The 71591-nt window shown below is 42.7% G+C and overlaps 4 protein-coding genes across 5 annotated transcripts in view; 1 reads left to right on the forward strand and 3 right to left on the reverse strand.

Moving 5' to 3' along the window:
* Positions 1 to 9698: 9698 nt before the first annotated feature.
* Positions 9699 to 53992, reverse strand: LOC121176838 (mitogen-activated protein kinase kinase kinase 11). The gene is made up of 10 exons (XM_041030931.1): positions 52080 to 53992; positions 30118 to 30298; positions 26208 to 26356; positions 24830 to 25005; positions 24451 to 24697; positions 21696 to 21812; positions 18968 to 19136; positions 18759 to 18871; positions 17945 to 18556; positions 9699 to 15610 (listed from the first exon to the last, which is right to left on the reverse strand). The coding sequence occupies exons 1-10, from the start codon at positions 52834 to 52836 to the stop codon at positions 15009 to 15011; spliced, it is 3123 nt and encodes a 1040-aa protein (XP_040886865.1). The 5' UTR covers positions 52837 to 53992; the 3' UTR covers positions 9699 to 15008.
* A 3524-nt stretch (positions 53993 to 57516) lies between these two features.
* Positions 57517 to 62397, reverse strand: drap1 (DR1-associated protein 1 (negative cofactor 2 alpha)). Its single transcript, XM_041031047.1, has 7 exons — positions 62200 to 62397; positions 61503 to 61575; positions 61099 to 61192; positions 60617 to 60742; positions 59282 to 59372; positions 59105 to 59193; positions 57517 to 58762 (listed from the first exon to the last, which is right to left on the reverse strand). The coding sequence occupies exons 1-7, from the start codon at positions 62239 to 62241 to the stop codon at positions 58576 to 58578; spliced, it is 702 nt and encodes a 233-aa protein (XP_040886981.1). The 5' UTR covers positions 62242 to 62397; the 3' UTR covers positions 57517 to 58575.
* c23h11orf68 (chromosome 23 C11orf68 homolog) lies at positions 61940 to 64577 on the forward strand. 2 transcript variants are annotated; one of them, XM_041031045.1, is made up of 3 exons: positions 61940 to 61964; positions 62799 to 62891; positions 63338 to 64577. In XM_041031045.1, exon 3 carries the CDS (start codon positions 63382 to 63384, stop codon positions 64123 to 64125), a length of 744 nt encoding a protein of 247 aa, XP_040886979.1. In that variant the 5' UTR covers positions 61940 to 61964; positions 62799 to 62891; positions 63338 to 63381; the 3' UTR covers positions 64126 to 64577. The 2 variants fall into 2 exon arrangements, with proteins under 2 accessions (XP_040886979.1, XP_040886980.1); XM_041031046.1 differs by lacking the exon at positions 61940 to 61964 and having other exon boundaries at positions 62780 to 62891.
* Positions 64578 to 64684: 107 nt separating this feature from the next.
* The window catches only part of rela (v-rel avian reticuloendotheliosis viral oncogene homolog A), an 11986-nt gene continuing 5079 nt past the window's right edge, over positions 64685 to 71591 (reverse strand). Inside the window, exons 5-11 of the mRNA XM_041031042.1 lie at positions 71329 to 71420; positions 70647 to 70781; positions 69431 to 69535; positions 67362 to 67577; positions 67167 to 67247; positions 66989 to 67072; positions 64685 to 66643 (exon numbers count right to left, since the gene is read on the reverse strand). Coding sequence (XP_040886976.1) covers positions 65817 to 66643; positions 66989 to 67072; positions 67167 to 67247; positions 67362 to 67577; positions 69431 to 69535; positions 70647 to 70781; positions 71329 to 71420 — 1540 coding nt within the window. The 3' untranslated portion in view covers positions 64685 to 65816. The remainder of the gene's footprint in view (positions 66644 to 66988; positions 67073 to 67166; positions 67248 to 67361; positions 67578 to 69430; positions 69536 to 70646; positions 70782 to 71328; positions 71421 to 71591) is intronic.

Raw genomic sequence — 71591 nt, forward strand, 5'->3', positions numbered from 1 at the left:
CGCTTGATCATTCTGGCCTGACACCTGTGATTAGGGAAAAAAATTCACTGTGAATGTGTAACTGGCTTGTCAAGAAAAAAAAATAGCAGGAGACAAAAAAAAAAATCATACCTTAAAATGACAAAGAGTCAGGCAACACACAGAGACAGCTTGATTTATGGACAGTCTCACGTCATCATCAATTACAGCACAGATAACTTATGAGTTGTCTGAACATCTTGTCAGTGATTCTGCTGCTGCTGCTGCTGATGTATTCTCCCGACTCACATCCATTACTAAATGAACCTAAAGATCTGATTAACCACAAATGATCCACTCTACAGTAATTAGACCGATTCTCGTGTCCGTTACATTGGAGCTTCTTGTGGCTTTCAGAGCCAGGAGCCTACAGAGGAGCGTAGCTGCTGACATACAGTATCCAAAGAGAATTATACCCCCCCCACACACACACACACTGTTGGGGGCTTCTCAAGCTAAATTAACAGCAAATAGCTGCTGTCTCGGCCCGTTTTTGTCACAACAATGAAGCATGTAATTGTTCTGCACACATGCACGAAGGCCAACCGCAATATTTACCCTACAAACACTTCTCCCTCTCAAGTCTTTCATGCATGCAGGCACATTTATTCAGGGCTCTCTTATCGGGTGCCACAAAACAGGCAGATTTTTGTGGCAGCGTTGTGCTGTGTAATTGTTTGTGTACTGCTGGCGTGCACTTCACAGGCCTATCTCGGACATGCTCGCGCTGAAGTGGGTTAGTCGTGAAATCAAGCGAGAGGACGGATGATTCTTTTTTTTTTTTCCCCATGTAACAATATATGCTTGTCAAAGTCAACCAAGAACAGCGGCCAATTTCTCACAGAGACAGGTGAAGCATGTAGAGACGAATTGCAAAAAAATCAGTCTTTCATCGGTCACTGCAGCAAATATCACCACCTCACGACGTCTCACATAAGCCTTTCTAAGAAGTGTGCGTCTTCTGCAAAGCTCATAACAATCATGGAAATTACCAGGATGGAAAACAACGTTTTCTCGTGCCTCCTTTCTTCTCGCCTTGATACCCTCTCTGTTATGATAAGACCGAAGACTGTGTAATATTTTAATTCTGCACATATTTCCATAAAGACCTTTTGTCTGTAATTTCCGTGATCTCAAACTGTCAATCAGCCCTGCTCGGCTGTATATGCAGCTCTCTGCGGTGGGAGGACCCGCTCTCCCTAAAAACATCATTAGTCAGGCCCGCCGTGCAGAGCTATTTCTGACAGCACGCTCATCAAAGGGGCTCCAGATGAGCGAGGAAAAGGAAACACATGCTCAACCTCTGACCCGATTGCACTGTTGATATACAATTCTCAGCTGGTGCGAGATGGGAAGCCACGGCGGCGAAATGGCAGGTGATAACAAATAGTATACATTAGTGCACATGTGATCATGTGCTGCAGTAGCTGCCCACAGGAGGTGGCTGTGCACTTACACATTGCCCTCTGGTGGCTTTATCTGCACTCACATAAGTGAGTGGATACCCTACTCAGCTTTTTTCTTTTGACTCAGATCAGAGCTAAATGTCTCTGGTTTCAGTGACACTCCTACTCTTAGTATGAGATTTACACAATATAACATGCAAGAGATGCATTAATCTTTTGGCTAAATGATTCAATTTGATCTTTCTCTCAGTTTTGGTACAGTCTAAGTGCCAAAAAAAAAAGAGCTCTGTTATCCTTGGCTTGAGATGTCTTGGTTTTCCATTATTACAGCACCGGGGACATCTTTGTTCCAATGTCAATTTGCTGTAAGCCAAAGTCTTATCAGAATCCTGGCTTTCTTTTTTTTTTCTGCTCTGGCTCACTAGTTACCCTGAAAAGGACTTTGTGTAATTTGGCTGTGTGAGAACATATCACACATCAGACTGGGACGTAACAGATTTAAAGCCCTGGAGGTTCTGACATTTTCTAATAGAGAAGCTGGAAATAGCAAAGACATTATAGATGAGGTTCTTGTAGACATAGTGTAGTTCTTGCACACACAGCATCCTACTAATGCTAAAGATAATATATAAATATGCTATATATGCTATAAATAGTATAATCTAATTTTCAAAAAATGGAAATTCAAATGGGGACACTTTAGCCAACTGACTGTTTAGCACTGGGACGTAGAAAACATTGCTTTTAGCTCAAACAAACCCTCTGGACAGTCATTTTCATATCAGTTTTCCAACCAAAGAAAGATCCTCAGTTGGACAAAAAATAATGACGCAAATGTTAATTTTGCCATTTTCAGTGCAGAGAGAGAAGCTAATCTTCAACGGCCTTTGAGAAACTATTTTTGAGTCTAATTAGAACCTTTTCATACCAAGCTTTTATTTTTAACATGGGCTTGCTGATTTGATTAACACCACCTACTTTGGTGAGAACGAGCTTGTGACCTCTTGAGAATTACCTGGATTCCCGCACACAAGCGGCTTCTGCAATCTTCACTGACGAAGCTTGAAATATCAGGACAAATATAAAAAGGAGGGTTTCGGTTCATTGACAATTTAGGGGACGTGTTTCATTCAGGGCTCATTTCAAGATCGAGCCTCAGCAGCAGAGGCTCCAGGATTTTCCTGTCTGCAGTGATTATGGAGCCACTAAATTTATCTCTGGTTTTTGGACTGAACATCGAACATTTGTATATTTTGTTGTTTTACCTGTCCACGTAATGGCGTGTCCACGCTGAACAGGTGATGTGCTCATCACTGTCTACTATTCGCCGCAGCGCCACCTCGCGGTGGGAGGAGTTAAAAAGGGGAATTCACATTTCGACATCTGTTTACAGACTCTATACGTTTATTTCAGTGCGCCACTTCGTTTTATTAAGCTTAAAGTGAGTACTCAGAGTTATCCATTCATAAAATGTAAATGTAAATCGGTTCCTCTTTTGTACAAATACAATACACATGTTCACAGTTATTCTCTATTAACTCCGATATTTTTCTGCACCATTTCCTGCTACACCTCGGACCGCACTGATTGCTCAGTCCTCGCAGATTGTCCAGACCCTGAGGCTGCAGAGCAGCTTCAAACCCCTCATGCTCCCTCCACCTCAAGGTTCACAGCTCGGATGTGGTCGGGATGTTGATATGCATTACTTTTTCTTCCAAAAGTAACATTTGGATCATTTGTCCACAGAACACTGTTCACTGTGGAAAAAAAAAAAATCCAGTACCACTTTTGTTCAGTGACTCTCTTTCTGCGGACTCATGAAAACAGATGTTGGAAAGTGCAGAAGACTGTAAGGCTGCAGATTTGTCACACTGAGATCTGTGTTGTCCTTTTGCAGCGAGCGCTGCAGAACAACCTGTCCTAAAGAGAACAGTACTGATGCTGGATTTCCCCTGTGTGTTCATAAGTCTTTGCAAAAGCTTGTGTAGCCATTTGGAGCCTTCTGAGATTCAGCGACTCTTCTTCACAGGCCCCATTTTTCTCTAAGTAGATATCCCTACATAAACAGTGCACCTCCAGCCCACATCTGAATGTCCAGGTGCCTGTTTTATCTGTATCCTAAAGGTCAAAGTGCAGTTTTGAACGTTTTATCCAAACAAAATACATAAAAAACATACACACAAAATGTTTTTCCACATGGTTTTTCATTTCTAAAGACAAAGGTCTGGACAAATTACTGCAGAAATGGAGATAATGCTAAAAGTTTCATGGACACATTACAAATATATTTACTGATCTTAATAAATGTGTTTCTATTTGCCACGGATGGTTTGTAACTGAAACCCGAGGCTAAGTTTATCCTTTCCTCTCTTGTTTGTCTCGTGTATATAATCAATTCCAGACAGAAAATTAATAGCTAAAGAGCTGACAATTCCCTGACTGAGACAGATAAAAGTGCCTAAAACAATTATCATCTTTGCAACCGCATGAAGCGATGAACATCTGAAACACTCACTCTTCACAGCTTCAGGAGCAGAATCGAGTTTAATCACATCTCGAGGAAACATCAGGGTTCGTTCCTTTTTTCTTTTTTTTTTTTTGTATTTTATTTTGCTGCTCTGCCAGACAAAATTGTTTCACTTCAAAGGCAGCTGAGCAGAAAGAAATTGAGAGAGACAGAGAGTTCATTCCCCCTCTTCATTAACGTCAATAAGACGTTCTCTTTGGGGGAATAGAGGACCCTGACATGTGGGGAGCCTGATTTGATTACTGAAACGAGCCGAGAATTAGAACATCTGATGCTCAGCTCTGTATGTTTATAAGTGATCATCTGAACATGATCTGCTGAGGTGTAATGAGGAAAAAAATAAAAGATTTAAAGTTAACAAGTTTATTCTAGACATGGGGAGGTGTGGCACAGATGTCTGATGTTAACATGACCCAAAAAAAAGGGATTAAATATGAAATAAAATGTGTTACTTCCTCCAAAGTTAACAACCAGTTGGTGAATTTATCATTTAGCTGTTATGTCCCCACACAGCATGAGTAACCCATCTTCCCTAAGTCTCAAGTAGCCACAGGAGCAACTCAGTGGTGGTTGGCAACTATTGTCTTTATCTTTATTTGCAATGAGCTTTCCAGATATCAGTGTACAGCACTTCAGCTTCAGGGTGGACAAAGGCCAAAATCCAGCTAGAAAAGTAAATGAAGATAACCTAACCAAGAAAATAGCAAAAACAGAAGATAACGTGGTCAAAAGAAATCCTATTCAGTCCTAATCAATAGTTAGTACTGTCCTGACAGTTGAAGCGCAGCTTTAGTATCTTGGTTTGTTATATTTGACGAGAGCCAATCAGCTGCTGCATCTGGTGTAGTCCACCAATCACCTCCTCGTCCTGGCGCACCCCTATTTGCATACGCGCTTGTAGTCTCACCTGACATACAACAAGGGGTTAAAAAAAAAAAACCCAAAACAAAACAAAACAGGACAACAGAAGCAACAAGCCGCTAAAGAGCTGAATATTGGAGACCAATCACCTCTTCGTCCTGGCGCACTCCTATTTGCATACGCGCTTGTAGTCTCACCTGACATACAACAAGGGGTAAAAAAAAAAAACCCAAAACAAAACAAAACAGGACAACAGAAGCAACAAGCCGCTAAAGAGCTGAATATTGGAGACCAATCACCGCCTCGTCCTGGCGCACTCCTATTTGCATACGCGCTTGTAGTCTCACCTGACATATGATAAGGGGTAAAAAAAAAACCCAAAACAAAACAGGACAACAGAAGCAACAAGCCGCTAAAGAGCTGAATATTGGAGACCAATCACCGCCTCGTCCTGGCGCACTCCTATTTGCATACGCGCTTGTATTCTCACCTGACACATGACAAGGGGCAAATCAAAAAACAGGACCACAGAAGCAACAAGCCGCTAAAGAGATGAATATTGGAGACCAATCACCTCCTCGTCCTGGCGCACTCCTATTTACATACGCGCGCACATTCTCACCTTAAATACGATATTGAGACTTTTCAAAACGCGACCACCGTCGTTATAAGCTGCCGGAGAGATGAATATTTCCCTCCGCAGTCGGTGGAGACCAGGACAGAGTTAAAAGGATAATAAATACTGGATTTACATTTAGTAGCTGGTCAGAAAAGTACTGTACATCCAGGTGAATACTAATGTTTCTCGGTGTCACCTGGATGTATAAGGCGACTGTGTTCACTTTAAAAACTTTATCAGATTATAACGAGCCAGTGTTTTAAACTGCCCTCAGGTGGTCAAAAAAAATAAATAAAATGAATGCAGCTTTAACTCTAACACTTGAAGGTAACAAATGCTTTTGATGCCACACGTATTTTTCCATTGGTTTCTATTCTGAATATATTTCATTTTTATTATTTTGTCATTTAATACATTTAGATAATAGCATTCTCCTTTTTACTTTCAGTGTGGGTATATTCAATAAAGGGTACATTAAACTTTAGTTTAAGTTATTGAAGATACAAAATATTCTACTCTATTTAAACACAATAGAATATATTATAGATCACATGAATAATATATTTAAATCGACCAAATAAAAAGGACACAAGAAAAAAAAAAAAAACACTAAGTGTTCAGTGTGAAAGCACAGCACAGCCACACCACTGCGCTTTACTGACTTTCATTCACAGTGTCCATGGCAACAAAAGCCTTGGAGACTTGCGGCAGGATAGAGGAGGGTCAGCCCGCTGCAGAGAGTTTCTCCATCACGTCCTTCCTGATGTAGATGATTCTCCATTCTCTCTGTGTTATTCAATTGACTGACAGTCTTGATGAGAAGGGAGAGAGTCGTAGTGAAGTGCAGCACCGTGTCTCAGCATGTTCACCGATCCGACCCTCCACCACCACCACCATGTTGTTCCTCTCACTCTTCAAACAGACTCATATTTGAGATGATGACCTCTCTCTGGAGAGATCTGATTCTGAAGTTGGCAGCGTTCGCTCGGATTGGCTGCAATTTCCTCGCAGCTCTTTTCAGTTTCCCGACAGCCCAGCGCAAAATGTTCAAACAAGCAAGGCATCTCATAACATATCAGACATATCTGCACTCTAGATGTATATAAACACGCCTACGCATGAGTCAATGGTATCTTAGTAGTTTAGAGACTCTAAGGAGTCCCTGGTGTGCTTCAGAGTGACCCCAGTAAAATGAGCAACTGCTTAATTCTATGGTTATTTAATTCTCCAGAAAGTTATCCCAGTATTAGGCTTCACCCTCATTATTAATAACCAGAAATGTTTCCGTTTGAGGAAAAACTCTGATTAGACTGAGATCTAATGTGGGTCAAAAACATTAGAGAGGCCCTCATTATCTATTCTGCTACAGCATTACATCTTGTCTTCACTCGAGATGGCAAGTCACATACTGAAAGAGACAGAACATCTGGTCTGACGAGGCACAAAGACAGTGGAACAAAGCACGTGAGAGAAAATAAAAGTGCTCCGAAATGTATGTTGTTTAGGAATACACACACACACACACACCAGCAAACTCATCACACTGTCATCACCTGTCATGTCGCTCTGAAGCACCAAGTCTCACCACTGACATAACATCTTATGCCCATGTTACAGGAGCAGAAGGTACAGACATAAACACAGAGTCATTATTTCCACTAAACCATGCCAGTCTTCAATTTCATGGAGCCAAAATGAAGTGAGAAGATGTGGTGATGTGGTAGTAACAGAATATTTTTCCCCCTGCTTTTTAGGTGTGAAAGGAGCCAACATCTGGAGGCAAATGGCCACATCTGTCCGCTAAAGGTGACCTCGGAAAGCTGCTACTTCTGTGAGTATCTACAGATTTCCAAATTATGTGTCAGCACATCAGTTTTTTTCCAGAGCAGCTTTTGAATGGATCTTTGGCTGTTTCCAAGCTCAAGAACAAACTCCGAAGCTCGGCTTTTAAGACAACAGGGATGAGAAGTCCTCAAAGTGCTAAAATTAAATTTGAACATCTGCGATTCCATGACAACAGGGAAAAGCCTGTGATATGAATAAGGTCACAAACAAGTCAGGAGTGTTACATTTTATTTGGTCTTATCTCTTTTTAAGCTTTTTCCTTTGTTTTTTCTTTTTTTTCCACAGGTTAAAACCCATTATAATAGTCAAGAGAAATAAAAACATTTTCACATCTGTGTACAGAAATAATCCTCTTGACACACAACAATAAAAACAAGTTGATTAGGCCCAGCCCAGTGCGAGATTTCACAAAAAAATGCAACAATAACGAATTTTTCAAAGCCCGACGACCGCTTAAACCTCCAGCTCACACGAGCAGAGACCGTTCTCAGAGAGATGTAAAAATGGCTGCCAGGGCAATGCAACAATTACGTTATCACATCGCCTAGGTTGTAATAAAACACACACACACACAAAAAAAAAACAAAAAAAAAAGACATGGAAATGAATCTGGAACAATTACAATAAAAGCAAATAGATACAAAGACAGAGAGGAGGTCAACCTTGTCCACCACTTTAAGGTAGAGACAAAATCCTCATCTCCATCTAGCAGTTTTATGCACATAAAAATTCAGTATGGGTGCCCCAAGGGGACATTAGACTGCAATTTAGGTTTGGGATTTTTGCCGCAATGTACGCGAAGAACAGGATTTCAAGCTCTACCAGGCAATTGTCTTGAATTTTCTGCTACACACACACACAAATACTGGGGCTTGCAGAGGAATCGCTTTGATACAGATTTGGTCGAATTGGAGAACTGGAATGTAGGAAAGTTCATCTGCCTCATGTGAAGCACCCATACATGCATCTTAAATATACTCCAGTGAAAACCTAGAAAACGTTTTGTCCGTATGACACAATCAATCCATCATCCTAACGTAGACTGCGTCCATGGCCATCCAGAGAGAGAAACAGTTTTTAATCCAGTGTGTAAAAAGACGGCCATTTATAAATATCCACTCCCCCCCTCCCTCCCACCCACCTCCCCCATTTCTAAATTTTGTAAATGTCCTTAGCTTGCTGGTGGGAAGCTGTCAGAAGGAAAAGCCTTTTACAGTACTGTGATGCTGTGAGTGGAAGAGATTTGACCAGTGAGTCATGGGGATTTGTACCATCCAAACCGTTTAAAATGGCCTCTGTGGATCATTGGGAGTTCAGTTGTTTAAGCCCGAGCATGAACACCTGAAAGAGACCACCTATTGTTAAATACCCTCGAGCCGCGGTGTTGATATCTGATTTTCTCATCGAATGGTTGGGATTTTTTTTTTTTCTTAGCATTTTTACATATCTAAAGCTTCAAGGCCTCGGAGTAGGCTGTACTGTCTGGTCTGACCTGGGCTCTGTCTGTAGGACTAGCTCAGACACCCTGATCTGTAGCACGACAACGTATGATCGAACTGTTTAACTGCTTTTATCTGCAAACAACGTCAAGCAGACAACAATAAATCATTTTACAGTCTATGTTTGAGGCGCAAGGGCTGTTTACTCAACCAATTGCTTTGCCGCACACTCATTCAACACTCCAGAAACAGAGGTTTACCGACCGAACGGATTCTATTCCAGGAAGATCGCAAGGTAATTGAGTGTCAATAGCTCGGCAGAACAATAATCACGACCCATGGGCGGCTGTATGCTGTTGAGTTGAAGGGCGGATGAATGTGTGGGCCTTGGACTTAATAACCTCATAGATAAAAATCCATGTTTATGTTCTAAACAGAGCCAGCCAGCCTCCTGCAAGAGCTGTCACTGTAGTCTTGGAAACGAATTGGTCCTCCTTTCACTGGCTCCCATTCATTCGGTTTCCGTTGTTAGAGAGAGAGAGAGAAAAAAAAAGAAAAGAGGACAGCAGATGGTGACCTTGGATGCACAGACTGAAAAAGAATTAGAAATAATATTCACACTTTTCAGAGAGCGAGCATTAGCTTACGCACCTGGTGGTGCCTATCGCAGACATGGCTTTTGTCCACATCCCTACTGGGATGTGCAATTCCTGTACGATCAATGAAAGGTCATATTTGATCATTTGGTCTCGGCCTGTTAATGCCAAACAAAGGCCCGGGCAGGTGTTTCAGTCTCATATGAGCCAGAAAGAGCAATAATGTCTCTCTGGCACTGACGGCTGGCTGTGAGACAACTGAAACGAGCCTGATAACCAGGTATATTTGTAACATCCACTTAATTGAACACAAGCAGGCGAAGGTAAATGGGGTGAAAGCCACTGAAATGCCAGGCCATCTATTTTGTCGTTTCAGAATTTACCCTCCATTGAACCGCCAAGGTAAGATTTCATCAATAAAATACATGTGACTCGTGTTCGGCCTAAGGTTTTTTTTTTTCCACTCCGTCCTTGTTGAATTCTACAATTTTCTCAGCGACTGCGAAGGAGAGAGAAAACATCCTTGAGCTGCGGCAATTTAAGAACTACAGTCCCCTCCTGACTCGACTTTCTGGCTTCCTTAAAGTCTGCAGTAGAAACGGGCATGTTTACATGCAACACTCAGAATACGGTCATAGTTCAGTTCAGGTGTTAAAGCAGCGCATGTCCCTCCTCATTGTAATCACAGAAAAGTATCACCTTCCGCCGCCATCGCTCGCCACCATGCTGTCTCTGTGACAAACACACTGAGACTCCACTCACGTCTATTTTCCCCCCTTTGGGCCATTTTAACACATTTATAAAACTGAATCTAATCGCACTGAAGCATCTGCATGGTGTGGGAAACACAAAGATGGCACTGAACTGCCTTCATATTATAAAGGGGAACGTAAAAATACCTGCAGCCTTCACTGTATTTCACTCATTGTGTCGTGATTTAGCAAAAAACAAAAACAAAAAGAGTCCTTCCTTTTTTGGAAGTTAAAATATAAAGCTTTATATTTTCTTTTACTCCATTCTAATTATCTGACAGTATAATTCATGTTTGATAGGGACTAAATTCTGTGTGTAAAAAAAATATTGGTATTTAAACTGGTCATATTGGTCTTGACTTAAAAATTAGGCTCGTAGCAGGTTGATAAGCTGTTATTTCCCACCTATACACTTGAATTAATGGATCCATCAGGGTAAATCAGATAATTAGTATGTATGTAAACATATCTACTGTTCACTAAGGCAAATTAAGCTTAAAGTGTGAGTGCAACCCCACTGGATGGAGGCATGAGGTAACACTTTCCTCTGTTAATCTGTCACAAAGGCCAGAAAATAACAAGCTCACATTTTTTTTTCCTTCTTCCTTCTGGACAATGGCTCTGATTTTTCAGCTCTGAAATTCTTAAACACAACCACGGCTCACAAGTAGCCTCTTGGCGTGATGAGGGTCAGGGCATTGGGTTCCTCCATTGTGCCGTCTCATTAGCTTTTATTCATGTAATGTATTGACCGTTTGCCGTTCACTGATTAGGGGCAATGGTCTGAGCTTGAACTTTGAATTAAGATCATCAAATCATGTCCGCTCCCTGCCACCGCGGGGGGGTGGGGGGGGCTGAAGGCTGATCGCTGGTGGCCAGCTATCGCTCTCTCCTGTAGAGAATTCACTTCCATTCTCCCCTGTCAAGTTTGTGCCCGGAGACGCTGATTTGCGATGATGGATGGCAGAGCGACGCCTGGAAGAGCAGAGCGTCACAAACAACTCATCAGGAGTTTCTTATTGGAGTGCCGGCTGTCAGCTCCGACAGACGGGTGGCAGCTACGGTTCCTAAATCTGACAGCCAAAACCAAGAATCGCTCGTCCCTGTCCACAAAAGACTTACTAAAATTTGTCCCGCTTATTCCCTCAGCTACCAAACAAGGACTTCTGTCAAGTTCTTATTATGCCTTAGGAGGTAGGAGTGTTTTGTTTTATGGAAAAAAAAAAGCAGTATTAGTATTAGTTTCTCACCACTTCCAGAAACTTATCACCAGGAGGAAACATATTCCCACCCTGTCTACAGGCAATAGCTTAATCATAAGTGAAAATCACAGCGGCTGCTGTTATTGCAAGTAATATTTTATATAGTCAATTATTCAATGTGCGTGCTCTTGATGGAGAACAGCAGGTAACGCTTTTCAACATCAGGTCTGAGGGAAAATTACAGTTTGAGAGCACTGAGAGAACATACAGACGAGACATGAGTGGCAGGTTGAAGTGGATACTTGACACACAGAGTGAATTTGTGACAGAAATAATCTGCCAGACGTTTCAATCATCTCAATTTCCTTCGTGTATCTTTCTTTCTTTCTTTTTTTTTTTTTTGCTCACAGAGCTCTGTTGACAATAACAGCTATCCGAGCCTAATGACTATCACAGGATAGCTCTTGCGGGCTTTGTGTGTTGACACAAAGAGACGAGGCAATAACTCGTCTCTTGTCACGTCTGTAAAATGCTGTTGCTGAGGACGAGCGAGCGGAGGAAGGTGGGGGAAATTTTATATTAAAACTCAGGCGTTTCCACACCTTTAAGAAGACCCACACTGCTCGTATTCACAGGTCAATATAAAGCAGTAAAAACTCCCTTTGTTTGAAAGGTGGCTTTCTTGCTTTTACCTGCATGTTCAGAGAACTGGACATCCTCTCAGACAAGGGTTAAAGCTTCAGATTAAGTGCTTGTTAGATCTCGATTCCTAAATCATAGTCTGAAAAATCTGTACAACAATTTTTGAATCTTTCAACACCACAAACGCTTTCAAGAGGAGACAAAAATGTGCGCCACTGTTCCCTTTTATACAACTCATGACATCTCGACCTTCTCTACGACAGCAGGCTTTTCACCGCCATCTACAAGTGCGGCCATTCAGAACTCCCATAAACACTTTTGCCTTTTGATGTGGCCGGACAACACACTGAAACATACGGAGCAAACACTGCGTCTCTTTGTTGCCATAGAGAATTACTTGGAAGAGAAAAACTAATGCGGAATAGAAATGAATCATAAAGCTCCTGTTTCAATTCAAAACAAAGTCAACAGCCTCAGTAAATGGACCGTCCTTGAACAAATGGCACCCCCCCCCCCCCCCCCCCCCCCCCCCCGGCCCCCCCAAGTAGAAACCTGGCTATTACCGAACTGACTGACTCTGCAGAGCCAGAGCAACAACTGCCCTCCAGAAAAGTTTCCAGAGGAGAAGGAAGCGAAGGAGTAGGAGTAAGAAGAGAAAAAGACAGCTATCTCCTGCATCACCTGAGGGGGGGGGGACGCAAGATAAAAAACGTGAGCCTTGACAGTGAAGATTTTATCCGGTCCAGCAGCTGAGAAGCCAGTGGCAAACTGGGAGAGAGAGAAAAGGAAGGGAAGGGAGGAAAAGCAGCTCAAAAAAAAAAATAATAATAAAGCTTCGGTCGAGACCTAAGCTGATGCAGGATGTGACTCAATACCTTGTGAGGAGGATGCAGGGCATTTTTGTGATGTTGGGGCAAATTAATTAACCAAATATCTGAACGCTTTGTTAAGACCCCCTGCTATTATCGAGAGGCTAATTATCACTATCAGCCTCCTCTTTTTCCGTCAGTAGGATTATTAGGCTAATCTCAAAGCTTTCTCCCCTTTGGAGACGAGGTTTTCGCTCTTCATCAGAACAAAGCTCTTATTGTCTTCCAATGACACGGTGTCAGTGATGAACCCCAATCAGTATTTGTACCTTGTAATGCTCAAGTAAAGGAAGTGGCGAACGCGACGTCTCTTTCAGGTGCTTACATGCTTGATCTACGACAGGCGACATGCTTGGGAACCAGCAGAACGTCATGAACAAAGAGAGAGGGAAAAAAAAAAAAAACAGCCTTGGATGCTGATGCATCATCAGTCTGTGATGTTCAACCCATTCCACAAGTTATTTTCCTGATGTATTCTGTTGCTGCAGCCGCTTTCCCTCAGCCTGCCTCACCTCATACATTTCCCAGGATGCTTTTTTAAAGAGAGAGAAAAAAAAAAAAACCCTGAGAAACTGTATGAACATGTTACATTTAGTATACAGAACGGCCATCGATGATAATGATTGTGAACCGAGGGTGCTGCTCCAGTGCATCCTGATGAGTTGAGGCTGCCGTTGGTGCCAAAAAAAAAAAATTGATATTTCAGCATCTCTGCCATGAATCTTCTCTCTGTGTTAGTGTTCGATGCCTGAACTTCTCTGTTGTATCTATTCTGAGAGGATCTCTCAACATGACATCGCAGTTATCCAGAGGATCCTTGCCAGATCTTTTTTTTTTTTTTAGTTTAGTTACTGTTAAAATGGTTTAGGATGGATTTATTTTAACCTATAAAATTTTTTTTTTTAAATTAAAAAAAAAAACAGTGAGGAGAGTTGTTTAGGAGCACTGTTGCTATGGTTGTGGTTTCTGGCTCATATTTTTTTCAGAAACTACTTCAGGTGGATCGATTTGGGAAATGTAACATGGTGAAATTGTGGTCTGGCTTTGTGAGGCTACTTCGACTCCGGTGGACTGTACACATGAAGAATTCAATGAAGCATCCCTACCTACGAACTACGGTATTTTTGCAACTACTAATTTTTGGTCGAACCTTCCTAAAGCATCAGACGGGTGGTGATAAAACAGCCCGGGTGGGGTCAAATAAGTCTAATAACCACAGAAAAGTATATTAAAGTTGTCTTTCAATACTGTCTGTGATTGTCTCAGCTCTCTCTCTCTCTCTCTGTGCTGTCCAGTGTGGCAAACCCACCCGTCTGGCACTCTGCGGAGGTAAAAACAACTTATTGGCAGACACTCTTTGTCCCAGCCCTTACACTGTCACAGTGGCATTCTTTGGCATATGAAGGGAATGCAGAGGGCTCCCCCGTCCTGTTTCCTGTGCTCTGTTGCCTGCCAGCCGAATGAATCTGTCCAATCCCTGGCATTTCCCGGGGAATGTGACTGGAATGTTATCTGCTTCCAAGTGGAATGCCTGGGTCATGGTTTTGTCTTGGATTTCATGAGCGGCCTAGAATATCCACTCTGAGTGCTTTCTCCCATAATGCAACAGGCATTTAAAAAAAAAAAAAAAAAAAAACACAACAGTAAGCTTTCCTTGAACAATGAGTCTAGACATACATGCACACACGCACGCACGCGCAGACGACAGTTTCTTCCACAGCAATGCTAAGCTGATTTGCAAATTTAAGCCAAATTTTCATAGCATCTTCCCTACGCAACCAGATTAACCATTCAAGGAGCCTTGAAAAGATATATATTAAAAACACTTCACGAAAATAAGGCACTCCATTGTCCTGAATGCTTTCAGTCTGCAGAGAGGTAGAGGCAGATGAAGCTGTGCAAGTCGCCTTATCCACCTCTGCATTGTCACAATGCTTCAAAGGTAGGGAGAGATGAAAGCAGGTGATATGAGCAGTCTGATAGAATCTGACGATGGGACTACTGATCTGTGTTCTGCTCATTCAAAGGGAAAGAGAAACAGAAACAGAAGAGGGAGAATCAAACGAGCACCTGCAGTTGGTTCACAGGTAACTATCCCACAATCCAATGTACCACCTTTCCTTTAAAGATCTAGTGGAAACGGTCCTGGACTGTATTCCTGTGATAAAAAACTTTTTTTTTTTTCAACATCCGTAAGTGAAAGTCGGCCACGTGCCACAGGCGAGACCGGGTTTAGAATCTGTCGTCTCTGAGCTGCGTCGGGGACTTGAAGGGCTTGAGCCCCAGTGTCCTGCGGGGGTGAGCTCTCTCTTTGGTGCCATCCAGGGGCTTGCCGCAGGCCGCCCAGCCCAGGTCGATCAGGGGTGAGTCAGCTGGGTTGAGGGGCGCTATGCGGAACGAGGGCAACGTTGGCGAGCCGTTGGTGGAGCACGGGGCCGAGCGGGAAGTGGGAAAGGGAGCCGAGAAAGGGTCAAAGGTCGATGCCGGGTCCGAGCCGCTGGAGGGGTCAGCTTTGAGGGCAAATGGGTCACAGTCCGGTGATGGGAACGGGTCACAGTTGGTGAACGGGTTGGTGGGCGAGGGCTGGTAACCCAGAGGGCTGATGTCAGGGCGGTTAGGGCTGCGGCCCCCACCTGAGTTCCCACCACCGGCTGAGATGAAGCTCCAGGGGTCAATGCGGGGGCGGATGGGGGATGGGCGGGGCCGGGGGATGACGCTGACCTCCAGGCGCCGGGTTTTGGGGCTCCAGAGGGCGGGGTTGGGGTGGAGAAAATAGGGCACCGAAGGCTTGTCATCAGGGTCCTGTGTGTCTTGGCACAAGGGCAGGTCCAAAACTGGAAAGAACAGAAAGAAGAACCATTAAAGGGGCATTCCTACCTTTTAGAATTACAACTCTAAAATGGTTGCAAAGGCCGAAATAATCTCACTTTAGTCCCTTTAGTATGAGTCAAGCTTTAAAGTCTCTAGATACTACAATTCCCATAATGCAACTCATAAGCATCTTTTTTTGGACCTTTCTTTCCCTCTTAGATACCCTCATCTTTCAATGTTTTCACAGCCATACTCTCCATGACAAGTAAACAGACCTGCCCCCCCTCCTCCCTTTTTAGACAAAGGCACAACATGAACAAAAGGCTGAATATTAAACATATTAAGCATCTTCATCATCCTGTCCTTCACTTTCTTGCTCGCGGAGGCTTTAATTGTTAATCTGGAAATTAAGTCTCAAACTGCTGCGGTGTTGCTCTGGTGCTCTTTGATGCATTCCGCCCCGATCTGAATTCTGCATCTGTTCTCACATACTCTGCAAAACACATAAATCTGTGTGATGAAACTGATCCAAAGAGAAACATGAAAGTGGTAGATTATTGTTGTAAAAAGAAATGGAACAATCACCAGCTCCGAACGCTGATGTAATTAGTCTACATTAAGTATAACATAGTGCTGTGTAACTGGTTGACAGAGCTGCAAGCAGCAAACGGCAAGTGTAAATTAGCTCTGACAAGAACATTAAACTCAAAATAAATCAGCCTGAATGAACATTTGCTATTTCCAAATGTGAGGTGTCTGCATTATTTACATCAACATCAACTCTCCCAGCATGCTAAGCTATTCAGCGGACGAGAAAGAGCAATCAGGAGTCACACAGGAGCAGACGAAAACACCAACGAAGAAATCCTCTGAATTCAACTCTTTCTTTAAAAGCACACATTTCACAGAAAGCAAACCTTGTGGCAGTCTATGCATCTGAGCCTGAGTCATTACACTCAATACACATAATAAGATGTTTAGCTAAAACACTCGGTTTAATTATGTGTGGCTTTTTTGCCTCTCCGTGCATGATGTAATGAGCGCATGCGGTTTGTGAGATTACGGCTGTTAGCGGCGGAACAGGCGAGGCATGTCTGCTCAGTACCTGGGGGGGGGGGGGGAGCAGAGCTGTAAGAGCCGCTCTGTGGAGAATCCGAGGCTTTGTGAGTCAAACGGACCAGATATAGAGTGTGAAATGTTACCAGAGGGCACTCTTAAAGCCCTCATAAAGCCCACTCGCTCTTAAAACAACCAATACCCACGCCTCCGTAATTACGGCTCTAAACTGTGTCAGTGCTTCTAAGAAATGCATATTAGTCTTTAGGAAAAACGTGTGATGTACTGTAAACCAAAGTGCTGCCGACATGCAGATAAAGTCTGTTAGCATATGCACCATGCCCTATTTTCACATGTAATTTTGAAGGGAGGGGGAAATGAATGCTAATCTCTCCTGAATGTTCTCTTTTATCATGTGTCATGCATGGATCCTTTGCACATGACATATAAGGACACACATGCATTGATGTGAAAATTCGCTCAAACTGTGTAAATACATCCAAAGATGCACTGAGGAGCTCCAGCCAAAGACTCTGAGGAAGCTGGCCACAGCAGTGTCGGGGAAGTCAGGAACAAGATTATCAGCAGTTTTGAGTCCAGCGCTTTCAGGCTGTGTGACCTCAGCTGTGCTGCCTGGTGTTCTGAATTCATCTTCAACTTTGCAATAAAAGAAAAACTGGAACAAGGGGAAACAACAGAAGATTGGGTGCTAGCTTTGCTTAGCAAGTATTAGCAGTGAGGTATGGAGGGCCAGCTGTTACCTGAGATATGCAAATAGCTGAAGACAAGCTTTGATGTAAATGAAAAAGCTTGTGCAGCACTGAAACCTCCCTTATGCCAGAATAGGATCTTGTTTAAAAAAAAAAAGGCACAATAATAATTCTGCAAAAACTCATTCTGCAAGAAACACTGTCATGATGAGGAGGCACATTATTCAAGGTAAAAGTTAGATCTAATTTTAGTGCTCTTGAAGAAATGCAGATAAAATTTGGAGCTAAATTAAAAACAAAATGACACATCTGATTTGGAGGGGAGGATGTAATTTGAAGGAGCTCTCTGGTGGTTTATTATCGTACTTTCACAAAGTTGGAAGACAAATAACAAAAGAACGGTCAAATTCAAAACATCAGAGGCCGAGATATGTTGAATTTTAGCCCCCCGTATGCGGCACACTCCCAAAACACTGGATTTCCTGCACTACCCATGATGCAAGTCAACAGGATCTTTAGTCAGTGATTAGCTAACTGACTTGTAAGACTGGTGTAATGACCCTTTAAGGTGAAAGACTGATTCGGACTGACCTAGCTGAGAGGTGTGCAAGCCTTGGCTGGACCTCCTCCTCCTGTCAGCTCTGTGTTCCCACGCCTCACAGCCAAGCTCCCCATTGGTAGAAAGGGAACTCGGGGTCCATTCCCCTGGGCAGGCCCTGTCGTGCTGCAGGGGGGTTCTAGGGCTCTGCGGACTGTGCGGCGTCCGGTGGCTGCTCCTCTCACGGGGGTTTGGTGGTGGCGGAGTCAGGGGCAAGGGCTTAAGTTCTTGGTACTGCAGAGCTAAATCCAAGTGTGGTCTGGGAAGAGGCTCAGAGATGGAGAAGGTGATGAGATCATCCACTACTGGGGGGTCTGAAATGAGGGGTTTAGGGGAGGAGATCTCCAGTTCGAAGGGGGTGCGGTCCTCTAGGGAAGGGGGGTTAGTTCGAGGGGGCACCCTTGGGGGGATATCGAGGCAGCGACCCAGTCCTACGGAGGCCAGGAGGGAGCCACCGCCAAGCAGGGCCCGGTGGGTGCTCTTAATCAGGCCACCGAGGGAACCCCTCTCAGGCCTGGGGGAGCCAGCCGGGGAGGAACCCCCTTCCTCGCTGCCCGAGTCTCCCTGAGGTAGAGGAAGCCGCAGGCTGTCCTTCACTGAGGAGCCTGCAGAGAGAGAAAAATGTTTTTTTTTTTTTACCTTTTAAAAAGACAGAGAAGGAGAAAGAGACAGAAAAGGAACACTCAACACATTTATTATTCATTTAGCTTCTATTTATAATTCACACTCATGCCAGTGTGAATTATAACAGCGGCTAATGGAAGATACGACTGGTGGTTAGGCTGGTGATGGAGGGGGTTTGAATACCGTTCTGAGCAGAGGGAGGGGTCGGGGTGGAGGGTCTATATTCCTCAAAGTCATCCTTGGACTCTCTGTTCTCATTGCTGTCTGATTCCAGGAGCTTGGCTCTCATCGAGAGACTGAAATTTAAAAGCATTTAAGCACAGTGTTGAATTGAGTGTTAATCTTTTTAAAACTGTAAATCAGTTTACGTGGAAAAGAAAGCCCTGCTGTACCTGCTTTCCTGAGGACTGAGGCGCAGGACTTTGGGGCTTTTGGGACTTTTCGGGCTCTGGGGCCTCCAGTGGGGGCCCAACCTTAGGTCTCCGTTGGCTTGTTTGAGAGAAGGCGCCTCTTGGGGCCAGACTGGGCTCAGCCCAAACGTCCAGCTGTCACTGGGACTGACTGCAAAAGGGAGAAAAAACAAAAAAACAAAACAAGGTGAAATTAATATCAGCTGGGATATCATCAGTATGCATGCTGCCTAGCTGTATTCTAATGAGGTGAGCATTTTTAAAAGGCAGGTTTTGCCAACAATTAAAGCAGGCCTACAATCATCTCCAACACTGTGACATTTAACTGAACTCCTGCTACAGCTACGATTCCTGAAACTCCAGCGCCTCCCGATTATTTCCTCTTTAACTGTGATAAGATTACCTCACAGAATGCAGCCTAATGGGTAACCTCCGAATGGTTTACAGAGCAGGAGGTGTGAGAAGGAACCACAGTCACCTGAGAGAAGATAACAGGAAGTGCGGCGTGCTAATAGAAGTTGTGATCTCAAATGTCATTCACACGTTCATGCTACTAGCTTCTCCCAGATCCCACAAAGTGTGTGATCAGTGTGCAAAAGTTCAACACCTTTAAACATACTGGAACCTCCTTGAAATAGCACCCAACATGTAAGAGACAAACACACCAAACACACACTTAAATAGCAAGGAGAAAACTTTAAAGCTATTTTATTTCACAGAGTTCTGGTGCTGCTTATTCCCAGGGATTCCTTCATTCCTGTTATTTCATTTCAGCTTCAGAAAACCGGCAAAAGTAAATATGCTCTCTGAATGGACGAGCTGTATTATTTTCTTTGGCTTCGACTACACTGGAGGACTGGCTCAAGCACTTTGCCTCCTACCACTCTCCAACACAATGTTTTTCAAAGCAAGCACAGAAGTCAGTTGATAGTGTCAGTGTTGCAATTTCATCAAGATCAAACCGCGGCCTGAAAAAACAAATCTTCTTTCCCAACGTTTTCCTCTGTGAAATACTCAGACGTTCGATGGAAAATGTTTTGATTGTTCTAAGATTTTTGTATATTTCCCAGTTTGCTCCTCTACTCACCATCTGCCCCATGCTGATATTAAATCTGCACGGCAACTTCTGTTATACACAACAACCAAGATGACGTTCATTTACTGTTACATGTGAAACAATAAGACTACAGAGTCTAAGCATGCTAGCAGCTCTGTAAGGCACCTTCAGTAGGAACAGCAGAGCTCTGAGCTAAATGCTAAAATGCAATAAATGAATGTCTGTTCCAAATTTTGCTGCATCCTTCAAGTAAAATTTGAGATATTTAGCTGAATGAGTGAAAATGTTCGCCTGAGGGTGGCGCCATCAGGTACTGGAAGTGGAACGAGGAACAGGGTGAGAAACACAAGAGCCGAAACAAATCCTGCCACCACAGGAAAAATAAATGAAGCTGGCAGTATGCTAAAAATGCTAACTATTACAGTTCAAAAAGTCCATGAAAAAATTATGGGATGGTTTAATTTTCTTGTTATCAAATCCAGTAGACTTTGGCAGAATGACAGAATTTCCTCCTGAGACGATCACTCTGTAGATTTCGTTGTACCCTCCTTTACTAATCTGAATTAATCGAACAAACATCTCGTTGAACGGAGCTCTGTGGACTAATGCAAATCATTTTGGCAGTTCTCTAGACAAATAAGTTTGGGAAGCCCCAGCAATAAATCACGGCTCGGTACTGAGAGGGCAAGCATAAATATCCACTAAACACATTTTAATGACAGGCACATTCATGGCTTAGTGATTGCCATTAAGGAGTCATTAGGAAGTAAAGAAAAACCAGCCCTCTATTTAATGAATAAATTAAGCTGGCAGATGTTTTGGATTTACTAACCACTTTTACAGATAAATGTTTCACCGCAACTGGTGCTTTTATGTCAACCCCCGGTGGTAATTGTTTAGAAAAATCCCTCTCACTGCCTGTTGCTGCACCACAAATTTCCTTTTGAGTTTTGTTAAGACGCCCCGTGACCTAGTGCCTACAATTTCCCTCCGAAGGGAAGCGATCTCGGGGCGTTTGTCTAAGAGCCTGACAAGCAGAAGAGTATTGTAAATCTCTGCCGCTGCTGCAACCCTTCTCAACCCCTTCTCCTGGAGCAATGAATTCCTCCCAGCTTATTTTTAATTCAGTCAACCGCACTGTAGCCACTACATGCATATAAAACGGTCTTTCTTCCTGAAAATTACAGCTCAATGGCTCCCCCCGCTGCAGCACTGAGCTAACTGCAGACAGAGGGGGAGCAGAGCAGGACTGCAGTGGAAAAAAAAAAAAAAGCTGCTGAGAAGTGCAGAGCCGCTGAGAGGAAGTCAGATAATATTTGGACTGGAACAGACTATTGAAAAGGGAAAAGGGTGTGTGTGAGAGAGAGAGAGAGCAGTAAGCCAGGGAGGGGTAGAGAGAGCGAGAGGGGGCCCACAGGGAAACAGGGGAAGACAAAGAAGACGAGTGGGTGGTTGAGAGCACATGAAAGAGAGTATTGGAAACTGAGAGATGTAATGTTGCAACACAGTGTGTGTGCATGCAAGAGGACCAGAGGTCCTACATTCTCTAGTTTTCTAAATGTCTTTGGAAGCTGACAAACACACACACGTACGTGTGTGTGTGTGTGTGTGTGTGTGTGTGTGTGTATCCAGGTGAAAAATGACTGCACTCACGTTGGATTGCGCGGAAACGTGGGCCGAAGGAGGGCGAAGAGCCTGAACCCAAATCGGGAGAGTTGCGCCTCTTCTCCAGGCCGGGAGATGCTTGCACCGTAATCTTATGGATGAAATCTGCAACACACACATACACATATTTATATATATACGACAGATACTGTCCAGAATACACACACAGGTCTGGGTTTCCTCGCTCTACTTCACATTCATACAGTTGAAAGTGAAGTGTTGTCGGCTCCTAATTTCTCCAAAGCAAAGCTGCATTTCATGGAAGTGGAAATTCAGTGCAATACATGTTCTCAGCTTGGTAACAAACGCTGAGGCACAGAGACACAAAACTTAAGCCATGTAAGATGACTTCAGTATCCTTACATTACATGGCTACTTTCAGCACCGTCTTTGACTGGAAACTTTGTCATTTACTCTTCAGCCTAGCAAATGAGTGCTAATAGCTGTGGCTAGCAGAATACCACTGCTACAATCTGCTGCCAGACAAATAAAGAGCTACAGAGCTCAGTTTAAGCAAACACCACCACTCGGGAAAACCACATGGAATAAAAGGTTGTAATGTTATGATTAAAGGCAATTCAAGGGTTTGAATTGAGGGGACAACATAAATAAACCGACTGCAACCATTAGTAATTTGAGCGTCTTGATATTTCAGGGGACATATTACCTACTAAAGGCTTTACCAAAGATTTTGCCCTGGACACTTATCAGGCTCCACGGCAATTAGTTCCTACCAGTCGGGCCGGCGGAGCAAGCTAGTGCTCGCTTGCTGCTGATAATAGAAAAGGAACACTGCTAACAGTGAGCTACGCAGCCTGATTGGCATCATGAGGGAAAACTTCAGTAAATTATTCCCTCAAATTGGTAATTCATGCCCTCATATTATCAGCCATTACCTCAAATTAACATGCACTTAAAATATCCAGTTCCTCCTCCTCCTCCGCCTCGATCTGCCATTTGAACCACTGGCGCTCTTAATTCCTTCCCTTTCATTGATGGTTTTTGCTAAAATTACAAAATTATGTTCTTAAGTTACTTATTTACAGACATTATTACTGTCACTGCTCTACAGCCACAGTATCAAGTGGGCACTGTCAAAAGGAAGGAAAGAGATATTGCTATTAATTTGAGATAATGAATAAATTATGTACTTTGACATCATGGCTTCATAATTTATCTGCAGCTTTTAAATTCAAAGAGCGACACAGACCAGGCTCCGTAGCGAACAGCTACTAGCATTAGCTATTGTTTGCTTGTTGACAATACTGTTTGGCTAAACTAGCAAAAGAAGCTAATAGCAGAAACCTCAGCTAAAGATAAAAACAAAAACAGAGCTGTCTCTCTATCCCCTGCCTGAATGATTCGTTACTCTGGATATTTAGCCACTGTGCAACCAAATTCTTTTATCCTTGAATTTGTATCCTCTATATTTTCTTTTTCTAATTCTCATTTTTCACTCAAGCCTTTCAGCACAGCCTGAAGAGTGTGCCACACAAATACCGTTTGTGTGTGTGACAAATGAAACCTTTAAAGCCTAATTCCTTAATAAGAACATCCTAGGCATGTTCTTATTTATATCTAGTTTCAGAGAATACAGGATAAAGCATAATATATATATAAGTTACTCTGCAGGGAACAAAGTGCAAGAGCAACACAGGATGAAGGAAAAGATAATAATTATATTGGAGGAAAGAGGATGGGAAAAAAATAAAGGGAGAGCCAGATATGGTCAGAAGGAGAATAAAAACACTAACTAGGGAGCTAAGGGGGAGAAGAGCAGGAGGGAAAGGGTGAGGGAGGGACACCTAAAAACAGAGAGAGAGAGAGAGAGAGAGAATGAGAGAGAGAGAGAGAGAGAGAGAGAGAGAGAGAGAGAGAGAGAGAGAGAGAGAGAGAGAGAGAGAGAATGAGAGCAAGAAAGTGAGAGAGGCCAGCCACCAGTGTATCCATGGCAGGAAGTGTTGAGGCGTGGTTGGCTCACTCTCCCCTCTCATCAACCCCCCCACCACCACATCACTGCCCTGCTGCTGCTGGGAAAGGCCTAACCACAACACACACACAGACACACACACACAAACACAGACAGACACACACACGCACACACACATCCAGTGCATTTACGCATGCTTGCTCAGCCCAAAATACACTCACACACACACTGAAACACACTGGATGTGAACTGCAGCAGCCTGTATGTGATAGTAGACAATATATAAGAAACAACAGCAGCCAGCTGAGTATGAGGAAAACAGGAGCAAAGGGTGTGTGTTGATCAGACCTGATGCACTGATACTTTCACAGGATCAATGCATTACAGTCACGTCTAAGTCTGCCATGGCCTGAATGTTGTTTCAGGAGCTTCTTCTGAATAACTCTGTGATGAAAATATGAGTAAACTATTTCAAAGTTATCGTATATCTGCAGCCTCCTTTTCAAATATCAGCCTTTAAAGCCACACAAGCCCAGCCCTGATACAAACCTTCAGAAAAGCCGAGCTACAAAATTACAACAGTTGCACCACAAAACTCCCTGCCTCACTTTCTCTTTTCTGTTCTCTTGTATTTTTGTTTTTACTTTTGTTGTTGTTTTTGTTTCTTCTCGAGACTGAGCCAGTAATAGCCCTTGAAATGGGATTTCACATCAGGCCTGCTGCCTGACACAATCCAGCTAATAGTTGAATTGTGACAGAACAACTGAACAACGCTTCCAAAAAAATAAAAAATAAAAAAAACCACCCACAAACCTTGGGGCATGCTGATCTTCTCGCCGTTCTTGCTCTTGAGCTTGTGCTTCTTGAAGGTGCCCTTCCTCTTCTTGACGTTGGGTTTCTCCTGGTTCTGGTTCAGGTGGAGGATGAGGAGGCTGAGCTCGCGCTCGAACACGTCCTGCTCCCACTGGGCCAGCTGCTGCTCGCGCTGCCGCAAGAACTCTTCGTGGGACTTTTGCTCCAGAGCCGCTCGCTTCAGCTCCTCCTCACGGCATCGCAGCTCCTGATGGATGAGGAAAGGGAAGATGATGAAACAGGTTTTATTTTATTTATTGTCCCTCAGATGTGGCTTTGATCTCAAGGTGTCGGCACAAATGGAAATTCAACATGGACTGTAGCCCTGAATGCCTCTTGCCTTCTCTTTAGCCCGGAGTTCGTCAAACATGTCCTGGATCTCCAGCTTCCAGTCCTCCTGCAGGGAGTGGAAGGAGTCCTGTGGCATCTCCTCCTTCACCTGCTGCTCCAGGGCCGTCAGCTGGGCCAGGATGGAGCCGAAATTGGGTCTGCGGTGGGGGTCCTGGTCCCAGCACTCTGTGCACACATACACACAACACAGTCACACACCAGGCTTCACACTAAAGCATTTCATATATAGACCTGCACTCTTTGGGGTTATTACTAGTACAGCTGCAGTCTATTAGGCATGGATGCATAAGTGTCCTTACACTGACTCAAAATAATAGAAATAAGCATTAAGGAGTTTTGTGCTGGAAAAACTCTAATCCTAAAATACTATTTTATTCAGTTTGACACTGAGTCATAAAATCTTGTTTCCCTTAAAACAAATGGAAAAATCGGACACCAAATCAGACAAATTCACTTGTTTCCGGCACAGTTTCACTTCTTTCAACAGTTTGTTTTTTTTTAATCAAGGGACCTGAAATAAGGAAGTCACTTACTGATTCACCATAACCCTGAAACACACTAAAAAGATCTGCACTAAAAAGAAAATGATTAATTTTATCAACCAATTGAAAGGCATTCATTAGGATTTTAAGACTTAAAATCAGGGCAGATGACTTGCTGAGTTGGATGTCTCGGCACGTATTACACTTCATATTGAATGAGTATCCTGCGATGCCTCTAATTTTTATTTACACATATTTCAGGCGCTTGTGTGAACATAATCTAGAGTCATGTTGATCGCTTATTCAAAGCGTTATGCTTAATTAACTTGCTGTGGGGGGTTTCGCATAATTTGCTGCAACACTTTGGGCATTACAAGCAAATCAAAAACCAATCCGATAATTAATTAATCCTCTGAGGCAGCTATCAGTGGTTCTGTGCACTGATCTCTTTCTTTTAAATACAACTGTAAAAGACGAGCTGACATCAAGAGAGGGGGCTAAATGGAAAGGATGTAAACTGTGTTTGCCTTTTGGCAAATGTATGTCAGGAACAAAGCAGATAACCGACTGGGTGGTATGTTAAAAATTACCCAGGTGACATTTCTTTTTAACTTGAAACTCAACAAAGGAAGAGCACAAATGGGTGCAAGCGTGTCGGTGGCTCCAGCACAGAACGCTTCCTCTGCACAGACGGCTTATTAACATACAGGAATTTGTTTTCTCAATTTCAACCCAGCTTAGGGGAAGTGGAAAGAGAGCAGGCCGGGGACACAAATGACCTCACGCAAGAGTACTCTCACACCGCTGAACTGAAAGTTGCAAGGCTTAACAGCACTATGAGTGCATTCAATTACATTTCTACACACACACAAACACGTGTCCCACCTGACATGAGCTGGGCAAAGGGTTCGGGGCACGTGGAAGGGATGGGAAGGGTGAGCTTGTTGACAGCGACTCCGTAGGCGACAGCAAGTCCATCAATCCCTTTGTAGGGTGCCTCTCCTGTTAGCAGCTCCCACAGCAGAACACCATAGCTGGAGGGGAAAAACACACACACGACAAGGGCATGAGACAGTGCAGTCAGACGAAAATTAGACACAGTGTGTCTCCCAGAACAAGCTTCGTTATGCAGTATTTTTGCTACACATAGAGCACTTAACTATCAGCACTTTAAATACATTTCAATATACTGAAAATGATGAGACTCAAGCTGCTGCAGTATAAATATACTTAACAATCACAATCTGTGTTTACAGTACTCTGCTTTCTAGACCACTGCCATGTGAGAATGTTTATACTTCCTGCAGCTGCTTCATAGTAAAAGACTTCCAGTAAATAGCATCATGGCCGATCACAGGTTTTACTGCAAAAGCAGCTCAATAAGTCTTGAATTACCAGAACCAGGATTATCTTAAAACCCAGTGAAAACTAGTGCAGTTCATTTGTTGCTTGCCAACAATTCAACTCAATTCCCAGATTAAATCTGTGGGTCACAGTGTCTTTTTTGATGCAACCACTAGGGGGTGAAAAAGTCAGTAATTTTTCCATTCTACACAAAGTCTAATTTTTTTTTACTTTAGCAGCCAAATGCTCCACTATGTTCTAAAGTTTGGCTCAAGGGAATGTAGTAAATTGTGGCTTTTTCACTTAAAAAACAGGTTTCTGAAGTGTCAGGAAATTAGGCTAACGAGGGCAGTGAGCCTGAAAGATCGTAGAACCAAAACAATAAGCTGAAAGAGGCTAAAAGGTTCCATAAAGCTGAGAGGAACTGCAGAGACAACTGATAACTCTCTGTGGGTCCACCACTGTGAGCTATGACCCCTGGTTTAAATATACATCTCCTTTTTTTTTCTTTAAGTAAATTGGTAGGTGACAAACTAATCAAAGTCGGCCACACTGAGCTGTCAGCCCTCAATTACGCTGAACATCCTTCCCAACAGTGGTTACACCTATTTAAAGACTATTTAAATACTACACATGATGCTTTTTAAAGGATAATATCTTATTTAGTTCTGATCTGGCAGATAAGGTGATGCCTTTAGACACTTGGTCATCTATATTTTATGATGAATTTCAAGTAAGGGTACCTTTAATTGTACTTCTTGCTTTGCAAAACACATTATGCCTTGCATATTCATTATCATAGCTTTGACAGTACACAACCAAGACACATTTGTGCAGTGGAATATTTTTTCTTGATGAAACACGTGCTTGCAAAGCAGTGTGAACTCATGCATGCGGAAAGTGTACAAACACAAATGCACAAACACACATACAGACACACACACACACACACAGACACAAACAGGACTTCTGAGCCCACACAATGGGAGCAGCCCTGTGTCCTAAGAAGATGAAGCATGGTGCAGGACTTGGATCTCCCACACTGTCAATTAGCCCTCGCCCGGGCCTGACTGAACGCACTGTGGAGGCTCGCTAAGTGGAGAGCGCAGGCCGCAGCCTTTTTTTATTTAGTTCTTTAATTACAACTTCCACACACTGTGACTGTGCAGAAACGCTGCTCGTCGGCTCGCCCCGAGGCGGTCGTCGTCTCCGCGTGGCAGCTCTGGAGACGAGCGGCCGTGGACAAATGAGAAAGAATAGTAGAACAAAGATTACCCTTCATTTTCAGAGCAGGGCTGCCTGCCTGCCCGTCTGCTGCTCGCTCATTTTGCTGTTTTCCAGATTGTGCGGTGATTGCTGTGAAAATTAGGTTTTGCTGTCAATAGATGAGGGAGATGGAAACTGAGAGGATTTAAGTGTGAGATTGTGTAATGGAACTGAGCCCATTAGAACAGTTAAAAACTATACACTCTTGCTAAATAGGGTTCCTTTAAGTACCAGAAAATGCTTTAAGTGGCTTCCACCATGGCAGAATCCTTTCTGATGTTCTCAAGGACGCTTTCAGAAAAGGTTCTCTGTGAGAGCATGCTCAATTGGTTTCACATAGGCTCTGTAGGGCTGTGCAAAGAACCCTTTAAGAATGGATGAAATGGTCCAAATCCACAGGATTAAAATTAAACCATAGCATATGAGAGTAACTGCTATAACCAGAATGCAGACAAGCAGTGAATGTGTTATTGCCTCAGTAAATTATTTATATATTTTTCCCTATTGCTGAGTGAAGACACCAGCGCTTGCTTCATTCCGAATGCAAATTCATATACGGTACTTAAAAGCCATCATGAATCCCCTCTCAAATCACACTGCTATTTAAGTCATTAATATAAAACCACAAACCATAATCAAGGGGCTCTTCTCTTTATGGCGTCGATGTGCACAAACACACGCAGATATGAACACACACACACCCATACTTGTTTTACTATATTCATGGGGACACATCATTGACATATTGCACTCCCTAGCCCTTTACCAGGACTTCAGAAACTATGACTGGGCTTTGGTCCCCCGTGAAGTGTACTGGTCCAGACAAGGCCGGTGCTTCTACTGGAAGAGGTCCCAGAGAGGTAACGAAAACGTGTCCACACACGCTCACACACACACACACACACACACACACACTGAACTATTCCCAGATAAAAGGCTGTGGTTAGGTCTGGTGTGTGGCCTCCTTCTCTGTCTATACTGGAGACAATGGGACAGTGTGCAGCACACATGTCCCACAACAAAGCACAGAGCAGCTCTTTGAAGAGACGCCATCACATGGCTGCGGCGGCCTTGCTGCAATCCATCACTCTGTCCCTCCATCTCTTCATCATTGTCTCCCCCACCCTCACGTCTCTGCACTTTCACCCTTTCCCCTCTGTTTCTGCCCAGAGACCTTTGCAGCAGAGTCCACTGTCCCTGCTGAAGAACTGCAGATAATTTGTACACAATACTGAATGTCCAAGATTTGATATTGCGCTTTGAGAAAGCTGGGGGGGACTTCCCACACGCCCAGTTAATCTGAAATTCCTTCAAGAGTGGCTACATTGGTGTGACTCAAGGACTGGAACAGTAAGAAGGAGTACAGCTGCAATGATGCATTTTTAAGGTGGACTGACTATTAGCTGTCAGTTTCATATGTATGTCAGTAAAAACCAAGCTCAGAGTCATTTCAGCTTCATTATCAAGTGTTTTATGCCAAACGTCCTTGTGAGAACCTTGCACCACCGACAAGCTTTGTAAATCCCTCTCAAACAGAGACGTCTCTGTCACCATAGAAACTGACTAATATTACTCAGATGTCACTGGTGCTTATTAGACTGGTGCTTATTAGACAGGTGCTATTAAAGTGGGGGTCGTCAGATTCTGTGCTTTATTTATTGGTATTGATTGAGTGATGCAACAGTTTTGGCCGTTAAAAGCTGGTTTGTCTCCACATACGTTAACATTACAGTACGCAAGATTAATTTTATGCACTGTATCATAGTTAAATATACAGTATATATTTATTTATGGCCATGGATTTTAACTGCTTCCCCCTTCTGTCAGTAAGTTAAGCTAACAGCCTGCAGGCTGTAGTTTCTTATTTAGTGCAGAAATATAAGAGTGGCATCAACCTGATCGTCCAACTTTCAGCAAGAAAAAGAGTAAGTGCATTTCCCGAAATGCCAAACGGTTCGCTTTAAGGTGCCTTGACTCAGTCCATATCTCCCTTTTCTTAGAAATCATGAAGGACACAACAGGCTTTTGATAACTTGAAATACCTTGCAAGCACACCTGCGCGCATAATAAAAATCCTGGATTTGGTTCAACTGAATTCCATTGTAAATTACACGGCAGCTAAATATCACTAAGCTTTAGAAACTTCAGCGCACACACAGAAACACACACACACACGAGCACTCACCTCCAGACGTCGCTGCCCTTGGAGAAGGTGGAGGACTTGATGACCTCTGGGGCCATCCAGGCGTAGGTGCCCGCGGTGCTCATCTTGGTGGTCTTGTGCCACTCCCTCGCCAGGCCGAAGTCGGTGATCTTCAACGTCAAACCTTCCATACATTCATTCTCTATGGGCTGAGCCAGAAGGACTGGAGGGAGGAAGGACATGTAGGTAGGGAGAGAGGGAAGGAGGATAGAAGGAAAGGTAAGATTTAGTAAGTTAAACATGATGACTGGTTCAAATTCAATATAATGCATCACTGCAAAGACTAATTTTGCACCTGTAACTGAAACGTCTGAGCTCTGTCTTCAACACACACACACATATTCACACATTCTCCATTGCTTTCTCACTTCCTCTTCCTCTTGTTTTCAGGCCACTCCAATCCAAACTGACAGTGACAAACACATTTTCACGTTTCCTATGACACAATTCACTTGTACTAAATTGATCAAACATCTCCGCCCCCTTTCATCGGGTGACATTTAAACGGTGGTAGGTGATTGCCGGCGATGCATGAAACGACTGTGTTATTTCTCCTGGAAAGGTGCATAGCATGGTTTAGCTGGCAGGCTGAGCCGCGATCATATGCATGATTGGGAGCAGGGCCAAACTGATGCATCCACCCTGAACTGAGTTCTGTCGTCGGCAAACTGGCTCAACATGTTAATCACGTGGGTGAATAGAGAGGAAGCACCGTTTTTTAAAATTAGAGCTCAGCAGCTCCAGTGTATCAGTGGTTATTGGTTCTGTTCCTGCTGTGTGACAATATTTCACTGCTGCTGCTTCACAGTAAAAAAAAAAAAAAAAGAGTCTTTTATTCTGATTTTTATTCTGAATCTGAACCCCAAAGGGATCAATACAAAAAAAATAAACTTCATATAAACATAAATATCATGTGGTATTTACAGATATTAACCACCTACTTAACATTTTATTTCCCTTTTTCAAATGACTTTTCTGTGATATTGCCAATACACTTTTATTTCATGTCAAGGTCTATTTCATAATAACACATTTTTATTTAATAATGTCACATTTCATCACAGTTTTATTGTCAACAGTCACTATATAGCAATGTAACTGGGGAAAAAAACCCCCCATAAAGGCGTGATACTTACTTGAGTGAACTCAAACCTCCAGCACAGAATGGAGGTGAGCAGCAGGACCCATTTTGACCAGCTACAAATTAAATTTCAAAACTGGTGCACCATTGGTCGACAATATGAATCAGAGGAGCTGCTTTCACATGAAAATCTTTCGATTCCTATTTTTTGTGTCTGTTTTGCTGGGGGGAAAAAGTAAGTACAACATCACATTGACGTCAGACTAAAGGAATACTTTAGAATACAGATGTGTGTTTTTTTTAATTGCCTTTCATGAAGAAAAAGTCCAGCCGCTTCTTTAGACAGCAGGCACACTGCATATCGTACAGCCAGCGCTAAGAATACAGAACTGAACTGATTATCCATTCGTATTTTCTGAGCAGAGAACACAAAGCTGCCACAAAGAAATATACTTTGAAGTCTAATGTGCCCTCAGTCGAACAAAAGACCGAAAGAACCAAACAAAACCAAACTATTTAAAAGTACCAGAATGAAATAACACTAACGCAGTTTGAATAAAGAACGAAGTAAAGCCAGCCACTTCCACTAATCAGGTGAACAAAACCGAGAAGTGTTGCCTTTAAGTTGATCATTCAGGATTCATGATTATGATGAGCACTCCGCTGGTTTGCATTAAATACTGTGCCTGAGAAACTAAAAGCTGGAACAGTAAGTAAAATCAAAACACTGACTCTGCCATAACACTAGAAAGATTAACAGCTGCTTTAAAGCCACCCTGTGGAGTTTTTGGCCTCTGGTAAAGCTATGGAGTTTTGTGCATGAGGATAACTCGTCAAATGTACACTCCTGGTAAAGCTGAGGAACAACATCTGGCTTGTTTTTCAATTCCACTTATTGATTACTGACATCGTTGCACATTTGCCTGAGAGCACTTTCCCATTGACGTGCATGGGAAAATGGTGTCATACTTCTCAAATCATTGTATTTTAACGGTTCATTCAAACAAAGTAACTGTAATCCTGATTGAAATGCTGTTGGCATTACTATATGTGACCTACATCCTATTATATCACATCATAGCATGTAGTCACTCTCTGGCCTATGATTTACTCAAAGCATGTTCACTGGGACTTTATGAAACCATGAATCTACTGAAAATTGTGGGTTTAGCTTTCAACATAATTGGGCTTTTTTTTTTTTTTTTTTTTTTTTTTTACCCAAACAGTGTGATGATGATCGACACCAGGATTCAGTGAAAAGCTGAACTCCTAAGTGGATTTACTGAGGATTATTACCTGACAGCAGATCAATCAAATATGGATCACTGATTTTTTTTTTTGTTTTGTTTGTTAAGTATTGGTCTACTTACAGTAGGTCTGGATGTAAATAGAGAATTCCAAAATGAGAAAAGTACACACTGTAAAATGTAATAACCTATAAGTAAACACATTTTGGTAACCAGCCAGTGTTATGCAACCACACAGCGTTGGAAGGTTCGCCAGGCGAGTTTCTATGAAAATAGAATATAATGCTGAGGATGTCGGTTGCTGTGGTGTGACTATGTATCACATGTCTCAGTATGATCGGCAGCCGTGCCTCTCTTCCCCTTTGCTGGCAGCCTGGGCACCGTTTCAGGGCAAGGCTGGCCGTCAAGCGCAGGGAGGAGAAGCAGCAAAGAATTTGACTTATTATAGGGAAGTAAGACTCCTGCTATTTGCAGTCACTTTCCGACTTTCTGGGCTCGCCGCTCTTTTTCCTTTTTTTTTTTTCTTTCGTCTTTTGAGTGAGTCTTTCACTGAAAAAACCTATTTTCTCCAGCCTCTCTTTTCTTTCACTACACGAATATGAATTTTATCTTTTTCCACACATATGAATGATTCTCTCTTTGTTGTCTCTCTCTTTGTCTCCCTCTCTCTCTCTCTCAGACATCCTGTGCTGTGCCTCGTAGCCCAGAGGCAGCGAGTTTGACGTCACAAAGGAATGCATCACAAGAGGTTGTGTTGTCTGCTCTGTGTATGCGTGAATGTGTGAGTGTGTGTGTGTATGTTGACGGGGTGGGAGACTTGCTTCTTTCATAATGTACTTGCACGACAATTTCTGCACCCAGTCCTGCTAAAACCACACATTAGTGCTACTATTCTAATCACAATCGAGGTGTCGGCCTGTGCGAGTACGTAACTGTAAAAGGAAGCGATTTAATGACATTAAAGATATAAAGAGATATAAAGAAATCACTGACTCCATGACAAACTACTTGTCTCTAAGATGATGCCAGGTGCAAAAACAGACAACTAATGGAGGCTTTTGCCTCACATGCGTAACACTCTCCCTTTATTCTAGCAGCCAAACACCTTTTTTTTTTTTTTTTTTTTTTTTTTTTTAAATGGGGGGAAAAAACTACATTAAGGTCCATCTCAAACTTTCACATCGACCTCTGCCTCGAGAAGAAGGCATAAACAATAAAATCACCAAAGCAGCCAATGGCCAAAACAAAAACAAGCTTTACAGTGAGAGAGAAAAAAAAAAGCTGCCCGCTCATTTAACCTTTCTGCAGAAAATCAATTTCTGTCCATTCTACGGCTGAGTCATTGTTTCAGTCAATGCCACAGGCCCTCGGGGAGGGGGTGGGAGTGGTGGCGATGTTGGGAGCTGAGGGGGGGGATTGTGGAGTGGTGGGCATGAGGGGGGGTGTCAGTATTTACTGCAACAGGCCTTGATCCCTTGCTCTGCTTCTTTTGTCCGCCTGCCGGTCAGCAAACGGTAAAAACAAGCCCCGGTCAGTCACCCCTATTTCCACCCGGGGGCTCACTGGTTGTGTCGTGACCCCACTTCCAGGAAGTGATGCCGATATCAGCCAATTAGCTGCCGGTTGCAGGCTCTTCCTTAATAACAAATAAATAAATAAATAAATAAATGTTTAAAAAAAAAAAAAAAAAAAAAAAACAGGAGAAGAGTTTGTTGTTCCTGCTCGCTGTTCATTGTGCACAATAAGCACGGCGCTATTTTAGGAAACGGAGGTTAAGAAGGGTCACGTGGCTCCCGGCACTGACGGAGACAGAAGGGAAGTGTAGGTGCTGTGGTAAAGTGAGCAGATGTGAGAGAGAGAGAGAGAGAGAGAGAGAGAGAGAGAGAGAGAGGTGCTGAATGTCGATCGTTATCATATGATTGAGTGAGACAGGGCACGGCTAAAAGTGGCTGCCTGGGCTTAGAAAGCAGAATTACAGATAATGGTGCACACACACACACACACACACACACACACACACACACACACAAAGCGCTCATTCTACATGGGCGAACAGATACACACACAGACACTTAACGCAGAACACACTCACATTCTGTGTCCATGTTTTAGCAATACACCCAGCTGCACACAAGTGGCAAAGTATGAGAAATCTTTGCTTGCACGCACACACACACACACATTGTAACAAAGGACTTCATTACCTTTGACTGTCGGGTCATGGTTTTGTAAATATATTATATATATATATATTGTAAATATATTTTTGGTGGTTGGTTTAGGGATCAGAGTACTGCACGCAGGTTATTTTAAAAATTTTTTGTTAAATCTAATAATCATATTTTCATATTATCGCTTATGTTTATAAATCTATCTCTGGGAACACCTATGAATGTGTTTTTCCAATTACGCCTACCAGACCACGGTATAAAAGGGTGCCAATTTAAAATCTACGGTGGTTACTGGTTAGGCCTCACCTTGTGTTTCCTGTTATACCTGTGTTGCGAGAGAAAATAAATAATAATATATGTATTTGCATAGTCCACCTTTGCCTTGGCATTTTATTCCTCCTGAAGTCTCTGTTGTCAGAACGGCCATTCTAACACACACACACACACACACACACACACACAGAGGAGAATGTAGCTGAAGGACACATGCATGAACACATTAATTCACAACACTAAACTACTTCACACACCCACAAACAGAGGTATAGGCTAAATCTCAGGGGTGTGCTGTAATTTTTGGACCATCTATACTAATCAGCCACCTGACATTAAATACTGGATTATTAAATGTGCTCAAAGTGTGTGTTATGTTTAATATACGTATATATACGTATCTTATGCTGTCACTGATTTTGTGTCACAGAGACAAGTTGGTCATTTCATCCAAATCAGATCAGGAGGAAATATGAGTCCTGCCACAAGTCATTTATCGTACCATAAGAAAATATTCAAAATTTGAACAACCGTTTAAACGTGGGTCAAAATGAATCAATCTGTCATGGCTGATTTGAATTCAAGATCCACAGCGCATGAGAGCAAAAAGGGGCCTCGTCTCGTAGTCCAGCAGGGGACGTTCCAGTTTGAAACCACTGCAAACCCAGTTGCTTCATCAGTTACTAACTCAGGCTATTTCTGTTCTGCCTGCTGATGTAAAATAGAGAAAAGCTGTGCTGAACTAATAATAATGGCACCAAACCGTCCGAGAAGTAAGGAGAGGAAGGTTTTTGGATTCAACACCACACATGGAGAAACCGTGGATAAAGAAGAGGCCGTTTGCTGCCTCTGGAAAAGTCAATTCTTTGACATATTTCAGGTTTAGGTTACGTGAGGTGAGTTTAAATTAAGTCCAATGTGATTTCTGGAACAAAAAAAAGTTGATAGCCCTGATTCCTGGACCCATGACCTTGACCTTTGACCTGCTACTGTCTGTGTACGACTGATAGATAATTGCTGCATTAAATTACACAGACATTAGTTAATGTTAGTCTAAGTTCACCCAATTTATTTTTGCCCCTGGCCTGAGTAATGTAATAGTTTGAGAAATACGCTGATGTGCCTTCACCAAGAGTGAAAGGGGAATATCAATATTATATGTGTGCATTAATATTGATAGACAGGGTCTGACAGTTTCATAACACACACATACATAATAAACACACATAACTCGTGCATATAAATATCTCTGCACTTACGGGACAGATATAGCCTACCTGTAGACACACTCATGCATGCACACACGGGTAAACAACACTCACGCGCACACACACACACACACACACACAACCAAAGCACAGGAACAAACACGAGCATGCATAATAACAAAAGCACTTCAGCATTCTCAGCGCACATACACGCCACATTCTTCTTCTACTTCCTGGGCAGAGGCAGAGTGCATCCACAGTTCAGCCCCCGTTCAAGCCTTTCCTCCTCTCACCGGCCATTGCTGCACTGACGACAACTGCTGCGTTAGTCAGCTGCTTACTGGACGGCATGTGGCAACACACTGTGTCCAAATCAGCCGCTGACCCACATAACTTCTTCAAAAAACGTCTTCAAAACTGTATGGAAAAGTTTGGAAGTTTAAAGCAGTGTGTTTAAAATCTGGACGAAAAAACACAGAAGAGAACAACGGATAAAAAAACACCCTTATATCCTTAATGATCTCCATGCTAGTTAAGTGCTATAGAAACACTACTAACACAAATAGCTTGAGCATGATCAGTGTGTGTAGGACAACAGGATTTAGAGAGTGAATGAAAAATATAAGATTATGGTTTGGACCCAGTAAATTGATCTGTGAGTTTTATTCCTTATCTGCATCCCCAGTTATCGCCCACATTTTGAGGAGATGTGATAACAAAAGTGGCAAACAGAGCAGGAAATCCACCTCTCCTTCAAAGGATAACGGCAAGTATCACGACTAGATCAGTCTTGCCCAGACAGAACGTCTTCCTGATAGAGAGGCGAAACCAACAATGTCGCCACAAAAACACCATGACAGATCTCCATGGCAACAGGACTCTGTTTGGCATTGTTTGTTGTTTAGAGACAAGAGTGTGTCAGTTAGCAGACATGACTCCTACCAGCGGCGGCCTAGATATGAGTTTGGTGCTGGGACTGACTCAGCCCTGCAGCAGTTACCTTAGCGAGGATCCCAACGTCAGGGCTGATTTCACATAAGCTTACATGACATGATAAAGTGGAAGCATGTTCATCCCACACAAACACGGGCCATTTACATTCCCCACGTCCTTCAGATGTCTGTAAGAGCCTTAGGTCTATCTGGATTTCATAATAGCTGAGTCAAATACAGACTAATGTGCGAAATCAGTTCAACCTCATGGGGAAAAAAAAAAAAAAGAAAATATGAAATTTCTAATGAAGTGAAACAGTTTCAGGATTTGCTGTAACATCATTACTAATGTTGTGACTCTGTATTTCGAGGAAGTCATAGCAGACAAAGGATAAAACTGTAAATGTGAGTTACGTGTGCAAACACAAAACTATTTCCCCCGAGCTGTGGAAGCCAGTCCTGGTTGCTCTCTCAGAGTTACAGCTACATAGCTGCTAACATTAGCAGCTCGGTCCAGCTATTTGCCGGATTTTGGTTAAGTTTCACTCCAGCAACCCGGCAGCCAAGCAGGGTTATGTTAAAATGAAATAAAAAGGCTGATATTACATTTTCCTTGCCATACTCATTATATTTGGGCTAACTAGCTCCACACAGTAATACAAGAACAGTGCTTTTCTGTATTTACAAGCTGATGAATGTGTTGACTATTTGCCTGGGATCTGTTAGCTTTAGCCACAATCTTTGAACACAGTATCATGTTCAGTACGTGGCTGTCAAAGGCAGGTTTAAAACCAATCAGCTGAAAACGCTGAGGTCAGCCAACAGCTACATCGGATAAAATCTGTCAGCTACAGTTGTCCTTTCAGCTGCTAAAATCGACAATAACTGGCCACAAATGAGATGTCTGCTTTTGTCTCCCACTGTCTGAAATCATGGACCAAGGAGGATCAAGAATTATTCAAAACGTGAAGTGGTAAATGTGCCACTGTTATCACTGTACACTGCGTGGACGCCATACAAGAACAGAAAGCTGGACAGGCGTAGCAGCAGTAACGTCTGACAGCGCCCGACGTTCAAAAAAAGAGCAAAAGCTTGAAAAGGTTCAAGGTCCCCACTCAAGGACATTTGAGAGGACACTTGGCTACTGCTGAACATCCAGTGCTTTCAGTGACAGAGGCTGTAACCTTTCAGCTGCGGGACTGTCTTGCTCTGACCATCCAGCCCTGTCACGATAACATGCCAGATGCAAACGTCGACAGCACAGAGCGCCTCTCTGCCTCTTCACTCTGCACCTCTCTTAATTATGTTTTCTCCATAATTCAACATCTCCATCTCTCAGCGCATTTTTCTATGCATCCTATCATTCCTCACCCTCCAGTCTCTGGCACAGACGGATTGATGTATAATTTTACAAGCGTATCAGGCCAATATTGATCTGATCTGATGTTTGAAAATACGGACAAGTTGATTTTTCTATACAAACAAAAAAGAAAATTTGCAGAAAACACTAGAAATTTACTAAAAGATCCAAATTCTGTCCATTGAAATAGTCAAATTAAAGGCACTCAGTATCGGCCCGTGGCATAAAAAAAAAAATATCTGTATTAGCTTTTAAATTCCCACATCGGCTCAACCTAAGCCTCCTCTATGCTCTCTCTCCCTCTACCTTCCTCGCTCTCCCCCCTCCCTGCCCTGCACCCGTAGGCGAGGGGAGAATTCCGGCAGGGTGGGGGCTTTCCCCAGGAAGAACGGGAGCTTTGTCCCCTGAGGGACGAGGCCATAGGCTGACAGACAGTCTGGCAACCTCTGACCAGGCAGCCAGTGAGTGAGAGAATGAGAGAATGAGAGAGAGAGAGAGAGAGAGAGAGAGAGAGAGAGTGATAGGGCATAATCATCGTGCAGAAGATGTCAACTCACGGTGAAACTAAGCACTTGCGCTGCTGGAGTTTCGTCTTAGCTCAGGGGCACGCAATACACTGCTCACCGGGAGCAGGAATTAGACAACGTCAGAGAGTTTACACACCGCAGCACAGCTGACTTAACCATGAACAGGAGATTCTGCAATCACTCAGAGGCGGCACTTCTTCCTCATTTGTTGCGTGTGAAGACAAAAGTTGTGAATCACGCTCACCTCCCGCCTCTACACTGCTGAGTGCCGTTATTGGTTAAACCTGAAATCCCTAATGGTTGCTTTATTATTATACAGTCATTATATCACTTTGCATAAACGTCATTTACCGTAAGACATCCTCCGAGTTCTGCTCTTGAGAAATGCTGATCAGGTTTGTCAGGTCTCACCTTTTCAGGCTGACATGTCAGTGTTGTCTAATTTCATCGCTCAAGTTCATTTAACTGTTCTGCTTTTTACTCAAGGAGAAACTACGGTTTATCACAGCCTGGTCAAGAGTGTACTCAACAATGGAATGTGTAAGTAAGGCAGGTCAAAGTTGGACTAAAAAGTCTATCAAATGTCAATAAATAATATCAAATGATCATCTGTTCAGAGCCCGTGGAGGTGTTTGGTGAATCCAGAACCAGGATCCAAGAGTACAAACAACACAAACTGGTTAAATGACCAAGACAAACCGGTTTCTATCAAACACACGTGGAACAAGCTACAAGCTTATCATCATCAGAGTGACAAAACAAAGCATGCCCAGGGGGAATATTCTGTTTGTGGGCATCCACATTAACGTTGTCAGGGGGGTTATAAATGATTCCCTGTGCAAAGGATCCAGTCCCAGGGAAAAGATTGAGAGGGCCTGAAAACAGTCACTTATTAACAAGCCTCCAGTGTTCGTGTGTTGAAAATTAACCTTCATTAGTGTCATTTTCTTAGAAACTCAGACAGGAGGTCATTACCGGGTTGACCCCCGAAGCTCTGAGGTCAAGGTGGTGGTGGTGGTGGTGGTAGGTAGGGCTGGTGGTACAAAAGAAAACGTACTGCATTGTCACACGGTGTAGTCATGCATATGAAATAAATCACTGAAAAGCACATGCAGTGTGTTCTGCAATCTAAGGAAGTGCAACCTGTTTACACCACACTGGAAGAACCACAACGATTAGGCAATCGTCAGATGAGAAAACGATTCCAGACACACTGTGGTGTTCTTCAGTAGTTTACAGAGGAGACATCATTAGATACAAGGGAGTCTGTAAGCAGCATAACACCTGTCTGTCTGTTATGCAGGTAAAGTTTGAGTCTGAGCTGCTAAAAAAGTTTGTGGGTTCCTGGAAATTCTCTTGAAAAAAAAGCTATAACATTACTTGACTTGATAAATAGAAACTTTATATAAACATTAATGTTCCTTTTATATATATATATATAATTGATATAATTATTTCAGTCTTTGTTCAAGCAAAAATATCATACACTGATTTAAGTGATTAATGTGTGAGGAGCTGATATTTTGCTTTGTCATGTTTGATAGTACCCTGAATGTCTTTTCCAGGCTTTGACTCTTACTTGACTCACCTACATGTACTATATATAATGGCTCACTCAAACCACAGAGATAATAATAATACATAAGTAACATAAAGCCTATGATTTTTTTTACTTCAGTACAACCTTATATGGTATTTCTTTATCTTCTCTACTAATAAGCTAATACAGCTTTTCCTGTAGAACTAATTTAAGACCTGTAACAGCTGCTTGATAGTAGCATCTATCTAAAATGGATTACAGGATTACTACAACTCTGTTTCTCTTCCTGAGGGTATTTAACACGGCAGCGATGTTAAGAGGAGGATGTTAAAGAAGTCGATATACTGTGAACAATGTCAGCAGTGTGTACTACATTGATGAGCGGCGTTCCTGGCGTCGCTCTCCTTCCTGAATCCTCCACAAACAAATGAGTCCTATTCCTCATGACCGTTCTCTCTTCCCCAAAAACAGACATGCAGGTTTCTGCAAATTTGCATGGGAGCTGTCTTGTGATCTGTGTGGTGAGAAAGAGGCCGAGCTGAGATTGAGGTTTCAGACTGGAGAAGAGAGAGACGAAAAAAAAACAACAGATTTCACTCTGGCTGAGTTCTGGAAACCTCTCTACTTCCTGTGCGCTCTGACCTTCCAGTGTCTGCTTTTCTTTTTTTTTTCTCTCCCTCTCTCTCTCTCTCTTCCTCCCCTGTAGTTCTGTTGTTCTGCCCCTCACTCATCCTGCCTGAACTACACACACACACACGTATTCTGCAGCTTTCATGACTAAGCGTGGGTGTGCAGTCATTGTGTAGGGACCAATCATTTTCCACCTACAGTACATGCAGTAGTCAATACTGTATGTGAAGACACATTTTTTTTATTAAAAACCAAATGTCAGCATACTGATATAATTTGATTGAATATTGATCATTACGTTGGATGTTGTCTCACAAATCCAGATTTGAGGTCGATATAGTGCAACATTTTGATTGGACAACACTCAGGTATGCCGGGATAGTTTGCATTATAATTTCTAATATTAATATCACTTAAAAAGTTGAAGTTCCAGTCGAAATACAATCAGTTTAAGAGGTTATAATGTTTTTTTTTCTGTAGCTGTTTCTCCTTGCATCTAGTCTTTAAACGAAGGTAAGCTAATCACCTCCTGGTTCCTGCTCTGACCTTCACACACAGACATGTACTTCATATCAGTCTTGTAATCCCAGTCTCAGGAAGAAAGCTATTAACTGTATTTCTCTATCAGCTCAATATGGCACAAATCTAGGCCGAAGCTCACCTTGAGGACATGAAAACGGTCATAATTCAGCATCCAAAAAAATCTTCTCCTGGAAGCTTTGATCTAAAAAATACTATTATAAGTTCTAGCACTGAGAAACCTACAGCTGTACATGTGTGAATCTCTTAAATTTCCCAATGTACCCTGCTCTCCGATCCAAAATGAACCTAAGATCTCTGGGTTCTCTCGGTCTGTCTTTTCCGAGATGCGGAATAATAACAGTAGGGAAACGATGCAGCGAGGCAGCTGGCTAAGCTGCAGGCTAAGTTAGGCTAACAAACTCCCCTCTGCCTTATCACCCACTGACACACACTCTGAGCCAGCAGCAGCGCAGCTGAGCTCTACCCCAGGCGACCTCCATCGACTCCCTCCCGGGACACCCCAGGCGCCCCTTAAATCTGCCAGTCAGCAAACTAACGCTGAAGACGCAGTCATGTTTATGGATGGTTCACTTCATGATGATGCACTTTCTGCTACATTTGACTTTTGAGGTTACGCCTCCTGCTGAATAAAAATCGCTCAGCCTGTGCATAAATTTGCTCTTCACGGCGACGTGGATCAAAAAGTGGTGAGCTAGTTGAGTGATTCAATAAAGTTTGGAGGCAGTTAGTTCCTGTTTTCGTTTTTTTTTTCTCTGCTCGCTGCTGTTTCACTGCATTTCCCAGAGATCATCTTGTTTTCCGTTATTTCATGTTGTCGAAGTATTTGATATTTCATTTTTCCTTCTTTTTTTTCTTCGGCCGTGGCGGCTGGTCTAACTGCACGCTTCCTCTTTTTATTTAAAAAAATTCAAAATGCTTTTTTGTATGCCAGACGCTACAGGCTGTGCAACATCTGGAGCCAGATGTTTTCGTGATGCAGAAACAGTAAAGAAGTGATGGCAGCACTTTTTACGCAGGAGCTGTAGAAACACGTGTGCTGTAAAAACAAAACATGATTTACGTCATGTGTAGCTGAGCTAAGCTGAGTGTGATGAAGCAGTGAGGCAGAGAGACGGACAACAGACAGGGAATTTTAATTGAGAGTAAAGACCTAAATATGATTATTTTGCTCAGCATTCAGCCACATCCCATGAAATGCATTAAGCACAGTGAGCATTATGCATCGGTGCTCCAGATTTTACACTGAATGAGTCCCGAACAGGAACTACATGTGCACTCTATGTATCTGAATGTGCTTTTAATCTGATAGGTGGCTCCTCGTTGTTTGAACAAGCATTAACGGCTAAATGTTTAAGCCAGTGAATAGAGCTAAGTGGCTAATGTTTCCCTAATGGACATACAGTAAGATGCGGGTGTCCATACTTTTTTTCTTAACACCTCAATTTCCTTTCTTCTACAGTTTGTCTTGGCAGTGATTCCTAAAACTGGTCCCTTAAGAAGCCAGTGAGGCTTATCAAGGGGATAGGTTTCAAGGTCTGTTTGCCGTGACTGACAGGTCTCTCAGGCCATCACTGCAGCCATAATGGCTGCCTCTCGCTCGTCACACCCTCAGTTCCACTCAAGGATTTTCTGGCTCCAGCTACAGTGGAGATAGCAGGGAGCAGTTGACCTACAGGTGGTGTCACAGACACTATGGACATTGGTACATTGGTTTCAAACAGAACTGGCTCTGGATTAAATCACTATTCCTATTCGCTATCCATTCATCTATCTACAGTTATCTGAATCATGACTGTAAAAACCATATATTAGCAATAACTGGGGCAACAGCTCTACTGGTTTCTAATGTCTAATATTTAAGAGTTCATCTATCTTATATTATCTTATATTATATGGATGAATGTCACCAGAGACAGTTGGTAAATGATGAAACAGAAACATTCAGCAGAATATAGTTCAGCCTCACAGCTCAAAGCACAAAATCCCTCAGACTTTAGTAAAGGATCACACTGTCCCAGCCTTGATTCTTTCAGCGTGCGTGGAAATATATAAACTACAATGCAGATACTCACAAAATGGACATTTGTTCATATGAGAATGCTGCTGATTACCACAACACTAATTATATGAGACACAGACCTGACACTGAACTCAGCAGGAACAGAAACGCCTGCACATTAAACGTTGTTCCACGTAAGACGGCGTCATCTTTGTGCTTTTACACGCCGACGCTGCTTTGAATAAGACAGCATGACTTCTCTTCTTCTGGTGTGACTTATGTGTAGCAGTCAATAAAGGATTTGACTGGCAAAGTGACAGCAAAAGCCAAGCCTAACTGACATTCTTCACCGCTAAATTTCCATCTGCAGATAGGATTTTTATGGTGCTCTTCCTCTCTAATGGACGGCTTAACAGCGTTATTGGCTCACTTATCACCTAAACTACACATTAAAGCTGCCTTAACTAACTACAGGTGCATGTTCAGACTCTATCAGATTTAAATCCCTCTGTTCCCTCCACTAAATAACTCAGCACTATTAAAAAAAAATGACTGCATTGCCCTCATAATTCCTCCTGCTGAACAGGGAGGGTATTGGTGTTGGTATGTATGTAAGTGCAGTGGTAACAGGAGGGCAGTTCACCACACACATGCAAACATCACACACCCAGCCGCCCGTACACTCAGACACACACATACAGGGGATGTTTTGAGTGCGGGGGCAGTGTGGGGCACTGGGGGCCCTGAATGAAAACATGCTGGTAGAGGGATGTATCAGATGTTTGTCCGCTCGTGGAGCAAAAAAAAAAAAAAAAGACATGTTGATCCAAGATCTAACTGTGGCTTCTTCCTGGAAAAAAAAAAAGGCCTGTGAGCTCCAGCCCAGCAAGTGCTTAGCTTGGCACTTTCCCCACCAGTTCTAACTAAAGCCTCTGCAGAGTTTTATGGCGTGTGGTGATGCCTATAGCTGTTTTTGGATCTATGAAGGCTTAGTGCAGATAACTGACAGTGTAAGGACGACAGCTGAACTGAATGAGCTTTTGAAGGCTGTTACTGACAGCGAGATTTTCACTGCAGTTGGAGCAAGACGATGTGCTGCAGTTACAGAAAGCTGCACTAATCAATATTTTTAGTGTAAACTGTTGATCAAACTACTGTGTGTAACGTGAAGGGCGTTGCCTCACCAGCTCTGAAGTTCCCCGCAGCTCCACAGAGCATTTTAACATCTTTCAGCTCACTGTTTTGGTTTTAGCACCTGCAACTTCAGCGTTTTGATTTGACTCGTCTCATCAAGCTCAGTTCCAGCTGCAGCAGGGGGCTGGTTTTAGTAAATAAAGCTCAAATAAACCCGCTGTACGCTACCTGTCGAAACACCAAGCAACAGACAGACAACGTTAGCACAAAGCTGATGAGTGTAACAGTGCATTTAGCAGCTAAAGAGCAGATGTTTTTCACAGGAGCTGATAAAGATTAAAGAAAGAAAAACAGCTAAAAAGAGAGAGGCCATTGTCCTTAAATTTGCAGAGTGACCAGACACATGACTCCAGATGAATGCTAAAGTTGCTCCATATTTGCTGGATGTGTAAATAAGGAACTGTTTGCTAATAGATTTGCCACAACAACTTTGTATGGTCATAAACACATCAATGTTGTTCCACTGCCCTCGCAGAGGCCAAAAAATAACAATAATAATAATAACAACTAGACAATTTCCCTTTGGGAAATCGCGAGAGTGGTGCATTGCACTGCTAGTAATGTTGTGTGCTTCGCAAAACCCAGTATTGACACTATTGTGTGTGTGTGTGTGTCTGAATGTGTTTGTGTGCCTCTGTCAATATTGTGCGGTGCTTCTGCACTGCACAATATTGACTGTGTGTGTGTGTGTGTATGTGTGTCAGTCTGTCTGTGTGTGTCTGTGTTTGTCTGTGTGTGCCTGAGTGGATCTGTGTCAATACTGTATGTGTGTGTGTGCCTGTGTGCCTCTGTCAATATTGTGCAGTGCTACCGCACCGCACAATATTGACTGTGTGTGTGTGTGTGTGTCTGTGTGTGCCTGAGTGGGTCTGTGTCAATACTGGGTTGTGCTTCGCACAACCCAGTATTGACTATTGTGTGTGTGTGTGTGTGAGTCTGTGTGTTTGTGTTTGTGTGCCTCTGTCAATATTGTGCGGTGCTGGCGCACCGCACAATATTGACTGTGTGTATGTGTGTGTGTGTCTGTGTCTTTGTCAAACGCACAGCCCCCTTTTGACTCCTATAGTTCTGCTATAGTTTTAATTACAAAGACAGAGAGACATAGAGTTGTTACAGGGAGAGAGAGAGCCACAGCTCTTGCAGTCACGGTTGCCATGGGGATGAGCTTTCCCGCCGCTGAGGCAGCTCACAGGTGCTCTGACGAGCTCATTTTCGGCCGAATCGGGCCTGCCGAACAACTGCTATCCATGGAAAAACAAAACATGGTATCGCTAAACAAATGACACCGTCAAAGAGAGAAGACTTTAAGGAAGACCTGAATCTATTTTTTATGGTCCTACTGTATAAAATATGGATTTTACAGCAAGTTTCAAAAAAGGGGATTTTCTGCTTTTCTCCAAAAATCCTCTGCTCGATTAACATTGGAGTCAATGGAGCAGTTGAGAGCTCCTCTTGTCGCTAAAAGGCCCGCCAAAGAAAAACCGTAAATCCTACAGAAAAAATGAACACATTGTGAGAGAGAGGACAAGTGTGGCTACAAGTGTGGAGAATTTCACTGCTCTAGAGTAAAATTTGTGGCCGTAGTCATCGTGTAAATAAAAAATTTCAGAGAGTTCTTTTAAAGCCTCTCCACTCTAACCTCCCACTCTAGCCCGGAACATTCCGCAATACACACTCATTGTAAAGCCTGATTTTTTCCAAATTCACTGCTGATCAATTAGGGCTCACAGTTCAAAAACTACACAACTTTTGAAAAAGTTGAATACACCCCGAATACACGAGACTTGTGTCTACATTTTACAGTTTGAATGGTGTTTCTAGGTGAAAGTATGCCAGAGGAGATACTGTTTGAAAAAGGGGAGAATTTGCGACTTTTTTGAAAATTTCCCAGCCATTCTCTATGGGAAAATTTCGGCCGGTTTTTCGCGAATTTCTTCGCGAAACGTGAATATTCTGGAGAACAAAATACAAGCACACCGAGTCCGATCAAGCCGCACGTTTTGATGTATCATTTGTTGGGGTGCGCTCAACGGTGTGGGAGGAGTAGCGAACCGAAAGTCGACACGGAAGAAGAAGAAGAAGACTAGACAATTTCCCTTTGGGAAATCGCGAGAGTGGTGCATTGCACTGCTAGTAATGTGTGCTTCGCAAAACCCAGTATTGACACTATTGTGTGTGTGTGTGTCTGAATGTGTTTGTGTGCCTCTGTCAATATTGTGCGGTGCTTCTGCACTGCACAATATTGACTGTGTGTGTGTGTGTGTGTGTGTCTGTGTGTGTCTGTGTTTGTGTTTGTCTGTGTGTGCCTGAGTGGATCTGTGTCAATACTGGGTTGTGCTTCGCACAACCCAGTATTGACTATTGTGTGTGTGTGTGTGTGTGTATATGAGTCTGTGCGTGTGTCTGTGTTTGAGTGCCTCTGTCCTGTGTGCCTCTGTCAATATTGTGCGGTGCTGGCGCACCGCACATTATTAACTTTGTGTGTGTCAGTCTGTCTATGTGTGTGTCTGTGTTTGTTTGTGTCTGTGTGTGCCTGAGTGGGTCTGTGTCAATACTGGGTTGTGCTTCGCACAACCCAGTATTGACTTTTGTGTGTGTGTGTGTGTGTGTGTATGAGTCTGTGTGTGTGTGTGTGTTTGTGTTTGTGTGCCTCTGTCAATATTGTGCGGTGCTGGCGCACCGCACAATATTGACTTTGTGTGTATCAGTCTGTCTATATCTGTGTCTGTGTCAAAAGGGGGCTGTGCGTAGCACAGCCCCCTTTTGACCCCTATAGTTCTGCTATAGTTTTAATTACAAAGACAGAGAGACATAGAGTTGTTACAGGGAGAGAGAGAGCCACAGCTCTTGCAGTCACGGTTGCCATGGGGATGAGCTTTCCCGCCGCTGAGGCAGCTCACAGGTGCTCTGACGAGCTCATTTTCGGCCGAATCGGGCCTGCCGAACAACTGCTATCCATGGAAAAACAAAACATGGTATCGCTAAACAAACGGCACCGTCAAAGAGACAAGACGTTAAGGAAGACCTGAATCTATTTTTTATGGTCCTACTGTCTAAAATGTGGATTTTACAGCAAGTTTCAAAAAAGGGGATTTTCTGCTTTTCTCCAAAAATCCTCTGCTCGATTAACATTGGAGTCAATGGAGCAGTTGAGAGCTCCTCTTGTCACTAAAAGGCACACCAAAGAAAAACCGTAAATCCTACAGAAAAAGTAAACACATTGTGAGAGAGAGGACAAGTGTGGCTACAAGTGTGGAGAATTTCACTGCTCTAGAGTAAAATTTGTGGCCGTAGTCATCGTGTAAATAAAAAATTTCAGAGAGTTCTTTTAAAGCCTCTCCACTCTAACCTCCCACTCTAGCCCGGAACATTCCGCAATACACACTCATTGTAAAGCCTGATTTTTTCCAAATTCACTGCTGATCAATTAGGGCTCACAGTTCAAAAACTACACAACTTTTGAAAAAGTTGAATACACCCCGAATACACGAGACTTGTGTCTACATTTTACAGTTTGAATGGTGTTTCTAGGTGAAAGTATGCCAGAGGAGATACTGTTTGAAAAAGGGGAGAATTTGCGACTTTTTTGAAAATTTCCCAGCCATTCTCTATGGGAAAATTTCGGCCGGTTTTTCGCGAATTTCTTCGCGAAACGTGAATATTCTGGAGAACAAAATACAAGCACACCGAGTCCGATCAAGCCGCACGTTTTGATGTATCATTTGTTGGGGTGCGCTCAACGGTGTGGGAGGAGTAGCGAACCGAAAGTCGACACGGAAGAAGAAGAAGAAGATGAACCGCAAGAACAATAGTGTGCATGCTTTGCATTGCACACTAGGCACCTCTATAGCTTTGCTATAGAGGTGCCTAGTGTGCATGCAAAGCAATGCACCACTAATGAACCGCAAGAACAATAGTGTGCATGCTTTGCATTGCACACTAGGTACCTCTATAGCTTTGCTATAGAGGTGCCTAGTGTGCATGCAAAGCAATGCACCACTAATAAAACAATTGATGATTTAAAGTCCAATGTAAATGACATCCCTTTATGCAGTTTTCAAATTAGTTTGACAAATTTACTGTTAACACACCGATCTGCTCCTTAACTCTAACAAGCCTGAGTGGGCGTGCCAGTGTGTATATTTGATTGACAGCTGAGCTGGCAGGGGCACAGGCCAACAATGTCAACAAACTTATACTTTCCAACTGTAGATCACAACACCAAAGAAAGACAGTGTTTAATCTGCAGCAGTATAGAAGGATCAGGACCATTATTTCATATTCAAACTGACGATTACAGCTTAAACATTTTTTGAAGTGCCACAGCTGATTTGCTAATTAGCTATCTAGCCTACAAACTGACATTACCAGTGCGCTTTTCCCAGGTGGTTTGTGTGTTTGTTTGGTAGCTCATTAAGCAAGTCAAGGTCCAAAGCAAGATTTCTCCATGTCTGATAAGAGACGTTAGCCAGAAAGCTAATGTGGGTCACGGTTCAAAGTCTGACGCTCTTTCTTATTTTTTATTTTTTTTAAACCATGTTGTGGATGTTGTGTGGCTCAGAGCTAATAAAATATGTAACTGAATGTTAGTTTCGAAGTATTCAGTGTTTCCTGCAGAACTGTATGGCTCATACTGCTGCAAATGCCTGAAACCTCTTCAAGACAACCACAACATTAGTCTGCTAAAAACAGAAAATGACTGAGTGCGAAAGGTGTGAAAGACTCGCCCCCCCCCCCCGACACACAGACACAACAGTGACAGAAAGAGGCTCCTCTACTCTCTGTTCTCTATTTACTTTTGGAGGAATTCCAGCTATGGCCTCTGGCTTCAACCCAGGCGCCCCCACCACACACACACACACACTTTCTTCAACGATCCTGTTTCATCAGCATCTTCCAAACAGCCAAAGAGCTGCACTGGTCATTAGCTACAACTGCGACTCTTGGCAGACTCTTCTGGGATAATGACTATTCACCTTAATCCATCACTGTAACAGTCGGCCCTAATGGTCAAAAGTAATGTTTTTTTAATGTACTTATAAGCTGGTGGTCTCTATCTTCATCTAGTGTTTTAGTTAGGTTGATATGATATGATCTCTTACCATCATATCATCAAAAAAAGGAGTTCTTCTATTTTTATTTATTGAATGGCTCTTTTCCCTAAACCCACCTCATCTACTTCAATTATTTCCAACATTTTCTGTAATAAACACATTATTGTCCCACAATGCATCTCATAGCATTTTAGTCCACGTATGGCTCCAGTTGGAAACAGGGTCTCTGCTTCATCTATGACAGATTTCTTCCCGTATGACAGCAGAGCGTCTGCTTAAAAAGGCAAAATGGCAGCTCTAGAAAGAAGAACTTGCACCATTATTCTGAGGAACTGACACCATAATCTGAGGTTTATTATTGATGCTTTAGTACATTTTGTACTGTCAACCCAACTGCCACATTATGTGGTTTTACTGTATTTTATGGTATAGTTTTCCTATAAAGAAGTCCTCATGTCAAGATGCTGTCCCACCTGTGCGTTAAACTTGTCACCACCTCACTTACTGCACGGCACATTATTGTCAAATGGACAGGGCGTCTTCTGAAATGAACGTCACCCCCACCCCACTGCCGTCCCTGCTGCTCCCATCCGCCCCCTCCACCACCCCCCTCCACCACCACAACAGGATATTGCTCAGTGGCACAGCAGCAGGGTTATGGCTGTATGGAGACATGTAGGGGCAGGCCAGGGACAAAGATTCAAAGAAGAATTAAAAAACAAGAGGCAGGAGGAGGCAGGGGAGCGATACGATCTCCCAGCGCACAGAGAGAGGGATTGTGTTCCCTTTGACCTGCCTCATATACCAAGATTATATTAACATAACTTCTCTTTCTTTTGCTTTTACAGGAGAGGTTTTTTTTTTCCAGAGGAGAGGTCTTACTGGGAAAGAACCTGACACAGGGGTGAAGATAAGCAAGGGGTGAAACGAGTGTGAGCAGATGCTGAAGAGGGACGGGAGGAGGAATGCTTGATGGTCTGAGGGAGATTGACAGAAACAGTTAGTGATTGTTCAAAAGTGAAAAAGATGGAAATTTTGCATGGAGTCTGAGAGAAAGGTATTCTGTTGATATGCTGAACAGGGCTCCTATTCTTTAAACAAACCTTGATTCGAGGGTGTCAACCTTCTCATGCTCCTCGCTAAGGTCATATTCCCAGAACCTACAGTGCTGGATTTTTCTACAATGTCAGTCGTTCCCAGTTAAACAAAGAGAAACCACTATCTTTTTCTATTTTGGTGTACTTTAGAGATCAGGATCTGCAGTAACAGACAGGATGAGCAGAGGAAGGTTGGAAATCTTTCAGACCGCAACAGATACAGCCACGGAGCTGACAGGGATTATGTGCTGCATCACAAGAATGATAATGACAGAGGGGAGGCTGCTGTAAAATTCAGGTGGCTCAGTGTTTAGGTTAGAGAGGAGCGCCATTAGAGCTGAGAAAGGCACTTGTTCTGCTTCAGAAGGGAGACAGAAAGCTATATCAGCGATACATCTCTCTCCAGTGCAGCTTTAATGACAAGGTCCAATGCGTACGTGTCTGCCGCAAGGGCCCGAAACACTGACGCAAGACCTTTCCCGCTACCCCCGGACGGCATCAAAGTCCAGAGTGTGAGTTGTGACGGTGCTGAGGAAAGCTTCCTCTTGAATTCCTGACCTTTGTCAGCAAAGCATGCCATCAACAACACATATTTGCAGGCCCTCCAGCCTCTGTAGCCTTGGCCTACCTTTTACAGCCTGGGAGTCACATGACTGGGCTTCATTCCAAAAAGACGTGCTGTAATCTTAAATGCTTAGTCATGATCTTGAACTATAACTCTAGATAAAGCCCATATCTTACCCTAATACAATGACTCTGACTGTAATAATTATGGTAGAGACTCAAAAGTAGAGAGATAATTCAATTTCCCAGACTAATGAGATGTTTGAGTTAATAATTCTACTGGAGCACAGGCCCTTCACTATGTAGAGAGGGTTTAAAAGGTTGTCTTTGTTCTAGATATGGCCTTGTAAGACTAACACTAAGAGATTCCTTTAGCAGCTTTGTATACGCTAGTACACCATGTTCCATCGCTGGCACGTTGCCACAGAGAACGTCCAGTAAACATGTCTGTACACTTTATTTTCATCAGTGGAAACCTGACAGACAGGGGGTTAGACAGATGAATGAAGGCATGAAGGACTTACTGTTGTTGGACTTGAGATCACGGTGGATGACGGGGACGATGGCCTCGCTGTGCAGATACAACATCCCTTTGGCTATCTGCACGGCCCAGTTGACCAGGACATGCGGAGGGATGCGACGGCCCGCCAGCGCCCGGCTCAGCGGCCCACCTGAGGCGTACTCCATGATGAGGCACAGGTTGGGTTCCTGCAGGCAGACGCCTTTCAGGGCAATGATGTTCGGGTGGGTGAGCATGGCAAACAGACGTGCCTCCTGCCTAACGTTCTGAGCCGTCACACTGATGTCCTCGTCCGGGTCTTGACGAGCGGCCTTCACAGCCACCAGCTCGCCTCTCCATGTACCGCGATACACCTTCCCGAAGCCCCCGACCCCGATGACCTCCTCCAAGCTCAGCTCCCGGAAATCCAACACCTCAGGTTCGAACTCGCCCACCACCGCCGGGCTGAGCTCGCCGACCACGCCGCTGCCCTGAAGTTTCCCGTATCCACTGGGCTTGAAGGAGCCGTAGTTGGACGGGAAGATGCCCACCTTGTTGTTGACCTTACCCGCCCACCAGCCCTCGTCCCCTGATATCTCAGAGTCCAGAGAGAGGACTTCCACCAGGTCACCTTTACGCAAGGTGAGCTCATCTTTACAGGACGCCTCATAGTCAAATAAGGCTGTCCACACGGGATTGGTGAAGTTCCCTTTTTGTGATTGTTCCAAATTTTTCCAGTTCGACAGTGGGCCACGACTGAATATGTTCTTCAGTGGCTCCATGGAGCCTCAAGCAGATGTTTTGACTGGATCTGATTCTGCACCCCAAGGATTTGAAAATAAAGTACAAAGGAGTACTTTATTGCGCCTCGCTCCCTTTCCTGTCTTTCTTGTTGGTTCATCAGGGACCAGTGAAATGTGTTCAAAAGCTTGACCAACAAGTGGGCTGCAGGAGAGGATTCAAAGATAACTGAACAGCAAGCGTCTTTCATTCGTCTTGACGTGAAATGCAAAGCTCTCCATTTGAAAATGCAGAACCAGTCAAGAGACTGCTTTTGTTTGATTATGGCTAAGTGTATCAAAGCTCAGAAAGGCAGCACTGTCTCCACTGAATTTCTCTCTGTGTAAGTGATGTGGTGTGTGGTTTCCCCAACACATGGTTTGAGCACAATATCATTTCACCGGCCTGTACTTAAGAGGCTCTTGAATCACCTCATTATGGGCAAATTAGCTCTTCTCTTCCCTCATTCAAAATTGCCACCTGTTGAGTTGTGATTATGAAGAGACTAAAAGTACAAGGACAAAAATAAAACGGCCCCGAAGCTCGCTGGAAAGTACTTCCAAGTGTTGCCACTGCAACTCCAAATTACGATTCCCGCAACATTTAGCTGTCCATTTTGAGTTTTATGTATTTTTAGCCATTAAGTGCAGTGGCCACCACAAGCAGGAAGCGCTGAGAAGCGGAGAAGAATAGCAGGAAAGGAGCATTCAGTCCAGCCAACCAGTGTTTTACGACAAGTTTCAGGGCTGACCAGTTCGCATTATTAAACCCAAATCTCCAATAACGGCGTCTGACCGCAACTTTGCGGCGCTCCCGCAGGAAATCCCGCATCCCGCTGCGTGAGGGTATCCATAATTAGACGGTCTTATCAGAAGCAACAATGAGCTGGGCTTTATCACAACATACAAACTTAAGAACCGCCGACTTTGTAACAGGAAGAGCTATCCAAACCTGCTCGGCTTTACTTTCCAGGGAGAAACGCACAGAAAAAACAAATCCCGTTAGTTCCTGATTGGAGTTCAGCAGGTGGCCTTGTCCAGCTCGGTGGTCTCGCGGTCACGGTCGGTATCCAAAACAGCGCAATAGCTCCATCATAACTTCTTATCATAGTCCTCTTCCTCGGTCAGTGCTCACTCGCCAGGACCTCGAACCACTTCTACGTCTGTGCTTACAGTCAGTAGAGAGGGTGGGGTTTCAAAACTTTTTCTCTCCCAACAGGAAAAGAGTCAGATGACAGGCCACGGTCAAGTCGGACACAATTCGCGAACACACATCCGGTTTCAGCCATCAAAGTAAAAGTCTGATACATGAGCACGTTCCGTTGAGTGACACATGGTGGGAGGAATATTTTAAAGCCTTTTGCTTTAGAAGCTTTAAAGTTTTGAACCTGCACGAGAAACAGTAGCTTATACAAAAACGCAAATTACAGCTTTCTTTATTGAACTGTAACCAGGAAAGGCCAAACTCTGGTGACATAAGAAATTAGCTATTATGTGGTGAATGTCAAAACAATATTGCATGGATAACAAATCATAAGAGGAGGTTCACTAACAGTGATTAACGATGACTCATTTACTATAATTACATGCCTCGTGTAGATTTTTTGTCATTTTTGCTTGATTTTGCTTTGCATGACGATAAAAATGGATAAAGAGAAAGACCCGAGGGCACCCGAGGGCTACAGTTTTACAGCAATAATATAAGTTCTCTATTTCAGAGTTTATTTCACTGAATATAAGTACAAAATTAATTTAGAGAGGTTTTTCCTGAGACTTTTATTTTGACTTTATGATTTTCCTATATTTTAATGGCTGTTTTCCGCTAACTTCACACTGCTAATGGATCAGACCGCTAGAGGTGCGTCAAATCCGCAGAAAATACTTACAAAAGTCATAAAGTAGAGGAAGCATTGGCTTCAAATTAAAAGACTAAGATTTGTTAATCTAAGATTTTGTTTTATGTGATTATTTAATGATGTGACATTTGAAGAGGGAAAACACTCATCTAATTTACTGCAGGTTGACTTTTGATCACAGGGCTCGTTTTAATCTGGGTCTTATTTTGAAATTAGCACAAGAAGTCCGTTTTGTTTTTTAATGACTTACTTTACGCTGGTGGTAACAGGTGCTACATGAAGCTGAGAAAGAACAAACGCTCAAAACCCATTAACCAGAAGGTGATCATTGATAACACGCAACGTCTAATAAAAATTTCCACTTCCTTTGAGATGCTGTAAATTTTATGACATTTTATGTACAGCTTCCTGTTCATTCATGGGTTTATTTGCCTTCAGTGTGTGAGTAATGCACCTTCGAGTGGTGTTATTTTACAGTCTGTGTATTAATATTCATATATTTCATTTTTTGAATTAATGTTTTATATATATATATACAATCTGTTCTATTGCTCCTTATATCCTGGTTGTTTCTTTGCACCCATCTGCTACAACAAAATAGTATTTTACAGTGTCTTCCAGTGGAATCAGTTGAGACACTTTAGTGACATCTAGTCTAAAAATTCAAGGACACTAGTTCATTAAAAATTGTCCCCGTAGTCTAAGAAAAGAGGATAAAGTGCTGCTGTTAGCTTTCTGTGAGGAGAAATTTGCTGAAGATTTTCTTTTGTCTAGCGCGACTTTGAACAAAAGAAAAAAATAAAGGGTGTTTCAAGCTTCTCTTCAAGCTGCACATTGAAAAGCCTTCAGCGTGTGGCTGGTTTAATGTGAGATTTAGATTTACTACTGTACTATTCTGCACAGGGTGAAGTGAAACACAGCTCATTTAAAAGTTTTATTCCAAGGAGAGCACTCTCAGCTTTCAGTTTTATCTTTCTGTTTTAAAAAGCACCAGAGTTCAGCAAAGTAGTTCAGCAGATTCTCTTATTTAAACACACAAACTATTGCTTAAGTGATGTAAAGCCAAACGTGTTTCTTGCTCACAGTCAACAAGCTATGGGTTAAGAGTTACTGTGTGAAACACTCTTAGTTCTAATGACAACTGAATCCCGCTGTAAAACGTAGTAAGTTGAGTCTAAGAGTTTCCATTTTATGTGACTTTTTAGTTGAATTTCACCAAATTTCTGGGGGAATATTATACTTTTTACTGCATTTATTTCACAGCTATGGTTACGAGTTACTTTGCAGCTTCAGATTTCACATTAGATTTCACAGATGCATTTTACAGATTAAACTACCAAACAGGTTAAATGGTTCAAAGTCTCCATAATCATCTAAAAGTGTAATGTACTGTATAATAGTTTAACACTTTTTGAAAGTATGAAATGAAATAGCTTGCCTTGCCCTAATGTGTTCATTAAAGACAGCCTACAGTTCAGATTTGAGAGTATATTGATGAGTTGGTTGCCAGAGTTCCCTCTGATCGAGGCCACAGCGCGGCTAAAACCCAAGGAGCACTTTAAACATGTGCTTTTCAAGTAGCCACGCAATGAAAGGCTTTTATTCCCAAAAAAAAAAAAAAAAAGGTCAGGGAACTCCTTTTTGCCACATTTTCCCATGTTTCCAAAAGTACAGAGCACTTAAAAGTCAGTGGCTTCATGGGAGGGGATGGGAATCTGGGGGCCACCTTTGGCCCCGTCGGCTGCTGTGTGGAAACAGTGTGCTTCCTTCTGTCAGCCCTTTGATGGCTTCCCCTCCCTCCTTCCTTGCCCCCACGGCTGCCGTTTGTTTGGACACAGACCTCCTAAAGTCAACCACCTAAAACCCCCACCACATTCACACACGGCAAACCCCACCCTCCTCGCAGTCCGCTGAGTCAACGCTTGTGCAGGAAGGATGCAGTTGTTTATGTGGCCCCCCCGGCTCTGTGCTGTGCTTGGTTGGGTGGGTGGTGGGTGGAAAAGGCGGCTGCATTTACACGACAAAATGGACTGTTTAAAACAAAAAAAAACAAAAAAAAAAACATAAAGGAGGTAGGAGGAAGAGGAAAGAGGATGGACACCCACTCAGGGACATGTGTACCAGCCATGGTAACAATCACCTCTCTGTGAACACCTTCCCACTAACCTGTGCTGTCTTGTGCTTATCTGATTGAAATGCCAGGAGGCGGCTGCAACGCTGAGGATAAACACCAGCTCTTGTCTTTCAGGTTTCATGAGTCATCGGCCCACAAATCCATGGGAAACTGTTCTATTTTGCACAATGTGGAAAGTAAAGAATTGAAAAGGAGTGAACGAATGCACAGCACTAAGTCGGGACAACAAAGGACGCCTTCCACGCCTGTGAAATCGAAAAAGTAAAAGGGAAAGCACTTTGAAATATTTTGCCTAAAGATGCCACAGGAGTCGGGTTCTGCCCTTTCAGCCTGTAAACAATGAACTGTGTCTGGAGGTGAACGCCGTTGCAGATTTGCTTGATGTGAAAAAGCATTTCAGGCTTTTCATCTCTGATATGGAAAAACAAATTGAAACAAGGGTTTCTTTTTTTTATATTTGAAATATGAACTTTATTTCACCCATACAAAATAAAAAGAATGTTAAAAGTTTACAATACAGTGTCAACTGTCTATTTGGAAACATTTCATACTTAGACCGACATATAAATGGGAGCCCCCGTCTCTGCTTTCGATGGATAACGTCTAAAACAATGTAAGATAAAGGAGCAAGTTACTCAAAACTGGAGGGGTGTCCAGAAAGGGAAATCAGAGGGAATAAACAACTTTAAAAACAAAGTCATGGTTCCAGAATCACAGTACGCATCTGATGGGCAATTCAGGGGGAATTTAAAGGTCTAAAGGCCTGATGGCATCAAAAACAACAACAACAACGTGATGTAAATCATTAACCTGTTGATATGTGGTTGTCTTCAGGGCTGTGGTCACAGAGGTTGACCAGTTCTCTTGATAAAAAACATCAATTAAAAATAGAAACTAATTTCAAAAAAAAAAAAAAAAAAGCTGTGGCTAGCTAACCCAGAGTAAAAATACACCTGCTTCCTTTGTTTATGTTACAGCCCGACAATTGAATTGACCAGCAAGTAGCGGCAAAGCCCGGAAGTGGGGCTCACATCTTAACAGTGGTAATTCATAGCCAATCAATAACACAGTAATATAACACTTCACGGGTGAGACAGCGACCCTCCTTTTTCCCTTAGACAACTGCTGTCCACCTTCCAGGTTCTTTACAAGCTGCTGCCCTGAATTCATCTCTATTACCTGCCACTGCATGAGCACTGAAGGCTTTAATAAGGCTTTAACTACCGCTTCTAGAATGTTTCAGCCAACCTGAGGGTTTGCATGACGACCGATGCGTTCACTTCATCGTTCCTACTACAGAGGATTTTGAGGAAGAAAGAGGAAAAGTGCCAAAAAAAAAAAAAAAAAGCTACGAGGCAACAAAAACTACACCTATCCTGTCTGCGAGGGGCTCGTGGCGAAAACAGTGACGACTGTCGTTTTTAATAGTCAAAATAGAACGACTGACTTGTTAAAAAACATCCTCGTTGGATTCTCCTCTACAATAAAATAAAACCTTTTAAAAAAAAAAAAAAAAAAAATTAAAACACATAATATACAACCATTTTTCTGTGTCCTGCGGCGGTGTCTCTTACAGCCCACCGTCGAGGGTTTTTATGTCAGCAGGCTGTGATGAAGAGTCCTTCCCTCCTCTGCTTAGAGCGGCCGCCGCAAGAGCAACTTAAGAGATCGAAAATAACTTTGAAAGAGTGTGTGTGTGTGTGTGTTTATGTGTGTGTGTGCAAGCGAGTGGTGAAGAAGGGAAGACGGGAGCTAAGAGTCGTAGTCTTCATCGTCGTCGTCCTCGTCTTTGTGCGGCGCGGGGGCTGGGGGAGGCGGTGCGACACTCATCATGGAGGGGTGCGGGGCAAAGGCCATGCCGCCCTGGGGCTGTGCTGGAGCCATGCTGCCCATTGACACCATGTTGCCCATGTGCATGTACTGGGGGGGCGCGTTTGAGCTGCGGGGTGAACAGGCAGAGGTTTAAACCACGTGTTAGAACTCATGTCTGTGAAAATGTGTGAAAGGGGATCAAATGTCTCTGTCTCTGACAACACTTTTCTCTCCTGCTGCTGCCTCTTCAGACCATTTAAAACTCCCCACCTCTTCACACAGATGACAACATGTACTTGCAAAGTCCAAAATACCAAAACCTTTCTCTGTCTGTGGGTCCTGAGAGGACAATACAAAAAAAACCCCCAAAAACCTGTGATGCCAGATGTGAACTGTCACACCCTTTGGTGTGGTTTTGGACACAGTCTGGTTCTTACAGTATCTCGACACAGATGGTCTGTGTCCGTACCTGTGGAACCTGGATGCAGCCTGTAGATTTGTGCTTGACTGAGAGCCGTCCTCCTCGTCCCCTTCTGTCTCGCTATCTTCAGAGTCATCCTGTCTCCATCACAAGGAACACAACAGTGAGCCAACTCACAACAAATCAGGGAAACAGTGTGCGTATCCATGCAAAATCAACTCCCACCTCTTGCTCTGACTCTGTGCCAGACAACTTCTTGTCCTTGCCTTTGGAGCCGGCCCCTCCGTTCTTACGTCCAGATCCTGGTTTTCGACCCCTGGGGAAAGAAAGAAAAAAAGAAAAACAACAATAAATGATGAAAAGTTACACAATGGCATGAGAAAGTGGTTATTATCTCAGCTTTTAAAAAGGGGAAAGAACATCTGACTCATGACTGTGTTACAAGAGCCTGAATAAAGTCCTCAATCTGTGTCGAGACCAGACTAAATGAATGGTCTGTTTGCTGCCTGGCCTGAAAACTGCTGTAATCACACACTTTTGGTCACTTAAAAACATTTACTTAAAAGTATACACCCTTGAAAATATTAATATCTTATGCATAAAAGCCCATTTTATATGTGTATATACATATACGTATTTTTAAAACAAAAAAAACATAGCTACCAACATTTTAATAGCTTGTAAAACAAATAAAAAATCAGAAGGTCATTATGCAGCATCAGTATGCAAGACAGTTACGCCCAGATGGATCATTAGAATCAGTACATAATTTCAAAGCAGGGAGTAACGTGACTGATACTGCCGGTGGGAATTTGTTTGAGCCATTTATATTCAAAGATGCTGTGACTCCACATGCCTCGTCCCCAAAGCTGAGAGAAAACGTTTAAATATTAGCAGCTTGCAACCATTTTAAATTGAATCAGAATCGAATCAGCCACACTGTTTAGTGAAAAGAGGACTTCTTACTCATTTAATTTATGTGTAATTCTCTGCCAGACTCTCTGCTTCAATTTAGCTCCAGCGCCAGTGTTTGATTTGACAGTCAATACTGCTTTCTCTGCTCTACAATCCTCAGTAATTAGTTCTTGCTCTGTAGAGCTGAGAAATTGTGCCCTTTTCTTTTCTTTTTTTTTTTTGTTGTTGTTAATCTATCATCACAAAACAAAATGGAAAAAGTAATTAGGTAACACTGCAAAGATGACTAACACATTACTTTAGTCAGTTTCAATTTACAGTAGTGGCTGTTTCTGGAAAAGGAACCGATAAGAGGCTTTGTGTCCATGTGAATATTGCTCTGCTGTTTGTAATGAGCGATTCGTTTTTTCCATATAACAGTTTGGGTGTGTGAACTTATCAGAGATGACAGAATGACACACTGACTAATCAAGTGATAAACCAGATTAATAAACTGCACAACACAGTGACTGGACTTGACGCCACATCATGTGTACGGGAAATGCAGACCTGAGCTTCATGGTGTCAACTTTGTCGTGCTTGACTTGTCTCACTCCTTAGTCGTCATGGCGCTATGCAAACATGGTGTGTGTGTGTGCGAGATACCTGCGAGGGACTTTTTCTCCTCCCCCCTCGGTGTGGTTCTCGTCCCCCTCTCCTTGCATGTCCGGCACTGCCGCCACCAGGTCTTTTAAGAAATCAAACTGTTGCTCCAATTCAATACACTGTTTTCTGTAAACACACAGGACCATTTTCAATCAGACAATTATCTTCTCTACAAACTTAAAACGCATTATGAGCTGAGCAAAAGGTCAACCTAATATCAAATAGACAAAGAGATAAAAGGGATTATATATTCATTCAACATGAACATTCTGAGTCACACAGTAAAATCCTCTTGGCAGATACATCTCACTCATGGCCAGAAATACATCTATATACAGAACAAGAGATCTGATTTGCCAGTGTGTTGCAAATAACACAAGCATAGCAGGTACTCCCACAATATATGTGTAATACAGCACCTTAAAATGTATTTATCTAATTCCGCATATAATCAAGATGCACACACACACACAGAAACTTACAGATGTGACGTTGTCATTGTCTTTGCATTCCTAGACTGGGTGACTTGACAGGCCTTCGTAAGCAAGGACTCCAAAAAAAGCTCCAGCGCTCTCGCTGACGTCTCTTTTAAGGAAAATATGATACAGCAGATCTGTATCCTTCATAAGAGTAAATTCTTCTTTATTCTTTTACATAATCTAGCTAACAATGTTACTTCATGTTAAAGTTCACAGAAAACAACAAAAAAAACCTTCTCTATTAAACTTATGTTAATTAACTCATTAGTCTAGTAATTGTGTCAGCTCCAAGCCAAACTATTAATTTGAAAACCCTTGTCTGAATGAATAATAGAACATCACTCTCTGCATTCGAACCCCTCATACAGGTGACCTTCGACCTGTGAAGGTATTTGGCAGAAGGATACAAATAATAACAGGTACTGCTGCAGCCACTTTTCCTATTTCTTCATCTGTCTGCATAATCTTCTTAATCCTCGCCTGTAATGACAAAAGGTTCAACTTTAAGTGTGTGTTTGCACAATGAGTCAATACGTGTGAGCACTGTGACATTTTATTATAAACAGACAACTTTCTATGTATCAAAACCCCCAATCCGTTCACTGAAATGTTAGCAAAATACAGTACATTTTTAAGAATCGTCTTTCACAGCATGTGTTTAAAACCACTCATTCCCGTCACACTGATCAGATTTACATCATGTCCGTCCTGTGAATACCTCCAAAGTTTGCTCATTGTGCAGCTACAAACAACAGATTTGCTCTGATTTAAAACGTTCACTTTCACTTAGCTGGTCATGCTAAAAACAACGTTAATTAGTGCAGTTGCTAGCTAGCTTAAGTGTACCGTAGCCAACGCTGGGATGCAAGGTACGTTAGCTAATTCAGTTAAATTAGGGGCGGTGGCATAAGGCAATATTACTTCTCGCTAATGTAATTTACATTTTTGTGGTTATCTACTTGCGTTTGCAAGTTGGCTTGTAAGCTCACTAGGCAACAAAGCAGGCCGAATCCCACTCAAGCTAGCTCGAGAAGTTAGCTTTGTATCGTACAGTTTGCTAGGGTTAGCTAATCTTAACACCGGTTAAGCAAAGTTTAAACTTACCGGAGGGAATCTGGCGTTGTATTTCTTCTTTTTGCTGGGCATAATTAAATTACGTGTATGGCTACCCTAAAATAAAATTCAATATATTCTGGATTATTATTCTATATCATATGTAAATCACCTCCACCGCGCACACACTAGATAGCGGTAGCTTGCCGGCTAACTCGTTAGCACGTCGTCGTCACTCGTTCCCTATTGCCTGGCAGGTTAGTTTGGTTCCGCCGGGTCTCAGCGCCCTCCAATCCTTACACCCGAGGACTATAATGTAGTTAAATTTGTGTTAACTGTGAGCTAAAGATGTAAAGTTGCTATGCATTTGATAGCTACATAAAATAAAAACTAACAAATTGATGCGTACGTACACATTTGTGGTACACGCCCAGAGGTACCCGTTATATTGTCATGTAAAAGCCGTTATACCACTATGTTACTGATTTCAGACAATGTAATGCTTAAGTAGTTAAATAGAACTACAGTTATAGCAGCAGTCTATTACATTTTTTATACCAACACAAAATTGCTGTTTTATTTGTGGGCTGAAGACATTATTAAACTGGCAGACCGTTGAATGGAGTTTGTCATTTTGCTCTTTGATACAGGGCGGAAGTCCTTACGCCGTCTCTGAGTTAAACCATCGGAGGCTGCTCTTGTGCAGAAGAACAACACTGACAAACAAACTTCAACATCTGCAGGTAGGTTAATCCCTCACATGATTTCGATCAGGGTGCGATCATTTCTATAAGCAAACGTACGTCTTCTAGTGTTAATTATGTCTAACAGCTAGGTATAAATAATCTCTATCCAAATTCTAATCTGACAAATATGGACGGTTGGTAAAATGGCTAGCCACCTGGCTAGCTACAATAAGACAGGGTCCAGGCAAATAGAAATCTTTTCTTAGCGTTTAGTCACATGTCCATTGTAGACAATGCACAAATGAAATGTCTAGCACCTTATTTTTGTGACATAGATTCTGTGAGTCGTAGGTGGACAAACGTTAGCTATTGAATAAGTGTTGCTAATGTAGCAGGCTAGCTGCATTAGTAAACATCCGCAACCAATCCAGCTGTTCACTAACAGAGGCTTCACACTTGGTTTGTGGTTTAAAGTTTAATACACAACACCTGCCTTTCAACAGGACAAGCTCCAGGGATTCTCTTAAAGCCTCACACTGACAGCAGTATGGAGGAGGAAGAGGCCCCTGTCGATGGCGAGGTACAGACCCCCTTTGCTGCAGAGACCTATGCTGCTGAGGCCATGGCTGCAGACATGGACCCTTGGATTGTGTTTGACTCCAGAAGAACTCCTAGATCCGAGTTTGATGGTTGGCTGGAGAGCAACAGACCCTCACAAGTGTACAGATTCGGTGATGAGGAAGGCGGTGCTAGCCCTGTGGGATGGATCGCCGTGCTGGGCCCAAACCACTGCCCCAGTGGTGGGGATGTTATAGGTCTCCAAGAGAGCTGGGAGAAACTTTTGGCCAGTAGCCGGCCTGTCAGCTTCCAGACAGTGAGGGAGTTGGCTCTGAACCACGGGGTGCTCGCTGGCAAGTGGCTGATGCACTTGGACTCTGGTTTCAAGTTAGACCATGCATGGGAGTGTGTGGCCAGAGCAGCCCTGGATGGCAAGGTCTCCCTTGTTAAAGTCAGTCCCTATGACCCCAAGGGAGAGGGCAAGCAGGTCATTTGCGCCTATAACCAGAACTTCACTGATGAGAGCGAAGTTATAAGGCTGGACTCGGTCATACGTGCCACAGGGGTCAAATGCGCTCTCTCATACAAGCCAGACGTGTATACATACCTGGGCATCTACCGAAACAACCGCTGGAAGCTTTGTCCAACCATATATGAGAGCAAATTTGACCTGGAGTGTGTCCCAAGGCGTTCCCACATCGTCAACAAAGTCACCAATCTCGAAGTAACATAAGCCTGTCGGAACAAGAGGATGGTTGTGAAGGACGGGTCAATTAAGAGACTCTTAGTGATCCCATGAAATGGGTTATGAAACTGAGTCAGTGGTTGAATTTTGATCTCAAGTTCTTCCTATTGGCAAAAAAAAAGCACTTAATCTCATTTCAGTTTTGTCTTCTCATGCTGTAATATTCTCCTGAAGTGACCTGAGATATTGTCACATATTTTCTTTTATACTGAACATATTGTATTCATTAGTAAGAACATTTGTATTCTTGAGGGTCTGTTTGTAACACACTAACACTTACCCCAGTGACAGCGTGGCTAAAGAAATCCTTGATTTTGTACGCACATGTTCAGGGGAAATTTTACATCCAGTGAAGCATTTCTCTCATTTGTCTTTATTTTTTTGCTTTGTACTGAACCAACATTACAGAGTTGCCAAATAAAATCTACTTTTGAAGACCATATTTGTATGCTGTTTGATTTTTTTTTGTTTGTCTTTAATTGCCAAGAAAAGTCTTTGGATTTTGACAGAATTCATCATTCATGACAGCAAACAAATTGCATATAGTACAAGCTGCCTACATCGTACTGGTATAAAACTGAAAAGTGCAACTCAATAAAGCAAATTTAACAACAGAGTATAGTGGACCTACAGGTCTGAAACAGTTGGGTTAAACGGCAGCCATATTTATACAATAACTAGTAAAACTGATTAGAGACCAGAGGAAGTTATACCACCAGACCAAAAAAAAAAAAAAGATCTGACATAGCTTTGCGAGTGTGATAGCAAGTCTTGTGCTTCTCTGCTCTAAGCATATGCTTATTAATGTTGCTTGTTTAATAATTATTTACATATAGACCTTCATTTGGCTCTTACTACATTTTGTTGAGACTCTCAACAAAGGCACCTGTATAAAGAAAGTGGTGTACAGTTACTGCCAACCTTCAGAAAACATTAAAAACGTGCTATCAAGTTACACAGTACTATATGAGGATATGTAATTATAGAACAATGGCCATAATTTGCATAGACTTGCCTCTAGATCATATTAAATTCTTAATGAGATACATCAGCCGCTTTGTGTACAATAAAACGTGACTAAACACATCACTTGACAGGGACAGGGACAATCACAGTAACACTGACCAGGGCTACCAAAATCGTTAAGGACAGTAAAAAAAAAACATTTAACATACTCTACAGAAAATAACCTCAACAGGAAAACATTTGAACAGATGTCTTCAGCAATGCATCTGATCTAACTTTCTTTTTAAAACAAACATCTTTTTGGTGGATAAGTCTTCCATCATCATGTCGACACAGTGGCTTTAACAGTTACTGACTGATGCTAAACACAGGCTTAACAAGGGCAATGAAATCTGATTATGTTCTGTCCCGTGTTTTATCATTTGTCAGACAAAGTGTATATAATGCCTGCACTAATTGAATACCATTAATAGTCTTTGTTGGTATTTCAATAAGCATGTCCACAGTGAGCAGTTTTGCTACAGTCTGTCTCATCCAGCTCTTCATATCCACTTTATTTCCTTTTTGTCTCTGGTAACAACAAAGGAATTCTGAAGGCTAAATGGGCCATACATGTGGTCTGTGTAAATATGTCCGTTATAACAAAAAAAAACAGAAAAAAAAAACAAATCACGTGGACAAACTTAAGTTGGGTGTCCTGTCACAACCCCAGCTTAGTTATCGCTGCTCAAAATGGAAATCAGACGATCCTCATCAGGGGTCATCATCACATCGAACTCATCGAGCATAAGGGGCCGGTGGTGGTTGCTGTTGTTGTTGGGTGCAATGTCAATCATGCCCTCGTTCTGGAGCAAGTGGATGATGCTGTTGGGGTAATTCATCCAGGTGCTTCCTGGGTTGCTGGCGGGGTCAGAAGTGTTCTGGGATACTATGCTGTTCTGAGCAACAGGCGAGGCGCTGGGAGCAGCAGCTTGTTGGCATGATGCTTGGGCCAACATTGAGACGCCATTACCACCCTCGTTGATGAGGCGGGGGTTCAGAAGGTCCTCAAAGTCATCCATGTTTAGGCTGTCCAGGGTGCCTGGGGCCTGGGCTTCGGAAAAGCTAGGGAACTCTGGGATATCATCATCCACGAGTGGCGCCTCCACCCGGAACTGGGAGCCCTGGAGGGTGAAGGAGCTGCTGGCCTGTGAGGAGACTGTGCTGCCCTGAGAAGCTGTGGGCTCCTGGGCCATGGTCGAGGAAATGCCTGGGAAGAATTCGTGAAGGTCTGACAGATTGACAGTTGAGTAGTCCTGGTTGGCAGCGGAGGTGGTGGTGGTGGTAGAGGAGGAGGTGGAGGACGACGGCGCCTGGCTCATTGTGAAGTTGGCCACTGGAGTGGCTTTGGGCTGGGGACCCAGATTCAGGCTCTCCATGATTTTCCATGTTTGGTGTGCTGGGGGGGCCTCTGCCTTAGGTTGGACTGAGAAGAGCTGGTCTGACTGACTATATGAGAAGGAGGACTTCACTGCACTGGCACCAGGGGGCACCACAGCTCCTGAATACACACATCAGACACACATTTGAGTTCAAGTCCTCAAAATCTCTGTTGTATATCAAATTCTTTATCTAGAATGTGACCCACAAAAAGCTTTGTTGTTACAATGACTTGACTGCTGCCTCAATAACTAACCACTAATATTAACAGATAGCAATATATCTGTAGAATGCACAAGCTGAAACCACAGAATGGTTGATGTTTCTGTTTGATAAATGACGGAAACAACAGACTATCAAAACAGTTGCTATTTAATTTAATGAATTATCTAATTCATGAATCAAGCTCCATTAAAACCTCAGCCAATCTCTGCAGGGACTGAAAACAACCACCGTCACAACTCACCAGCTGGTGCGTTCATCGATGGAGGCTTGGCTGTGACTGTTCTCCTTGCTGGGCTTATGTGGCGTCTATCTTGTGGAACGGACACTGAAATTTTAACAGACATGATTATATTACAATGCAACTTAAAAAAAATATCACTATTACTTTATTATATTATGGTAGAGTGACATCAATGTACCACTAGACAGTATAGATCCCAGCTTCAGGCTCTGGAACATGTCTTCTGTACGCTTTCTCTTCTCACTCAGTCTGTATTCATCTAAAGGGGCCATTTAAAAAAAGAAAAGAAACAGTTATAAAACACAGTTTGGAGAGTTGATCGACAAATCCATTCCTCAGTATCATATAGAAGCATGAGAACACTGCCTCCTACCTGGGTCAGCAGGCAGGTACTGAAAGTCCACAGGCTCGCTGACCTCGCGGTCGGAGGGCCGGCGGAGCTGCATCTTGACTCTAATGGGCTCAGTGAGATTAGTGTCGCGGTAGGGCGGCGTGCGGAACACAATGGCCACCTGCCTGTGGACGTCGGCTTGGGAGAAAGTGCCCTTTCCCTCCCAGGAGTCCTGGAAGAAACGCACCTCGATGTCCTCTGTGGGGGAAGAGAAAACGGGAAACGTAAGAAGATACTAAAGAGGGGAAAATGGACTCCATACTTAGAAGAAAACATCTAAATTGAACAATGATCACACTGATGCATTTGAGCTTTGAGGTTTACTATTAACAGACACCCAGATCTCTAAGTCTCCAAAGGGTGTTGCATCAGCTTTGCTGCCATGCAACACAAAGTCTGACAACAGCTTACAAGCCTTGTAATTAGCTTCAGCTGTTAAACTTCACGTAAGAAGGGGTATAGTGTAATGGCTCAGCTTGTTGTGAAAATGGCTACATGACATTCTCAGGACTGGAAGTTTTATAATCTGGTCCAAGATTCAGGGTTCACAGGCTGTTTTCACACTGATGTAATGTGTATCCAGCCTGAGCTTAGTCACAGAGTTCTCAGGGGAGCCCCCCCCCATGCCATCTCTAAAATACAAAGCACATGGTTTACAGCAAATGCGCCTGCCACAATCAAACTGCTGCAAATAATGGAAGGGAAAGACTGATAATAGTCGTTTATCTTGGCTTTGTTTGACTGAGCTTTAATTAGGAAGAGATAATGCAAAGAAATGAAAAACACAGTGAGAGAAAGCTGAGTTCACACGCTACATGGACGATGAAAGTTTTAAGAGTTGGATTTTATATCACCAGCACCGCGCCGACATATGAAACTGTTCTGAAGTGAACCTCATGACACGCTACAATAACTTTTAAGTTTTACTTTTAGAAAGCCGCTTTCACAATCGACACATGGAGACAGCAGGCAGAGACACAGGGCATGAAATGAGAAGTGGACATCTAAATAGAGGAAGAAAGATTTTGGTGTGTAATTAAAGTTACTCATAGTGATAATACAACTGCTTTGCATTGAATTACTCACAGCGGTTACAGGGACAGGCAACAAAACCTCACCTGGCCCAAAAACACACATAAAACTAATAAAAATACGAATAACATTCACCCTCTTTTTAGCTTTGTTTTAGCCTCTACAAACTTTAGCTGCTTTAGCTTTAGCTCCACGTGAGCAGGTGGTTTACAAACCCTTTTCAGAGCTCCTTCACTGAAAGCAGCTGCCTGTTGAGACTGGAATTAAGACTGATAAGATATAAGATAATAAGAGTGGAGGCGGGGAAATGACAATAATGAGCTTAAAGAGGCTAAAACACTTCCTCAGCTTAAAAAAAATATTTAAATAGAACCTTTAAAGTTAATTTGAGGGTTGAAGGATGCAGACTGGTGAGAGTACAAGTAAAACAAAATCGTGGTACTACAGAATTTCAATATAAAGGAAAAGCCTGTTACGTATTATTCTGCGCCCTCAAGTGAAAGCAGGCAGCCATCTCTTCTGAGTGGGTAAAGATTGTTCTGGTCAGTTTTGTGTGTATTGCCAGATAACACTCCTTCTTATCGAGTCAATGTCTCATGTGTTAGGTCACCACCTGTCTTACTCATATTTCCTTCTATTCAGCTGCAGTTGTAAAGAAGGAAATTGGCCTGTGAATGTGTAATTTGTGAGGTTATCTATTTTATCATCTCAGCAGAAAGAACACAGGGCAAACTATGCAACAGTGAACCTGTAGGACCTCTATTTCGAGCTCACTTCCTCACAAAGAGCCAGTGTGTTGTCAGTAAAACATAAAATGTGGGTGTACAAGGTTCACACCTTTACTGTTTTCGTCCGACTGCATTACATCTGCTTAGTCAATTCTGGGTATCTATTTCTGGATCGTTAAATACGAAAGTAAAGGTTTCACGGCAGTGCACACGCAGCTTACGCCACATGGCTGCTGAGAGTGGAGCAGTGAGTAAAATGAAAGACTACTGTACATTACAGGCTCCCCGTACCTTTTTGCACTTTGTCACACAGCAGGAAGATCTCGTCCCCTCCCTTGCAGCTTCCAGAGTTGCGGTTGACTCGGCAGATCTTCAGCTCAGCTGTGTTTGGAGCTCCTGTGACCCACAAAAAAAGCAGGAACAAATAAACACAACACCAAAGCTACAGATTAATACCAGACACCTGCTAAATGAAGAGGATGTTGGGCTGTGGCTAACAAGATGGTACTACACGCCTCAGGCAGCCAAAGAATTCAAGTCTTTCCTTTATAATATTGTGAACTGTAAGTCTTTTGGCAGCTGAACACTTATGGTTACTCAGTTAAACACCTGAGCATTTACTGATTGTACGTTTATTTTTACACTTTAGTTTTAATTTCACCCCAGGGAAGCAAAAGCTAATTTCTATAAACCTCAACTGTATTTTATTCAAAAGTGTAATAATTGAATCTATTTTGACTACAGCTCAAAAGTTTTATTTTAAACAGCAAATGTCACAATTTGAAAGTGAAACCAAATCCGTCTGGAGACATTTGAGAATTTGGAGAAACTCACAGATCTACAAGTCAGCTGAGACACAGCACTGTGGAGACGGGTTATGGCACAACACATCTAAATAAACTGCAATGAACAATGAGGTTAAAAAAAAAAAACACAACAAAGAAAAAACTATGTGTTGTGCAAAATGTTTGGATGTGTCATAATAACACATGCACACTGATGTAAACTGCACAAGAATCTACAGAGACTTTCTTTACCATAAACATATTTCACGTTATCATGAAAAGTTTAGTGTGTTGAGAAACATTTTAGGTGCAACTGAAAATTAGTAAAAAAAAAAAAATGGACAGTTACAATGCAGACTAATTCTTTGAAATATGTTCAGCCTGACAAGAAGAGTTAAGATGCAAAGAGGAACAAAGAGTGTCTGCGGGAATTTAAGGTTGCGGGAGATGCACGTGTTGGAGTGTGAAAGTTAAATTACATGAACGTGTGGCTACACAAAGCTCACACAGGATACTGGTATTTTATTATATCCAGTAAGGTTTATCAGTTTACCCTGATCGCAAATCCTGGGAAAAGCACAAAACTCATGATTTTTTGATGGAATATGCAAATTAAAAATGGTCAAAAGATACAGAAGAAGCCATGAAACATCTGCATCAAATGAACCTTCATATAAAGTTTGTGTGGATATGTGTGTGTGTATTAACTGCTGTCCACTCACGGTTGTCATAAATGGGCTGCGATACCACAGGATCCAGAGGAAACAGCTCCCCTGTAGGCAGAGTGATGGTGGCCTGGAAGCAAAGCCGGACTGAATTCAGGTCAAACTCCTCCTCCCACACCTTCGCCTCAGGAACTGCAGCCAAGAAACATCAGGGAAAGGGTGGGGTGCACAATCAGGCAACACAGCAGACTTTCACAGAACTGCATCCTGTCATATGTAGGCTATTTGTATTTTAGTATAAGTGCAGGGTGTAAAGAACAAATTAAACTTCCTGTTGATGTTGTGTGTGTGTGTGTGTGTGTGTGTGTGTATATATATATGTATGTTCTGATGAAGTGATGAACCCAGATGAACTAGCTATGGGTTGAAATACAGAAATGTGTTGTTAAAGTACATATTGAGTGCAGACATCAAACTCAGGTGAAAAATTGACATCAATGTCAAGTTCACACTTTCATAGTCACTTTAAATGAGATACTTACATTTATTTATTCATGCCAGAAATATCAGTTCTAGCTCAAACTCCAGCAAATAGAAGTCTTCACATTTGAGTGAGACACTTAGGGACTCTCTCCACACAGCACAATACATTTTCACACAATGACAGATTTAACAGAGAAAGGGCAACGACACAGAAGCTCTTTGTGTTGTACACTCATCTGTAACCGCGGCTACTCACTGTTGAAGGGGTTATTATTAGTCTGCAGCCTGCAAGTGATGGCCTCGTTCACATCCTTCTTCTTCACGCACTGTATGCCCAGGTTCGGAAAACTGAAAGGAAAAGAAAAGTCTAAGACAGAAACCACATGAGCGTGCACGTGCTGTAGTACTTGATATTGTGATATTATTCTTTTTTTCTGGGAAATAACACACTCTGGGACCAACACAAAACTGCAGCTATACACTCGGTTCAGAGTTTGCACATGGCGTGGTCCTTTAACC

This window comes from Toxotes jaculatrix, chromosome 23, assembly GCF_017976425.1.
Source record: "Toxotes jaculatrix isolate fToxJac2 chromosome 23, fToxJac2.pri, whole genome shotgun sequence".
Classification (NCBI taxonomy): Eukaryota; Metazoa; Chordata; class Actinopteri; family Toxotidae; genus Toxotes; species Toxotes jaculatrix.

Bases quoted from the DNA above. Each gene is read 5' to 3' on its own strand.
- c23h11orf68 (XM_041031045.1), top strand. From the start codon at position 63,382: ATGGAGGAGGAAGAGGCCCCTGTCGATGGCGAGGTACAGACCCCCTTT.
- drap1 (XM_041031047.1), bottom strand. From the start codon at position 62,241: ATGCCCAGCAAAAAGAAGAAATACAACGCCAGATTCCCTCCG. The intron at 59,194-59,281 runs GTGGGAGTTGAT...TGATGGAGACAG, and splicing joins GCACAGAGTCAGAGCAAGAG to GATGACTCTGAAGATAGCGA. The intron at 58,763-59,104 runs GTACGGACACAG...TTCACCCCGCAG, and splicing joins GCTGCATCCAGGTTCCACAG to CTCAAACGCGCCCCCCCAGT.
- LOC121176838 (XM_041030931.1), bottom strand. From the start codon at position 52,836: ATGGAGCCACTGAAGAACATATTCAGTCGTGGCCCACTGTCGAACTGG. The intron at 19,137-21,695 runs GTGAGTGCAGTC...TCCCTTTTGCAG, and splicing joins ACGTTTCCGCGCAATCCAAC to TCAGTCCCAGTGACAGCTGG. The intron at 15,611-17,944 runs GTCAGTCCGAAT...TGTTCTTTCCAG, and splicing joins CTTGCACACCTCTCAGCTAG to TTTTGGACCTGCCCTTGTGC.